Raw genomic sequence first — 71,421 nt, 5'->3', positions numbered from 1 at the left:
GCTCAGAAATAAAAATTGCCGAGATGTTTATCATGGTCCCTAACATCCTCCGGGAGTCAAATTGGGTCGTTGGAACCATCGAATATGCCCTTAAACGGTCATTTTACCCGTTCACAACTTGTAGTGATTCCGTAAACTCAAGCCTACCGCAGAAGTTTATGACAACATATAATGATCATATATAGTTTCAAATAGCATATATGACCCCGAGATGTATCCTTTAGGGTTTCAAGGTTTTTTGCCACCTGTAGACACCCATTTGCGTCTCCCCAAAACCAAACTCAGTGATGAGTACCTTTCACGACGAATCATAATCGAATGAAACGAAAGTGTGGAAGGGTCTAGTGTTGCGGAAAGTTTTTATTTCTTTTCTCTTCTCTTTGTTTTTGAAAACTTATTTTAAGAAAACAGCCAATCAAGTTTGGTTGGTCCATAATATGGGTCCAATAGTAGTGTAGTTGGATGGGGCTTGCAAAGACCTTTCCAACGATATATTATAAGCCCAATTCCGATGAATATTGAGGAAATTATGGCCAATTTACTAAACTGGGCACGGTTTGAGCTTTATGTACGACCCAATGACCTAGGGGAGGGCCTAATATGATTTATCATTCCTAATGCAATTAGGAATGGTTTTAGTCTTCTAGAATCTTCTAGAAGGTTCTCTTCATTCCTAATTCAATTAGCATTGATAAGTTGACTTTGTTGACTTTTCAGAGTTTTAATCAAGATCAAATAGCATTTTCGAAGAAATTATATTATTTTATCTTCCAGTACGGGAAATTTATCAGATTTTCGAAAACGCGTTGAAATCCAGTTTGGCGTCCAACCCCAGGCCTTGGCGCCTGGAACCAGGCTTGGCGCCAGGCGCTAGCCATTGGCGCCTGGCGCCAGCTAGCTAGGGTTGGCGCCAACCTTGTTTTGTGTGCGTCATACTCTGTTTTGTTAAATTATCTTTTTTGGCTGATTTTCTCTATAAATATCGTATTAAAAACTCCGTTTTCATTCATCTACAATCATCATTCATCGTCTTTCATTCACGAATTCTCAACAAACATTAATTCTTTAGTATTCTTTAGCATTCTTTCTTTCTTGCTTTTTCATACAAAATTCCGCATTCACAAGATCTAGATACACCTAGCCATATTCGAAGTTTCCTTCGCCCTAGGCGTGAAAGGTTTAATTTCTGAGGGTTTGGTCCCAAATCTCTCTTTCAATTATTTAATTTAATTGTTTTGATTATTATTTTCCTTGAAGTTACTAACGTGTGTATTTTGTTATTAGAAAGAGGTACGAGACATCAAAGTAAGTACTTTAATTGATTTTATTGATATTACGATGTAGATATCATGTTTACATTGTTATTATGATATTCCTAGTATCATGTTTAGGGAAAAGGTTATAATATCAAATATATTAAATATGATTGTTGTGATGCTTCCTATGTTCTTTCTAATATTAATTCATGTTAGTATCATGTTAGGGTTAAAGATTTGATTTTTATTGCTTAGTGACATGCTAGGGTTTGTTATTATTCTGGTTAGTATCATGCCTAGGATCTTGCTTTTATGCTTTAACATGAATATTGTTGTAATTATGATTATTATTAATTATGATTGCTATGATTATGATATTCGTTATTGTTCATGATTATTTTAATTATAATTTGTTATAATAATTGTTCATGATTATTATTATTGATTATTTATTGTGTTGCTTGATATTTATTATTTATTGCTTGATCACACTGTTTATGCATGCTTAAAGGGAATTGGTACTTGTAATCACGCTTAATAAGATAATTAATAATCTTGTTAGGGTTAATACGATTATAATTCAAGTGATCGCTAATAATAGTTTGTTTGTGCATTAAATTCAACCAACATAGATAAACAGGTTTAGAGTTAATCCTATTGATTGCATGATAATCAGAAAGCGCACATGAATACGATCAGAATAAAGTAGAGGCCTATTATTAGGGCAGGTTCAATCTCTTTTAGGTTGGATTTGTACCTTCATCCCCGAACCCTTATTTGGTTCATGAACTTATGGAGTTGACGATCTCTTAGATCGTTAAGGGGTGTAACCTTCATCCTATGAACGGTTTACAAGTTCCTTAAAAACTTGTTGGCGACTCTTTTGCTCTATCTTCTTCCCTTTTGGACGCCACCGTACTTTAGTGTATGATCACAGTGGGGTTCGAGCTAGTAGGATTTTTAAAGGCTTGAAATTATTCCCTACAGTTTTTGGAGACTCCACTGGGGAGGATTTCTATTTTAATCCCTGAATTTGTTTCGGCAATGATTTAGAATGAGTGGATGAGACTCGAAAAGTTCTAAGTATTTCATGTGCGTAATTTTGATTAACATTATTGTCATATGCATAAAATGGTTCTCATTGGAAAGACCATCCGTAATGAGTCAAAAATATAGGATTTTACACGTAGGAAATTTGAGAAATGTCTTTCACAACTAGGATTGAAATAACACCACGCGAAACTAGAAGATTTTATCGAGCAAAGAAAGCTGCTGAGGCATGTGAGAAGTAGCGTCAGAGGCCAGAGCTTGGCGCCACACTTTTAGCCGTAGCGCCAGACGCCAGTAGGCGCTACAGTTAAAAGTTGGCGCCAGTCTCTGTTTGCTGGCGCCAATTTCCCCCAATACCGAGCCAGAAATATGCGTTCTGATTTCGACCGATTTTTCGTATTGTTTGCTCGATCCTACTTCCTGATTGAATTTTTTCTCACTTTTCTGAAACCCATATGTTTTCTACATATGGACATAACCCTCTGGGAATTCATGCTCCATCTACCCAATTGAACGCTCTGTGCAATAAAGGGTACATCCGAGATGTTGAATTCACCAAACCATGGAAGCGAGTTTTTTCTAAAGCTCGCGGTGTCCCATCCACTCGCGCCAACCCTTCACGGTTAGGCTTCCGCGCGGTGCATCCGGACAATTAACCATGGACCCTCTATTGACTTAACCATATCCCGAACTTTAGAGAACTAGAGCCATGGTTAGGTTGCGAACACATTGCATCATATTGTGCCTACTTGACTAATTGTGCATTATTTGTTGTGCATATATATTCTATGTTTCTCTTAACCGTTTGTTGATTTGTGTTGAGAATAAATAAATTAATGACTTAAAGAACTTTGCCTAATTAATTAATTAATTAATTAATTAATTTGAGACAATAAAGTTTTTTTTTAATCGGAATTGACCTAGTACGACTTTAGGTATACCTCAACTGACTAATAATACCGAAAATAGTCTCAGACCAAAGTTCCACTATTGGCGCCAAAATCTGAGCTGTAGCGCCACACTATGGTGTGTAGCGCCAGACATCAACTAAATTGTCTGGCGCCCACCACCACAGTGTGACGCCAGTCCTGTAGCTTGGCCGACAGTTCGGATTATTTGTCGAGTCATCGTCTAAAGTCTAATTAATCAGTTTTCTGTTTAATCCGGTTAATTTTACTGACAATAATGCTTAATTGAATCAATGATCGAGTTTAGGCACTAAGTCCCATGGTCTTACACAAGAGTCCAAACATGTCGCCTACACTCAATGCACACACCAATACACATGCTTCGATCATGATTAAGAGAGTCTTGTGTGCGCGTTTTTTCCGTCATTTTTTTTAGGGGGGTAAGTCTGATATTAATCCTCCAATATAAATAAATAATACTTAATTCCCTAAAAATATGTACATTATTGTTGCCAAAAATATGCATCTTTTTTTTTTTCCTTTTTTCTCAAAAAAAATAAACCATAAAGTCAAGTTGACTCGAGTCAAGTAATTAAAATGCAAAATGGTTTAATTTACAGCGCGTGGTCAAGAAAGGAAGGACAATTAATCAAAGATAACCTCTTCGTACAAGTCCAACTTTTCGACAAACCTATAGCCCGCAAGAGGAAAGCAAGAGTTATAATGACAACTCAAGAAGAAGTCAACGATCTTAAGAACCAACTGGCTACTGTGACTGAGACACTGAAGCTTCTCGCACTTAGGATCGATGATCCCGTGAAACAACAATAAATGGACCTCATGCAAGAGAGCCTAAGCAAGTTGTCCAACGATTACAAGTTTCAAGAACTCACATCCCAAGGGGTCTCGGTGGATAAAGATCTTCTTCCGCAGAAGTTCAATGCCAACGACATCCCAAAATTCAGAGCAATTGACAACCCTTACTTCCACTTAAGAGCATTTGAAACAATAATGAGTATCAAGGGTATTGATAAGAAGGTCTTCGCTTCCCTGTTCTCACTATCCCTCGAGACCGTTTGCCAACAATGGTTCTTTTCTCTCAAGAAAGAAAAGACCTCTACCTGGGAGTCTATAACAAACGCTTTAGTTGATAGGTACAAAGGTAACATTCAAGTCGAAACTGACCATAGAGAACTTGAAATCCTCAAACAGAAAGAGAATAAAGGCTTCACTTCTTTCTTTAACAAGTGGAGAGAAACCTTAGCTAAAATGATCGAGGTACCAAGTGAAAAAGAGTCCGTGAGACTGTTCATCAAAAATCTCCAAGAAAAATATTCTAAACATCTTAAATATCAAAATAACCTCCATACCTTTAAGGCTGTTTATGATATTGGGATCAATATTGAAGATGACTTGGTTAAGTCTAAAGCTGCCAACAATAACTCCAACAGTGGCTGGAAAGGAAAGAAGAAAGACAATCCTTCTTCTTCCAAAACCGCCCACTCAAATAACGTTAGCACCTTTAATCTAGGAGAAGTCCTCGCCATGAACAACCAAGGACAAAGGAAACCATTTAGGAGGAACTTCACTCCTATTGGCATGAGTTATGACACCGCATTTGATCGGTTAAATGCAAAAGGTCTTATAACTCCCATTGGACCATTTGGGGATCCACCAGTTGAGAAGAGGTCAGTTAACTGGAACCCCAACGCACATTGCAAATATCACCAAGGTAGGGGCCATTCTACTGAAAGCTGTTGGAAGCTTAAGGAAGCTATCCAAGACCTAATTGACAATAACAAACTGTCGTTGCCCCCCGCTAGTAAGAAGCCAAGCATTGACAATGCACCTCTAGCTCATACTTTGGCTATCTCCGATGAAGAAAGCGAGGTTGACCCCTCATCTCTCATTAAGCCTGTCAAAGAAATCGATGTCGAAGAAAAAGAAGAAGAGATCTTTTTCGATGTCAGAGATAACCTTCCAGAACCAGCAAATAAGAAAGACATACAATTGCTCACACTATCCATGAAGGAGGCATCACAACTATTACGTGAAGCTCTCAAAGTGATGAACAAACTTCACAAGAAATATGATGAACTTCCATGTCCAAAGGATAAACCTAAAAGAGAATTCACACCCATAGGAATGACCTACGATGCTACTTTTGATCGTCTCTATGATCAAGGACTAATCAAACCTATTGGTCCAACAGAGGATCCAACACCAGAAAAACGATCCCCAAGATGGGATCCCAAATCCTATTGCAAGTACCATCAAGGAAACGGTCATACCACAAATGAATGCTACAGGTTTCAAAACCTCATTCAAGATCTTGTGGAAGCTAATAAGATCTCTTTACCTCTAGCTAGCAAGGGAACGACTTATGAGGCAAAGTATTTTCCCTTACAAGTCACCGAAAAACCCAAGAAGAGCAATAGAGTTTACACTCCAATTGGGATCTGTAGGGAATAATTTCAAGCCTTTAAAAGCCCACTAGCTTGAACCCCACTGTGATCATACACTAAAGTATGGTGGCGTCCAAAAGGGAAGAAGATAGAGCAAAAGAGTCGCCAACAAGTTTTTAAGGAACTTGTAAACCGTTCACGAGGTGAAGGTTACACCCCTTAACGATCCAAGAGATCATCAACTCCATAAGGTCATGAACCAAATGAGGGTTCGGGGATGATGGTACAAATCCAACCTAAAAGAGATTGAACCTGCCCTAATAATAGGCCTCTACTTTATTCTGCTCGTATTCATGTGCGCTTTCTGACTAACATACAATCAATAGGATTAACCCTAAACCTGTTTAATCTATGTTGGTTGAATATTAATGCACAAATAAACTATTATTGGCGATCACTTGAATTTATAATCACATTAACCCTAACAAGATTATTAATATCTTATTAAACGCGATTACAAGTACCAATTCCCTTTAAACATGCAATAAAAGGTGATCAAGCAATAAATAATAAGCAAGCAACATAAAAATAATCATGAAGAATAATAATAATCATGTTAATCATCATAATAAATAATCAATCATTGGAATAAACATGAATAATAATATCAATCATAATTAATAATAATAATAATAATCATGTTAAAGCATAGCAAGATCCTAGGCATGATACTAACAAGATTAATAACAAACCCTAGCATGTCACTAAACAATAAAAATCAAATCTTTAGCCCTAACATGATACTAACAATCATAAATATTAGGAAGAGAATAAAAGGCATCATACTTTTAATCATACTTAATGTTAAAGTTACCCTAAACATGATACTAGGAATCAAAATAACAATCTAAGCATGATTTCTATATCATAATATCAATTAAACCATTAAAGTACTTAATTGGATGCCTCGTACCTCTTTCTAATAACAAAATACACACGTTAGTAACTTCAAGGAAAATAATAATCAAAACAATTAAATTAAATAATTGAAATAGAGATTTGGGACCAAACCCTCAGAAATTAAAACCTTTCACGTCTAGGGCGAAGGCAACTTCGAATATGGCTAGGTGTTTCTAGATCTTGTGAATGCGGAATTTTGTATGAAAAAGTAAAGTTTAGAAAAGAATGCTAAAGAATTAATATTATTGAGAATTGATGAAACAAAGATGATGAATGAATGAATTGCGAAGAATTAGATGAATGATAATTGGTGAATGATGAAGACTTAAGAATAAGGAGAATTGGTGAATGTCGATGATTGAAAAAAGGGAGATATGACCTCTATCTATAGGAAAAAAGAGGGTCGAAGAATTAAGAAAAGAATCCAAATTCGAATCGAAATTAAACTCGTAGACAGCAGTTTTTTGCGGATTTTGTTTTTATCATATCTTTTGATCCAGGAATCGGAATAAGATGAATAAGATGTCGTTGGAAAGATCTTGAAGTCTACTTTCTAACAAAATTGGAATCAGATTAAAATATGTTGTATAATAAAAGATATGAACGATATAGTGAGACGGTGTCAGTTTTGGATAGAGTTTGATATCTTATTCATATCTTTTCCGTTATAGCTCGGAATTATTATAATATATCATTGGAAAGATAATTTCAAGATCTATCCAACCATATAAAATTTGGATAAAAAATATGAGGCACGAAAATAATATCTGACTGTCTTTGAACATGTTTAAATCCGAATAGAATTAGGACTTTAAAAAGGAAAGTTTTATAAAAAAGGAAAGTTTATATTTAAATCAAATTCCTTAATCTTATCTTTTCAAAAAAGGATAATTAAGATATTTTAGAAACTTATAGAAGATTCTAATCAATCCTAATTAGTTTAGGAATAGGATTAAACCTTTGGACCATCCTCATGATCATTGGGTCGTAGGTAAAATCCGGTTTGGGCCTAGTTTAGTATTTTGGCCATAACTTCCTCATTATTCATCGGAATTGGGCTTATAATATATCGTTGGAAAGGTCTTTTCAAGCCCCATCCAACTACACCATTATTGGACCCTTATCATGGAACAAACTAAACTGGAATGGACGTTTTCATAAAATAGAGTGGGTTTTCGAAAACAGAAAGAAAGAATTTTAACAAAAACTAACCGCAACACTAGACTTTTCCACACTTTCACCTCATTCGATTATGGTTCGACGTGAAAGGTATTCATCATTGGGTTTGGTTTTGGGGAGACACAAATGGGTGTCTACAGGATCCCATATGCACAGATGTTCGAAATGCTCTCCGAGAGTGGAAAGGTCAAAACTCTCGAACCGAGACCATTTGAGTCATTAAAAAGGACAGATAGATATTAATGTCAGTACCATCAATCAGGGGGTCACACCATAGAAAACTGTTTCAAATTCAAGGATTTGGTGCAGAAGCTGATTGATGAAAAGGAATTCATTCAAGTTCAACAAGAAGAGGACATAACCATTAATGGAGTGTGGGACAGTGATGAAGAAGATGTCTACCTAATGGACATAGTAGGACCTTCACCTTCTGTATCATACACCATTGACGACATTTGGGCTGAAGAAGATTCATCAATAGACGTCCTCACAAGATTCGGGAGGATGCAACCTCCCGTTTCAACACAACCTATGCCTACCGTACAACAAGTTCCCATACCTATCATCGAAGATAACGACATCGTTAAACAGTTTAAGAAGACAAAAGTTGAGATGAATGTATGGAAGCTCCTGGCAACATCTCGAGAACATAGGTTGGCTGTAATGAATGCCTTGGATAAAATCGGGATAGATTATGACACCACTCCTGAGGGACTAGCTAACTTCCTCACAAGTGACCTTCCTAGTCCGATTAATCTAATCACCTTTTCTGACAAAGATTTACCCCCAGAAGGTGACAAACACTACAAGGCGTTAAACCTCACGGTAGTCTGCAAAAGGATGAATGTTCCCATGACTCTTGTAGACAATGGATCAACTATCAATGTCTGTCCACTTAGAACTGCGAGGATGCTCGGCATAAGGGATGAGGATTTAACTCCGTCCACACAAGGAATAAGAGCTTACGATAATCCTCGCCGGCAAGCTCTTGGCAAAATAACCTTAAATGTGACGGCAGGAGCAATAGAACATGTTACTACTTTTCAAGTAGTAGATATCAAAGCCTCATTCAATTTGTTGTTAGGACGCCCTTGGCTCCATGGTCTAAAGGCCGTCCCTTCATCTCTCCACCAACAAGTGAAAGCCATAGTTGGAGGAATTCCAATCACTATTGACGCTTCGCCGATGAGAATCAAATCCATAGAAAATCCAATCATCAATGTGGAGCACGACGAAGATGATGAAGACCTATGGGGCTTTAACGAAGAAGTATCCTTAATCCAAGAGGATGAAAGGACATCTCTTTACCACGACCCCCATTCCAACATGATTGTCAACACCATGCTGAAGAAACAAGGACACTTCCCTGGGATGACCCTAGGAAAGAAGAAGGGGATAGAAAAATCGGTAGAGTCACCTGGCCTCCCTAAGCTAGATACTTTCGGACTTGGTTTCGAACCGACTCGGAAAGATCTCAAGCGAGCCCAGGACAAGTTAAAAGCACGTAGAGACACTCGCATTCAAAAGAAAGCAATTCCAACGGATCAATACCCTCTTACGCTTAATGTTCAGTTTATAAAAGAAGGAGAAGACTACCCATGCCATGAATTTCCCGAGCCATTTGTTGTAAATGGAATACGACAACCAGGATTCGAGATTTTCTTGGATTGCTACTTCACTGACAAAATCCCAACTCCTGTCCATAAGGAGAAAGCACCCCCATGCTTTGACTTTAACGTCATGGGATTACTGTTTGGGCAAGAAAAGAATGAGCCAGCTTATGAAGAAGACAATTACTCACTCATTCAAACGGTCCTACAAAGCGAAAACTTCGACCCCTCGAAGCTAATTACTCCAGCCGAAGGATCACTACAAGGGTGGCGCAAGACTATAAAAGTGACTACTCCGAGCGGAAGGAAGATATCAATCACGACAGGGCAAGGGCCGATGTTCGAAAAGTCGTCGGAGTCAGAGTCCGAGTCAGAGTCTTTCCCTTTAGAGTCGTCTAAGTCTTTAGCAATAACACCTCCCCTTCCTATTTCTTCTCCTAGGATAGTTAGTGATCCAGTCCCTGAGGACATATCACTCTTTGATGTAATGATCTCAGAGTATAATAATATTTCTCGTTCTCCTTACTTCTTGTGTTCTTCCCTAACCCAAGATGATGAGCATTGCTTAGCTAACAATGAAAAAGATAAAGAAATTATTAAAGCAATGGAAACACTCGAAAAGAAAACACCAGTAATTGAAGAGACTGAAACAGTTGACATCTCGAATGATTCAACTCATAAAAGAGAAGTTAAAATCGGACTAACATTGAATAAACAAGAAAGAACCGATTTAATTAACTTACTTAAAGAATTTATTGATGTATTTGCTTGGTCATATGAAGATATGTCAGGCATTAACAGAGAAATAGCTCAACACACTATACCACTAATCCCAGGAATGAAACCTGTAAAACAAAAGTTGCGTCGAATGAAACCCGACGTAGCACTTAAAATAAAAGAAGAAGTTCAAAAACAAATAACTGCAGGTTTCATCAAGGTATCCAAATACCCCGAATGGGTCGCCAACGTTGTCCCAGTTCCAAAGAAAGATGGAAGGGTAAGGATGTGTGTCGACTATCGAGATCTAAATAAGGCAAGTCCAAAGGACGACTTCCCTCTGCCACACATCGATATTCTAGTAAACAACACGACAAATCACGCGCTTCTCTCATTCATGGATGGATATGCAGGGTACAATCAGATTCTCATGGCAGAATAAGACATGGAGAAAACGACCTTCATCACACCATGGGGCACTTACTACTACACGGTAATGCCATTTGGGTTGAAAAACGCAGGTGCTACTTACCAACGTGCAGCAACTGCCTTACTCCATGACATGATGCATAAAGAAGTTGAAGTATATGTCGACGACATGATTGTGAAATCAAAGGACCGTCCAGGCCTTTAAGTAGCCTTAAGGAAATTTTTCGAAAGGCTAAGAAAATATAATATGAGGTTGAATCCATCAAAATGTGCTTTCGAAGTCACCTCGGGCAAGCTCTTGGGATACGTCATAAGCTCTAGAGGAATAGAAGTAGATCCAACCAAGATTAAAGCAATCATGTCGGTGCCACCGCCCAAGACCGAGAAACAGATTCGAGGATTTATTGGCCGGTTGCAATACATAACTAGGTTCATATCAAAACTGACAACGATATGTGAACCAATCTTCAAAAAGCTCAAGAAGAATGTACCAATAGTATGGGATGATGAATGTCAAAAAGCCCTTGACAAGATCAAAGCCTATCTCGCAAATCCTCCCGTATTAGCGCCAGCACTTCCAGGAATACCTCTTAAGTTATACTTGACGGTTACCAAGAGACAATGGGAGCCATGCTAGCACAAGAGGTAGAAAGCAAAGAGAATGCAATCTATTACCTTAGTAAGAAGATGCTCGAATACGAAACACGCTATACACCGCTCGAGAAATTGTGCCTCGCTTTGGTGTGGGCCACAACTAAGTTGAGACATTACATGTTGGTACATACCGTTTTCGTAGTCTCCCGATTGGATCCACTCAAGTATCTGTTCGAGAAATCAACACTCAATGGACGTATTTCAAGATGGATAGTCAACTTAGCCCAGTTTGATGTACGGTTTATACCACAAAAAGCTATTAAAGGATCGGTGGTGTCAGAATTTCTGGCAGACTTTCTAATAGAAGACTCGACACCAATACAGGATAATGAATTTCCAGATGAAGATTTGATGGTCACCGAAGATGATACTTGGACCTTGTATTTCGACGGAGCCTCAAACCAAAAGGGATGTGGCGTCGGAGTGCTACTAGTATCACCTAAAGAAGAACACGTTCCAATCTCAATAAAGCTTGATTTCGACGTTACCAACAACGCTGCTGAATATGAAGCATGCGTGGTAGGCCTTGAAACAGCCCTGGCATTGGGAGTAAAGAAGTTAAGGATATTCGGTGACTCTTCTTTGATTATCAATCAGATATCTAAAAGGTGGAAAGTAAGGAGCGAAAGCCTAGCCCCTTACCAAACTTATCTGGAAACTCTTACCGATCAGTTAGAGAAGGTAGAATACACATATCTACCTAGAGAAGAAAACCAATTTGCTGATGCTTTGGCAAGATTAGCCTCAATGGTTAGGATTCCCACGGAAATCGAGCAAATGCCTCTAACTATCGAAAAAAGGCATAAACCAGCATATATACAGGCTATAGAAGACGACGACTCAATCCAAGACGAAGAAGAAAAACAAGAAGAAGAACCATGGTACACAGACATACTCAACTATGTCACCAATGGAGAATACCTTCCTCATGCTGACAAAAGAGCAAAGCGAGCATTGAGACTTTTGGCTTCTTAATATGTACTCATAGACAACGAGCTACATAAAAGGGTACCTAAAGGTCGAGCCCTCCTATGTGTAGGAAAAGTGGATGCACAAAGAATAATGAGAATAGTTCACGAAGGAATATGTGGAACTCATGTAAATGGAAAAATGCTAGTCCAGAAAATAATGCGAGAAGGGTATTATTGGACTACAATGAATAGGGATTGCCATCAATACGTGAAAAGATGCCCTAAGTGTCAAATTTATGCCAATTTACAACATATCCCTCCATCTTTGCTCTACACCTACACATCGCCATGGCCATTCTCTACATTGGGAATTGACACAATCGGCAAAATCACTCCCCCAGGGACAGGAGGCCCTGAATTTATTCTAGTAGCAATTGATTACTTTACAAAATGGGTCGAAGCGCAATCATACGTAAACTCACTGCAAAACATGTAGCACTCTTTATCGAGAGAAATATTATTTGTCGATATGGAGTCCCACATAAATGATAAGTGACAATGGAACTCACTTTCAAGCCGAATGTGAAGAATTGCTACATAAATATGGTATCCAACATCATCATTCGTCCCCTTATAGACCTAAAAAAGGAAAGTTTTATAAAAAAGGAAAGTTTATATTTAAATCAAATTCCTTAATCTTATCTTTTCAAAAAAGGATAATTAAGATATTTTAGAAACTTATAGAAGATTCTAATCAATCCTAATTAGTTTAGGAATAGGATTAAACCTTTGGACCCTCCTCATGATCATTGGGTCGTAGGCAAAATCCGGTTTGGGCCCAGTTTAGTATTTTGGCCATAACTTCCTCATTATCCATCGGAATTGGGCTTATAATATATCGTTGGAAAGGTCTTTTCAATCCCCATCCAACTACACCATTATTGGACCCTTATCATGGACCAAACTAAACTGGAATGGACGTTTTCATAAAATAGAGTGGGTTTTCGAAAACAGAAAGAAAGAATTTTAACAAAAACTAACCGCAACACTAGACTTTTCACACTTTCACCTCATTCGATTATGGTTTGACGTGAAAGGTATTCATCACTGGGTTTGGTTTTGGGGAGACACAAATGGGTGTCTACAGCGTCAAAACCCTGTGAATGGCGCCAAGCGCCATAGTGTGGCGCCAGCTAGCGCCAAGTTGCCAGATCAGTCGCGCGTGCTCAACTTGCGTTTTTAATATTAAACTCAAGTCGGTTAATGACTTTATGACTCCGTTTAATTTTCCTAAACATCCTTTTTTATCCTTTTTCTTAATTAATTAAATATAGCTATTATTTTTAATTTATATTATTCTTTTTGGACTTTATTTTAAATTCCAAACACCCGACATTTTATTCGATTTTTTCCTTTTTTATTTTTTCTTTTTGGGGGATTGAGTCGGATACCCTCCATCAATAATAAAAATGACGGAATTTTTGCGCAAAATTGTTCGTCACACTTTTCTTGCACACACTAACATACACATAATAATAACAATCAAATAAACTCTTACTAACATAAATATACAAAATGTGTCGATAAATAATGAGTTTAAGACAAAGTTCTAGTCAAAATAAAATATACACAGGAACAAACTACGGCGCCGGAGGACGTATGCCCATCATACACTACCACTAAAAGGGGAATACACATCGCCTAAAACAAGCAATATAGATCGCCTCTAAGGCGCTCTTCTGGTGGGGTGCTTTATAAAGTCTGCAGAGCGCCTCTAAGAGGCGTTCTATATGTACTATGATACAGATCGCCTATTTAAGATAGGCGCTTCTTATTCCATGTATAAAGTAAATAAAAACCAAGGAAAATAGAGCGGTTATGTGAGGATAGGCGCTCTATAGCTCTGTTAAAAGAGAACGCCTATCACAGATAGGCACTCTCTTTTTCTTATTTTTTTATTAAAAAAATGATAATTATTATTATTATTTATATTTTTAAATAATAATAATAATTCAGACATACAATAAATAATACACTGTAACAATAAAATTTTATTTACCAAAAAAAAAAATTTAAATACAAGTATTTCAATTACAATAACTAAATTCCTTTAGAAAAAAAATTTACAGTAACTGAATTCCTATAGAAAAGGATTTACATTACAAGTTCTCTAATACAATTAATTAAGCGGATTAAAGAAGTGTCAAGCCTGCGGTTGTCAAGTAAATTTCCACTCTAATATCTGTAAAAACATGCAACAACAAAGAATTAGTCCCTCAGCGCACGAACAAAGTCAGCATAGGCCACGCTAGCCCAGTCATAAGTCCCGATCCGGTGAAGATCACAGACAGCAGGAAGATAGTAAAGCAACGCCCTACTACCTTTGTCAGGGGAGAATGTCCCTAACAACAACATCAGCGCAAAGATGCGCACCCGCTGCTCTCGGGTGGTCGCATCGTCATCAAGAGCCGCTGCCAATGTCGAGCGGCGAATTCCCCTGGCGCTAAACTGAGTTGTCTCGACCTCAGCTCGGGCCCGAATAGGGATCGGCCCCAACAGCTCCTCGACCTCCGAAGAGAAGATGTCGATTCCACTGTCAAACAGCAGTGGCACAGAAGTGAACTCTAGTCTTGTGATGAGACTGAAGTTCGTAGGGGTGACCATCATCTCGCCCCAGGGGAAATTGAAGGTGTTGGTGGTGTCCCAAAAGAACTCCACCAAAGTGTGCACTACATGGTGACCCCCGCTGGAGGCAATCATAGCCTCGGAGGTCTCGAACAGAGTAGATAGTCCGCAAGACTCCCATAGGAGCCTCGTCTCAAGATCCCTGGCGATGTACATCCTGTACAAATCGACTAAACCATCACAGGCTGAGCCGTGATGCCGTGTCCTCCCAAGCGCGATGCCCCGTCTCACCCTCTCAGAAATGTGGTAGACAGGGGCGAAGAACAGGGTCCGCTCATCCCACTCCGGAAGCCGACCAAGCGAAGCAGACGGCTCGGCATTGTCCTCCACGGGCTCATGCTCCCGTCTAGTGTTTCGGGACCGTGAACTCGAGCCTCTTTGTCTAGCCATGCTACATTGTGCAGAATTATCATAAATTAAGGTTCTATAGTATCTAATGTTCGCCTAGCCGCATGATGCTATGTTCGCAAAAACAGAGTACTGAGCGCGGGGAAATTATGTCGTTGACTAACCTCCTCACGGTCAAACAAAATTTATTATAATCCTAAACTAACCCCTAAACAAGTCTAGTGGTAAGTTCGGAGTCGAACCACTAGGAACGGTAATGTTGGATTGTTCTCGATCTAATGCTTAAGCTACGCCGAAAACGGTTTATGGATAGTGGACACTACAACTACACTAACACACATATAAAGATCAAGATATTACAAAGTCTACTAGGGGCAAAGATCCACTTTGAACAATTAACAAGTTAATGGGAATCGATTTGATAATCAATCATACAAAGAAAGAATTAAAATGGGAATTAATTACCATCAAGAGCAATCTCTCAAATTCCTAGCATAGATCCCTCATTGACTAGGTGCATAGAAGAAATTTACCCAAAATGCAATCAAATATATAAATTCTAATTCACAATCCCTTGTCAAACTAGAACTCACATGCAATTAAGTTTGCTATATTGGGAGATCAATCCAATCTAAAACAAACAACATGCCATCATCAATTCAATCAATTTAATCACACAATTATCATCAAATTTATCTCAAATAACTCAATTAACCATAACAAAGCTTCACTCAACACCTAGTAGAAGGAAATCTACTCAAACATGATTAACAAAGCAATTAATAAAGCATAAAGAGAGAAGAGAGTAAGAAATTCTCATTGATATAAAATGAAGATCTTCAAATCATCAAATTCCTCCTTTGATTATCCAAAATCCATGAAAACCATTGTTTCTCTCACTTTCTCTCTCCAAAATTTGAGAGTTTCTCTCTCTAATAACCTAAAACTAACCTAAAACTACTGAAAATATGAATTCCCCCTCTAAAATGAGCAAAAAAATCTATTTATAGCCCTTACTAAATTCCCTAGGAAGCTCCGCAAAAAGTCGAGCAGCGCGTAGAGGAGCGGGCGTGCAGGAGGTGGAGTGCCCGCTCCAGGTCCAGGAGCGGGCGTGCAGAAGGTCGGAGCGCCCGCTCGAAATCTGGAGGAAACAATCTATTTTTTTATTTTAAATTTCCTGTGAGGAGCGGTCGTGCAATTTTGGAGCGCCCGCTCCAAGAACCAGAGCGCCCGCTTCTCTCGGACTGGGCAAACTGCTCAGCTTCAAATGAACATATCTCCCACGTTTTACATCGGAATTGAGCATATGACCTGTCGTTGGAAAGCTCTTGAGATAAGATTTCATCTCCAATTGGAATCTCCCCAAAATGTTTTGTAGATCAAAAGATATAGGCGTTTGAAGTATGATCTTTGCAAATCAAGTGCACATTTCTTCATTACTTGTTCTTTTATGTTTTTTATTTCTTCAATCTTGAGCAATGAACTTATCCAAGTGTTCCTAAACATAAGAGTAAACCAATAAAGTTTAATCTAATGTCATAAGCCACCAAAATATGCAAGAAAAGCCAAAATTGAGCAATAACGACATTTCACACACAAACATGACAAATGTAGTAAAACGCTATTAAAACCAAGTAAAAAGATAGAAAAACTATGAAAAACTAACTGCAAAACTCCTAAAAATAGCGACATAAATGACACTTATCAAGTACGTAGTACTAAAACAGAGCACAAATTCGAATTGAGCATAACAACATTTTTCAAGCAATCAAACAATTTCTTGCAACACTATAGTGATTATTGTGACAAATTGAACAAGAACTGCTAGAAAAACATCAAGAACGAGCCACATTGTTCTTCACGACCTTAAGAGGTCCAACAATGGCAAATTGCTCATTTCTTCACCAAATTGAGTCAAACAAGTCTCAAATTACTCCCAAGGCAATATACAAAGATAATCAAGCAATTTCATGGCATAAAACTTGACAAACAAAGCAAATTGAGCATTATATGTTTCGAATTTTCATGAAATTCGTAAATAAACATGCCAAGAATTCATAAAAACTGATGTGAGTTTGGAGAAAACTTACATAGATCAGGAAAATAGATGAAAAGAGCTTTGATTTGCAACAAATTTGAGCGAGTTTGGTTGAGAAACGAGCAAGCACCGAGCAATTGAAGTTTTCGGACTTTCTTTCGAGCAAAATCGCGACGAGCAGCAGCAAAATGAAGGGGAAAGGGGTATTTAAGGAAGTCCCCGTGCTGGCGCCAAGCCCTATGCATTGGCGTCACAAATTTGGCTTGGCGCCTGTCGCCAATATTAGCGCCTGACGCTGATGCTAATAAGGTGGCGCTGATGGTTTTTCAGTGGCGCCAGAGCACCCAGCCACCTAATGAGGTTGTGCTAGCTTTCTGCAACATATTTTTGGGTTCCTTAGTACACCAGTTAGCCCCTCTAAGCAATTTGACATGATTTAGTAATCGGCTTGATTACATGAAGTGATCGACCTGATAAGAGATCGTCTCACTTAACTTAAAGCGCCTAAGCATTGTCTCATTAACAAAAACACCGACATATAGGTTCAAAAGCAAAAAGCACCGACATACAGGTTCAAAACAACGGAAGCGACGATGTACAGGCATAGCGGGAGCAAAGTTCAGGCGAACTTTTAAAGATCGACAAGCGTGGATCTTCGGTAATTTCCTTTGGAAAATTATCGCATCAAATGAGGATGATTTCAAGAGAAGATATCTTCGACAGCATTCCCTAACTTGCGGAGAGTTGTCACGAACAACTGGAGGTAATTTCGGGCGAAGTTATCTTCGATAGTATTCCCTTAGACGTGGAATATTATCAATGCGGATGAGGATTGTTTCAAGAGAAATAATCTTCGATGATATTCCCTTGGACGTGGAATATTATCAATGCGGAGGAGGATCGTTTCAGGCGAAACAATCTTCTAATTTGGAAGCAGTTACAGGCGTAGCGGTTTTCAAGCGGGATGGCATTCTCTAGCTTGTAGGAGGTCATCAAAGTAAGGATACATTAAAGCGGCAGCAAATCGGTTACTTTCAGAGACGTGTGCTCGACGGTGCAAGATACGCGTTTCTTAACTCTTTTATCTGTTTAACTAACGCTAGTTTGCAGGTATCGGCGTTACAAGAGTGATTTAGGATCGCAGAACGTTCTGAATCATTCTCCGTCCCTATCGATACTTTGACTTTTGTTTTCGAAACTTGCGTTTCTCCAAACTCAGTCAAAATGGGGGCTTCTGTAGACACCCATTTGTGTCTCCCCAAAACCAAACCCAGTGATGAGTACCTTTCGCGTCGAATCATAATCGAATGAAGTGAAAGTGTGGAAAGTCTAGTGTTGCGGAAAGTTTTAATTCTTTTCTCTTCTCTCTGTTTTTGAAAACTTATTTTAAGAAAACAGTCAATCCAGTTTGGATGGTCCATGAAATGGGTCCAATAATAGTGTAGTCGGATGGGGCTTGACAAGAGCTTTCCAACGATAAATTATAAGCCCAATTTCGATGAATATTGAGGAAATTATGGCCAATTTACTAAACTGGGCCCAATTTGAGCCTTATATGCGGCCCAATGATCTAGGGGAGGGCCTAATGTGATTTATCATTCCCAATGCAATTAGGAATGGTTTTAGTCTTCTAGAATCTTCTAGAAGGTTCTTTTTCATTCCTAATTCAATTAGCATTGATAAATTAACTTTTGACTTTTAAGAGTTTTAATTAAAATCAAATAGCATTTTCGAGGAAATTATATGATTTTATCCTCCAATACGGCAAATTTATCTGATTTTAGAAAACGCGTTAAAATCAGGCTTGGCGCCTAATCCCAGGCCTTGGCGTCTGGAACCAGGCCTGGCGCCAGTTAGCCAAGGGTGGCGCCAACTCTATTTTCTGAGGGTTTGGTCCCAAATCTCTATTTCAATTATTTAATTTAATTGTTTTAATTATTATTTTCCTTGAAGTTACTAACGCGTGTATTTTGTTATTAGAAAGAGGTACGAGGCATTAAAGTAAGTACTTTTAATGGATTTAATTGATATTATGATGTAGAAATCATGTTTAAATTGTTATTATGATTCCTAGTATCATGTTTAGGGGAAAGGTTATAATATCAAATATGTTTATTATGATTCCTGCGATGCTTCCTATGTTCTTCCTAATATTTATTCATGTTAGTATCATGTTAGGGTTAAAGATTTGATTTTTATTGCTTAGTGACATGCTAGGGTTTGTTATTAATCTTGTTAGTATCATGCCTAAGATCTTGCTATGCTTTAACATGATTATTATTATTATTAATTATGATTGATATTATTATTATTCATGTTTATTCCAATGATTGATTATTTATTATGATGATTAACATGATTGTTATTATGATGTTTATTGTTATGATTATAATTTTATTATTATGATTATTATGTTGCTTGGTATTTATTATTTATTGCTTGATCACACCTTTTATTGCATGTTTAAAGGGAATTGGTACTTGTCATCACGCTTAATAAGATAATTAATAATCTTGTTAGGTTAACTTTGATTATAACTTCAAGTGATCGCCAATAATAGTTTATTTGTGCATTAATGTTCAACCAACATAGATAAACAGGTTTAGGGTTAAACCTATTGATTGTATGTTAATTAAAAAGCGCACATGAATACGATCAGAATAAAGTAGAGGCCTATTATTAGGGCGGGTTCAATCTCTTTTAGGTTGGATTTGTACCTTCATCCCCGAACCCTTATTTGGTTTTAGACCTTATGGAATTGACGATCTCTTGGATCGTTAAGGGGTGTAACCTTCACCTCGTGAACGGTTTACAAGTTCCTAAAAAACTTGTTGGCGACTCTTTTGCTTTATCTTCTTCCCTTTTGGACGCCACCGTATTTTAGTGTATGATCACAATGGGGTTCAAGCTAGTGGGATTAAAGCTTGAAATTTATTCCCTACACCTACATAAACCTGTAAATAGGTTTATCTATTGTTGATGAAAGGTTTGTTAGGAAAGACGTTTGTTTGATGATGACGTGTCAAGTGAACAAACCTCTTAAAGGTTTGTTCTATTGTGGATGCACTAAAACTCGTTACTTTCAACAAAACCACTTCAACATAAATTTCTACACATTGTTAACAATATCGTTGACTTGTATTCACTAAACAGGAGAGGAAGACTGTTCATTAGTAACACTAACGATATCTTATTTAATTGTCATTTATATCTCCTTCTATTAGTTTTCCTCTACGCTCGTCATGAAAAAATAAGAAAGAACACGATCAAATTAATCTCACATATAACACTTGTTAATTTTAAGTGGCTTTTATAGCATTTCTTATTAAGAATTACTGCTACAATAAAATTTAAATATGACTAAAACTGACCTTCCATGATTATCGTCCCGGAAATTAATGGCGAAAAAGTGATCATTAATACCCTTATTTGCCACACTATATAGCATCATATTGAAGCACTAAGAGTCAAGGTAATTCATTTGTCAACTTAAAAGCGGTTCTTTATAAGGAATAACAAAACAAAATTAAAAAAAAAAACCCAATAATTCAACAAACCCCCATTAGCTTAAAAAGTGCATCCGGTAACATATCAATTCTATACAAAGAATAAGATGAAGTAATTTTGATAAACTCGCTGAATATTTAAGGGCATGTTGTGAAATTCATTTAAATTCATCAAGGGAAAATAGAACAATTACGAGTAGATGTATTGAAAGTTTGAAACCATATGTTATACGCTTATGAAACCAAATGATGTACTTTTACACATAAAAATTGAACAAAAGATTCACACTAAGGGCCTGTTCACATTTACTGAACTGAACTGATTGGAGCTGAACTGAACTGAACTGAATTGAGCTGAAATGAATATTTTATGAGAGATGGAAATTAAGAGCTGAATTGAACTGAACTAAACTGAACTGATTGGAACTGAACTGAACTAAACTGATTGGAGCTGAACTGAACTGAACTGATTGGAGCTGAACTGAACTGAACTGAATTGAAATTAAGTAAATATGAACAGACCCTAATTCACAAACATGCCATTGATATACACAAATATGAACCACATATCAATTTTGCTTTATGAATTTCCCAGCTAGAAAAATCACTGATTTAGTCAATCAATTTATACTATTACAAAAATAACCATCAAATAAACAACAATCAAAAAACCCTTTTTTCCTATCCATTTTTATGTTAGTGCAGGAGTACAAACCTTGTATTTTTGCACTGTATAGAGAGGAGAGAGAAAGAGTTGCCGGAGGCACCGGTGACCCACCTCCCATAAAGTCCGGCCGTCGTCTTCCACCGCCTCCCCCTCGACAGGCGGCTGTGCTGTCCTACCCCCATCCTCAACGTGGTCGTCACCAGCCGATGGACCACAAAATGCTTTTTTAATGTCATTTCTTGTATCAACTTCTCAAGGACCCAATTTGAATGGACCTTATAATTGATAGGTATCAACTTTGATAGAATTGTAAAATTCAGCACTTCAATGGAGCTTATATGAGCTTCTCTTGGCCAATTGTTGGTATCAATTTTTCTTGAATTGATTGATTGTAAAATTAAAATTCAGCACTTAATACTTCTGTTCGGCAATTTGAATAGAGATGAAGACACATGAAGAGGAGAGAGAAAGCTGAAGGGAGAAGATGTAAATTATTGTGGGGGTAATAAGGTAAATAAACAATTTTAAGGGTATAAAGGTCTAACCACTGTTTATAAGAACAACTTTCCACTTTTTATAAAGTAGTGAAATAGATTGGCAGTAAAACAATATACTTGGTATTAAAATTTAAGAGGATGAGAAGCAGCATAGGGTTGATAGATATTTATATCAGTTTCTGCTTCTCTCTTTATTTTTGGCAGATTGATTGATTCTCCCTTCTTTGATATCCTCTATGCTTGTCTCTCTCCTTTAATCTTTTAATTTTTCAGTGCGATGATTTACTAACTTTAATCACCTCATAATGGTGTTTTATATATATATATATATATATATATATATATATATATATATATATATAAAGGTTAAGCAATTAACCCAAAAACAATTCATTAAAAACCCAATAAAATATTGTAAACGACAGAAAATCCATTGTAGAGAATGCGCACTAAGATGAGATCATGAGATGGAAAAGTCAAACTAAACTAAGGGGTCGATGATGTATTGTTTTGTCATTCATGATTTAATCTTTAATATCTAGATATTTTGATGGTGTGTTCTGTGTGTCTATGCAACAAATATGCTTACCTATAGAATGATGAGCCTAAAAGAGTAAACTGTATTTCCCATTTTTAATTTGGAACTTCCATGCCTATATATCAGCATTCTATACTTTGAATTAAAGTTTAAGGAATGTTTTTAAAGAGAAAAATCGGGGAAAAAATCAATCAAAAGAGTCAAAATAAGCGTTAGGTGGGGCCTACAGACGGAAAATCCATCTAATTTTTGAAATTAGTGGTAATCTGAGCATTTATTTAATTTAAGGGTGGTAATTTAAAATAAAAAATTAAATGGGTGGTTTATTCGAAAATGATTATATTTTTGGGTGATAATATTAAAATTAACCAATTAATTTATAGTACAAATTAAAAATCACTCGTTAAAGTTACTATAAATAGTTAAAGTTACCCTCAAACTAACCGTCTTACAAATTAGATTTATGGTAATTTGATTTTGGGTATGTTTAGGAAAGTTATTATATTAGATAGATTTATTATTTGTGGTAATTTGATTTTGGGTAGGTTAGGAATGTTATTATATTAGATAGATTTATTATTTATGGTAATTTGATTTTGGGTAGGTTTAGGAAAGTTATTATATTAGATTGATTTATTATTTATGGTAATTTGATTTTGGGTAGGTTTAGGAAAGTGATAAGTGGTAGAATTCTATTCCCTCCGTTTCGTAATGTTAGTCCCATATACTATTTTGGGCGTTTCAAAATGATCTACCCATATTGAATCTATTCCTTATTTATTTTATTTTATTTTCCTAATTTGCCCTTATTATTCCATTAAAATTACCTAATTTATCCTAGGATTCTATTTAGATTGTTTATTATTAATTCAACTTCACTAAATAAATTCTTTCTCAATATACTTTGATTTTTACGTCCCTATATGATCCAGAAAGTTCCTCTCTTCTCTTTCTTCAACCTTTCACCATGTCTTACGAGTAATTTTTTTTTTTTTAATAAACCCTAGCTTTCTCTCTGAAATTACAGTTTTTTTTTTACGATTTCGACTTCAAATCTTCCTCTTTGCTCCTTCAGTGTTCGAATTGGCCGAATTATTCCGTACTTTGTTCAATCCGTGTTCGAAATCTGCGAAGAAATCTGCAAAATTACCATGTCTTATTATGCGATTTACAGTATGTACTTATACCATTAATGCTTCATAATTTGAATCATCATTCGATTTACAGTACTTATACCACTATTGCTTCATAATTTGAATCATCATTCGATTTACAGTATTAGGTTTGGGTTATGTTTAGTAGTCTATAAATATGGGTCAATATCATCGATAAAACTCAAACAAAGAAAGCTTTTGACTGGTGATATTTTATTGAATCGACAAGAGCAAGATGATTTCAACCTCAGGTATTTTTTTTATTAAATTATTATTTTGTCAATTCTAATTTGGTTTCATTGGGTTGTGAATCTTGTGATCATAACTTAATTAACAACAAATCTAAATTAAAATAAAACCAAAGTGAAAAGAGAAGAACTCAAGAACCTTATTCAGAAATTTTAATTGAGAGTCTTGAATTAATATTTTTTTATTTAGAAATTCTAAATCAAAATTGATTCTTTCTTAATTTTTATTTTTATTGAGTAATCAATAGTAGGATCATAAAGCTTCATTTTATAACCTCTTTAAACATTTTTTTTTTTGTCAAAAAAGTGTTTAATGGTTGCAAATAAATAATACTGAAGTTTTGTAATTATATTGCAAAAAAATCCCAAGTCCCGAATAAACACAAATTTGATATGAGGGTGGTTGGCCTCGAACCCAAGATCAAGAGGAGCCTCACTACTCTATTAGTCACTCCCTTACCAATGTGCCAGAGTTACATATTTGTTTATTTACTTCACAAAAATTTGTTTTAACTTTTTTTTTTTTTTTAATCAAAACTTATAATTTTTTTCAAAAAATCTGGGGGTTCAATGAATCCCCTTGAAACCCCCTTAGATCCGCCCATGTATATAGATGTAGGAATTTGGATTAATTATTGTAATTATTGATACCGATGATTTTCAGGAAAAAAAAGTAAAACAAGTGTTGATTGGGCAAACCTACCTTCAGAATTGCTGGTAGAAATCATTGAAAATTACTTGGTATCAGTAGAAGACTATGAGGCAGTGTCTGGTGTGTGTCGTAGTTGGCGTAAAGCCGCCATAGTTGGTTGTGATAGGGAGAGATTGAGACACAATTGGCGTTGTCGTCAAATGCCATGGCTTTTTCTAACGGATGGCAATGAAGAGATCTTGAACAAGGATGGCCCCTACGCAAGGTTAACTAACCTTGAAAAACGAAAAAGAAAGAGTAAAAGAAGAAGAAGAAGAAGCGTGTTGAATTTATCAAGGTTTGACAAGAAGTACAATGTTAAATTCCCTCAAGGATACGGAAGGAGTTGTTGGGGTTCAAGTCATGGTTGGATATTAAGTCACGATGATACTCGCAACATGTTTTTGTTCAACCCTCTTACCAACACCCGAGTTAATCTTCCTTGTGAAACCACATTGCCTATGCGAAGATACTTTGACAATTATTTCATAAACAGAGCAGCCATTTTCAATGATAACACCGTGGAGGGGGCTTTACTTGTGGTTCTCATTTATAATCGTTCCAAAACTATCGCCTTTGCCAAGCCAGGGGATACTGAATGGACCGAGGTTAAGATTTATAAAGTCCCTACAATAGTAGATGTTATCGTGTTGTTGATGGACAAGGTAGACTTTTGTTTGTAAATGTCTATGGTGATCTTGCAGAATATCACCTTGATCAACAACAACCCAAGGTAACTTGGTATCACTCTAAACTCGAGTTCCTACAACAATTTTGGACTAATGTTCGTGATCAATATATATACAATATATATCTTGTTAATTCTGGTCAGGATCTTCTCATGGTTTTGAGGTTTCTTGAGTTGGAAGTACTAGTACCCGAATTTGATTATGACTCTGATCAAGACAATAGTATTGGTAATTATAATACGGTGTTACTTAGGGTCTTCAAATTTCACTTTAGTGCCAACCGATGGGAGGAGTTGGAAGATTTGGAAGATGTTTCACTTTTTGTAGGAAACAACACAACTATGTCGGTTTCTATAGCTCATTCAGATTGTCAACCCAATTGCATATACTTCACCGATGATAACATAAGTTTTTATACATGGACGCCAGATAAACTTGGAGGACATGATATGGGTATCTTTCAAATCAAGGACAAAGTCTTTAAACCTTTTGATGTCCAAATTAATAATGGTCTTACACGCTCTTCCTATTGTTGTCCGTTATGGTTTAGTCCTGCACTTTAATATGAAACAGAGGTAGTATTTATCTCTATAATTTTTGTAAAATCTAATAACTGATTTAGCAAAGAATTTTCAAGGGCCAAGTTTCAGTTCTTGTTCGACTACTGTTTTTATAAAACCTTTCATGTACTCAATTCATGTGAAATCTAATTAAGTTGCAAGTCTTCAACTTTTTTTATTGTGAAAGCTTTATTTACTGCATATTAGGTGATGCGTATGACGATACTCTATGACTATGAGCGAACGTATCATTTTAATAGCTACTGTTAGTGATGCTAATTCATGATTGTATAGCTTATATTAGTGATATTTGCAATAATTTTGCATTACATATAGTGTTAATATTATAACTGAAAGTAGAGGTCATTTTATCAAAAAAAGAAAGTAGAGGTCATGTGTCAAAAGTTTAAAACCACATCCGATTCGAAACCAAATCGAAAAATATTTGATTTAAATTTCAACTCGTGCAGACATAATAATTTAACACACCTCAACTTTAAAATTTGATCCGACCTCATCTGACCTGCTCTGATCATCCGAATTGACATCTCTAACTAATAGGTGGTTTGTTTCTTAACATCATGGTCAAGTGACCAAAATTACTTCTAAATGCTACTTATCGCACTTGTTTTGAAACTCTTTTTCAAATATAATAAAATTGATGTTTAAGTTTTTATTTAAATTGCGTTAGTTACATCTTGCTACTCTAGAAATTCAATATAAATTTAATCCGTGCGTTGCGTTGCAATTTTAGCACATAAAAAGATAGTTTTACCCATTTCTTTTAAACCAATATTTAGTCTATTAACTTTTTTTGTTTATACTTTGGCACTTAAGCCAATTATTAAAAAATTTATGATATTTACTAAATTTACATCCTGATATCTATAATAATAAATTAATAATTAGTAAAATCTTTAATAAATGGTTTATTTGTAATCTATCAATATTATTATTAAAACTCAAAGGTAGAAGTGTCAACCCGCCATGTGTCAATGTTTTGTTACACTAGGGATGTCATGCGCACACGTTGCGCGCGAAGCAATATAGTGTCATTAGTGAGTGAGGCCGGAAGTGTGACTTTTTTTTTTCTAGTATGTATGCTTTTTTAATGGATACTTCTCTAAATTGTTAGTGAATGTAGAACCAATGGTCGTTTGGATCAGGTTTCAACTAAAAATGAGTTAATTTGGCTAATTTAGAGAAGTTCACTATATAAAACAATCGTTTTAAACTTCTGATAAAAGAGCTCTTTCAATCACTGAAACAACTTTTACCTTATATTATTGATATGCCAACTGAGATTATAAAACACAAAAATAAAATGTAGTTGATAGCTGCAATCTAGCCCCATTTTGATTATCACGTAAAAGGCGCCGCCATATAAAAACATCTGGAAGAAATTAAGGTTTGTTTGGAAAGTGAAAGAATAGCAGGGACCATTATTACATTTACCCTCTTCTCCTCTTCCTCAGTGTAGGGAACTTAAGAGGAGTAAAGGGTAGCAACAGTCACCTTATTTCTTCTGGCAAACTCATGTCCATTGCTTCTTTGACATCTGACTATGTATTTTCCATGTACAGTGCACACTCTCTTTGAGTCACCAAATTTATACTCATCCACAAATCTTACAGTCATTTCCTGCAAACCCCGAGATTCCCTTCCCAAATTACATAGAACAACTCAAATGCTCAACCAACCAAACAAACAGCAAATTTTGACATTCAAGATAAAAAACTGATAAAATATTTATATAGTGGAATAAATCACAAGTATTTATATAGTTCAAAAAATCCAACTTTCAGAATTCAGATCAGTGATGGCTTTCCTCTGCAGATTCATCGGGAGTTTCAACAATGAGCTTCAGATTAATCTCCTCTAACGGCTAAAGAACCTACTGAAAATCCAGCCTTGCATCAGACGAAGGATCAACCAATTGTAAGGCTAATTTCAATGCGTTAAGCATTTCATCCCCTGTAGTTAAAAATCCCTCATCAGCTCCAAATCAAAAACCTCATTAGTCCACTCTTCCTTGACGGTTGATGCAACCCATTGCGGCAAATCTATAAAGTCTGACTCATTAGGAGACTTTCCTGTCAAGAGCTCCAATATGATCACCCCTAGATTGTAGATGTCAGTTTTTGTGGTTGCCTTCTTAGTCTTAGGAAGCTCAGGTGCACAGAGTCGGTCATCAGCTTGTGTATCCTATAATATGATATTATGGGGTTATTTTGCTCATCTAGGTATACATTAGTTGAAGTAAGACTTCCATGAACTAAGCTCTCTTGGCTATGAATATAGTTCAGTCCATGCGTTACTCCTATCACGATCATCCTCGTTGGCCAATCGATCGATTTCTGGTCCTCAAGCTGCAAAAAATATCCCAAATAATATGAATATGGTCATAATTTAGGAATTAAGAAAGTATATCACCAAAATTAAGTTTAATGTGAAAAGTAAAGTTCACAATGAAGTATTAGACTATTAAAAATCAAGATATACCATTACCTTAGTCATATAAAATATCCCAAATTATATGTATAAGGTCATAATCTCAGGAGAGTGATCACCAAAATTAAGTTTCACCATGAAAAGTAAAGTCCACAATGAAGTATTAAGACTATAAATTTACTATATATACTATCAACTTAATCATATAAAACATAACCTAGCATATAACATACGTAGTACTTCAAAAAAAGAAGACATGAATCATAGATTAGTCAAAAACAGCAGCTTAGACAAAATCTTCTCTCCTTTAGGTCCCAAGTAATAGGCCCTAAGGGGAAGATGATTCGGGTGGCGAATTCCTTCAAAGTGCAGCAACCTCTATCTCAAACTCTTTTAAAGTCTTTGCAAGCTTCTCCCTAAGCCTCTTAACCGCGACTTGATTTCCATCCTCGAGTGTGGCCTTATACACGGTTCCGTAAGGGCTCTTCCCCATTATCTCTGCAGTTGCACACACTCTGCAATTGCACACATCAAATCATCAGCTATAAACACAAATGGTCCATCAAAGATAATCTTCAACACGCTCAGGCAGCCATGGGAAGTATGTAATCATCAGCTGTAAACACAAGTGGTCCGGTTTCACACGCTCATTAGACATGGGAAGTATGTAATCTTGTGATCATCAACACTATTCTACTCGAAAAAGAAACCTTATCAATATGACTATTTCACCTACAGACAAACATGATACCTAACACATAAATAAAAAGGCAGAGCACTTCAACACTTGGCTTATGATTGTCCGGTAAATAGGAAAGTATTTGTATATGTCAACAATATGCAACTAAGAACTTCTGGGGAGGGGGGAGCTGGGGAGGGGACATGTACACAAAATAAGTTCAAGCTATAATACTTATAGTTTCAGTGACACAACTACAGAAATAGAGCTGCTTGCTTTACTTGGCAATCAGTCTCTAACTCTCTGTATCCTTCTACTGTATAGCTTGTCAAAACAATATTAGATTGATTAATTTAGGATATACTATGCATCTGCATTAGATACATGAGCAAAATATCAAAGAAATGCACTCTCAAATACAAGTAAAAAGAAGCCCAGTACTTCAACAAGAAAATCTTTAGGGAAAAAAATTGAACACATAAATAGATTCATTGTCGGTTCATATAACAGTAAAAGGGGATGTAATCAAAGAGATACTGTATTTTCCATAAGAATCAGATGAAAAACCCCAGAAGAGTGAGTATATGATCCTTCCTACCCTAACCCCTAAATGGTGAAATAAACCCAGAAGAAGGGTGAGTATAATGGAATAAAGGGAGATCTATTTGAAATTAAATTACCATTAAGGGAAAATATAAGAATAGTAATTAAAAACATATCCAAATCAAACTCCAGCAACATGTACACTCTCTCTTTGAGTCACCAGATTTATTTTCTGTAATCCACCATCCTTACAGCCATTTCCAGCAAACCCCAAGATTCCCTTCCCAAATTACATTAAACAACACAAGCTCAAATTCTCAACCAACCAAAAAAACAACAAATTTCAATATTCAAGTTTAAAAACTGATCAAATCAAACCCAACTCAGTTCAATTCCTAGATTCGTATTTGACCCAAATTTGTAAGATCCCAAAACCTTAATCCCAAATTTTCCCAAACAAAATCAAATTGAAACAGATCAAATGACAAATTATGAACTACATCAAAAAATTAAGAGAAAGAAGAGTAACAAATTCTCGGACGACACCCTTGAAAAACAAGGTAGGAAGAGCAAGCCCTTGACCCAAAAAGATCAAATCAAGCCCAATTTAGTTCAATAAGTTAATTTCACTCAATTGCTTGGGAAAAATTATAAAGAGTGCTCGTTTCTTTATTCCTTAATATTCAGCAGAGAAGCAAAACTCTTAGACTTCCCTATCTCTTGACATTTTTCAGTCTCGATGTCAAGATCTTTTTGCTTACCTATTTCCTTACATTATTTAACCCCACTGACAATTTTAAGATGCCAATAGTAGGCAGACTCCATTGAATCAAGCAGTAATTATCGTATTAAAAATCAGATACTTTCCCTTCTCAATTTATCAAGAATAAGTTCACAGCCACAACCCTAGAAGGTACCAAATAACATACACATTTGAGTTCAGCTAGAGAAAATCACTAAATCAACAGGTGTTTTACCTATTTTTCCTTAAGCTTACAGTCCAATTTTGAGAAGTCGTCCTATTGGCCTGAATGTAAAAGCATCTTTGCAAAAAAAAATGATCCATTTTTTCACCAAAACTTTCCCTGAAAAGACGTTAGAGTTTATTAATAATACAAAGTTATCATAAAAACTAAGCAAAACAGAAGGTTAATGTTCGACATACCTCTGGTCTACTCTACAGGTTAAGGTTTTACTGATCATGTTCCACAGCTCTTCATCATTCATTTTAGTTTGTGAATAACCGAAGATTGTGAAGCTCTGCGTTCAGATGTTGCATGTAACACTTATACATACATTTCCATTGCTGTCGCACATCTCATTGATACAATAATGAAAGTAATTTATGTATAGAATTCATATCCTTAACAAAGAAAAAATACCTCAGGAAGAAAGCTTTCTAAATTGAGAGCAAAAAGGGCTGGAAAAATCTTCTTTCTGCCAAGATCTTCGGAGGCACCAAACTGGTGAGTCAACATTCTTTGCAGCAATTGGATTTGCAGCCACACCTGCACAAAGCCCAAGAGATTGAACATTCATAAAGAAAAAGTATAAGAGATGTATTAAATGATAATATATTTGAAGAAATTTTATGATTACAAATTTTGCACAAAGCTATAATATAGGCCTAATGCCTTTATTCACAAAAGCAAGAAATCCAAACAATGCAAGTGAGTGAGCCTCTTATCATTCTGTAAATGGGCAGACAAATCAATAAAAGATTCCATTGTAAGAATTCAACTAACATATTAAGTTGGTTGGTGAAGAATATTAAAAAGTAAAAGAGGGTGAGAAGAAGATGAAGAAAAAAGGAGAGGTTAAGTTGTCAAAAAAAGTAATGGTGGATCTAATAATAATCCAGGTATAGTATGATGATTGATTATAACTTTAAACCCAAAAAAAAAGAAAAATGAAGGATCTATAGAGTCTCAAATTCTGCAAAAATCGTGTAAAATTCCAGCTAAAAGCAAAAAAACACAAAAAAAAAAAAAAAAAAAAAAACGGGAATTTCAGAATAAACAAAACTCAAATCCATCCAAACAAACACATAAAATACATAAATTCACTCAAAATAAACAAAAAGTACACACAAACACAAATTAAAAACAAGATCCATTGATAGATCGGCAGCAAAACTAAGGAAAACACAAATTTCACTTCAAAAAAAAGACCTAAAAATCAAAAATTATACACAGAACCAGAAATTTGACTTCAAATTCACATCAAAATATTCAAAGCTTTAGATACTCAATATACAAATCTAGAAAAATCACCAGAAATCTAAATATGCGCTCAATTAAAATCCTAAAAAATTCAACGAAAAATTAAAAGAGTGAGGAATTGGTACCTCAGCAGCGAGAAACTCAAGGACAGCAGAAAGATAGACAAGAGAACCAGAACCGACCCTCTAAGCATCAATTTTCTCATTTCACATCTTCTGGCAATCACTATAAGAAAATCGTCTTCCCCTGCTGAAAGTTCAACAAAATATTTCATTAAAAAGCAAATCAAAACCCTAAAAATCAAGAAAATGTGCAAAAAACTAACATATCAGAGAGGCAATTGTCGAGAGGAGACAGTGGCAGCATGGGGAAGACGGGATAATCCATGTATATGATATCAAACCCTCCACCCACTAAAAAAGTAACCTAACATTTTTCAGAAATTCAAAAATCTAACACCCACTCCACTAATCAAGTCAAAACCCAAATCCTAAAAACTAATTAGCTACTAAAAAATCAACCAAATCCAAGCAAATAAACCCAAAATTTATACATACCAACATCCCCAAAAATATCAAGAATTTTTTTATGCACAATTTAGAAATCAACCCACAAATTAAAAATTAACCACCATCAACAATCCACATTTCTATCACAAAGTCCAGAAAATCAATCACTGCACAAAATACTGCACTCCTTAACCAACCCCATCAACCAAAAAATCCCAAAAAAACCAAAAACAAAAATTATATAAGAATAAGCCAATTAATAAATTACATTCGAACTCGAAAACACATTACATGTTACAAAATCAACACAATAAGCAATCAAATTACGAGCATCAAGCATAAAGTGGATCCTACTTGACAAAAATAAAACCCATTCACCTTCATTCCTCCCTGACCATAGTTGTTTCTTTCTTTCTTCAGTTTCACTGAAAAATGATAGGTATGTTGATGAAAGATCGAGGACATTAGTGCTACCACTAGAATGTGGATCCGCTTTGTGCATATCTGAAATTATCAAACCTCTCGCTTCTTGCATAGATCCCTTGGATAAGCCTTCTCCACCTGAAATCACAAAATCACATACATCAACCAACAAAATTCAATAAAATTAACAAAATTTACACCAAAATTGATACAAAATCAATTGACAAAATACAAGTCTGGGAATTCTCAAATTTTAATTTTTTTTTTTACCCAGATCCATTTAAACCCAGATTACCCAAATTTTCCTTAATTAAGTTCATATCCATTAGAGCATCTCCAATGGTGTTTTTAAGGACTTGCTTGCAAATATGAAAAATAATAAAATTGTTGCTTAACCATTGGAGCACTATTGAATTACCTGCTCTCTTGAGCAATACTGTTGAGTTAAGCTACACTGCTTGAAAATTTTAAATATTTAAAAATTTAATTAAAAATATCATTTTTTATCTTTTGCTTTAAGAATAAATATTACAATATTATTTTCATCATTATCAACATATAGGTAGGTGATATTAACTGATCTTAATCCTAGCATATAACTGTAGACTTTTTTTTTTTTATTAACTATAGTTTACAAGATTTTTTTTTTTTTTTTTGAATAGTAGTTTACAGATAATAGGTTTACACATAACACATTCATTCACTCGTAGTGTATGTTGTATATTTCACTTTTCAAAATTTTTTTTTTTTTTTCTAAATTTAATTTTCCACTTTATATTTTAGTAAATAAAGAATTACAAATCAAGCTACTACTTCTTGTAGCTTATCATTGGAGTACTTTGTAGCTTAAAAAGGTTGTAGCTCTAAAAGTTGATTTGGCAAAGCAAGCTACTACAAGCCTGCTTACCATTGGAGATGCTTTTAAATATCAAATCTTTCTGGAAAAAAAAAATTAAATTAAAAAAAATCAAATAAAAAAACATATTTATGCAACTCCAAAACCCCTATTATATTCAAACCTCTTTTATGTTAAAGAAGATTGAGAAACTTGCAGCAATCTCCAATTTCATTGCAAGTAGGAATTTTTACAAGCTTTGGTAGCGCAAATTCCACGTCCTTCATCAATTGTGCTCTTTGACTTGATAACCAGAAGAAACACCTTCAATTAAACGGCTACCTTCTTAACCACGCCATAATCGTCTTTCTCTAAGGCCTCATCTTCTCTCAATTTCTTCAAATTTGGGATTTTTTTTCTAAAAAATGAGGTTTTTTCAAATTCTGGAACAGATATTTAGAATTGGAAAAAAAAAAAAAAAATTAGTTTACCTTAGTATTGAGAGGATAACAAAGCCCTTACTGGCAAGTGGCAACACATGCTGTGAGATGAGTGAGAAAGCTCTTGCAAGAGAGACAAAAGTGAGATGAAAAATTAGAGAGAGAAGAGAGGATAACTTTTTGGAAAACTTTTGTATACATCCGATTTTCAGTAATTTACTGTATATCGGGTATACTTTTGTCAGATTTAGTGTCACTTTTTTCAAATTTAGTGTCACTTTTGTCAGATTAATCAATGAAGCATACATAACTTTTATATATGTCAGGTAACTTTTATGCGTTTTAGTGTAAGTTTTGCACATTTTATTATCACTTTATTACGGATGTTCAATAAAGCATCCGTTTTATTTAAAAATTTGTGTAACTTTTTAAGGGTTGAGGAAACTTTTACAACAAAAGGACATTTTCGACAAATTTTCCCATTGATAATTGTAGTGAACGCTAAACATCGCCCACAAATTACCACATAAAGCCCACAAATATGTTATGATTTGACCATTATGCCCTTTTGCTAAAATTGAGATAATCTCGGTGTAAAAAATGTGGAGCCGTATTGGCTCGTCGGGGGAGACCGGATGGCAGGCCGGAGATGCGGGGGACGCCGGAGGTACGTCGTCGTCGACGGAAAACGAGGTAAGTGACCGCTAAAATTCACGGTTTACCGTCGTAGTGGCTACGGCGCCTAGGGTGGACGCCCAAACCGTAGCCTGGACGTCCAAGCCGGACGCCAGAACCACCAGAGTGGCGTCCAGGCTAGACGCCCAGACCACCAGAGTGGCGTCCAGCCCAGACGCCCAGACCACCAGACTGGCGTCCTGGGCAGACGCCACTCCACTGGGTGAGGCGGCCCTGCCAGGCGCCAGTCCAGTGGGTGTGGCAGCCCTGGCAGACGCCACCTTTAATAATTAAATTTTATTTTTTCCTTTTTGATTTTGTTGTTGTTTTTTATTTAATTTTTTTGTGAAAATAAAAAATCGAAAATGATTTTTTAAAAAAATTCGAAATGGGTTTTTTGTAAATTAAATTTGAAAATTCGAAATAGGTTTTTTTAAAATTAAATTTGAAAATTCGAAATGGTATATTTTTAAATTTAGTTTGAAAATTCGAATTGGGTTTTTATAAAAATTAAGTTTGATTATATATAATTATGTTTTTTTTTGTGTTAATTATGTGGAAATATAGAAATTAAATGTATTATCCGTTAAATGTATTTATTGTAATATATAATTGATGCAGGAATATGGTGGAGACGGAAATGATTACAGTGAGATATTTGGACATGATGGTCCATTCGAAGAAGCTCAACAGGCGATTGATTGGGCAAAACAGGTTGCAATTGCAGCTGGATTTTGCTTGGTAGTAGCAACTCATAAATCTCAACGGGATGGTAGAATGGATCGCATTTTGAGATGTGACCGTTATCGCAAAAGAGAAGAAAGAGATTTTCGTACAGCCACTCGGTTTGACACAAAGCGGAAAGGTTGTGGGTGTGAGTTCAGAGTAAAGGTTCGACAACTACGGAGTCGTGACGGTTGGGAAGTGATAGGTTACTCTGAATGGGGGTATCACAACCATGAGATGATAGTATATGAAGAGGGTCATCGACAACTGAGCGGCTTAAGTCCTGCTGCGAAACTAGTTGTGAAAGAAATGAGTGATGCTCAAGTGAAGCCTGCTAAAATATTAGCATCTGTGTTAGAGAAATTTCCAGAAGACCATCCAAACCGAAGACACATCTACAACGTCAGACAGCAACTCAGGTTTGAACGGTCAGAGGGAAGGAACCCTATACAGCAGCTGCTACACCAGGCACAATCACGTGGTTACCTGTTCTGGTTTGATTCTGATGAAGATACAGCGGAGGTGACTCATCTTTTCCTTGTGCATCCTGATTGTGCTGATATGATCAAGTCTTGGCCATTTGTGATTTTGATCGACTCAACGTACAAGACAAACAAGTACAAGTTCCCTCTGGTTGAGATGGTTGGGATGGCTCCAACGAACCAGAACTTTCTGATTGGTCATGCAATCATCAGGGATGAGACGGCTCCAAGTTATTATTGGGTTTTGGAGAAGCTGAGAAACTACATCGGGCCTAATGTTCATCCAGCAGCCATCGTCAGCGACTGTGAGGGAGGTCTCTTTGCCCCCATAGCAGAGCTGTTTCCCGAATCGAACCACTTATTGTGCACATGGCACATCAACAACTGCGTGAAAGTGAAAGCCTACAACCTTTTCAAGAAGAATTTGGAAATGGCAGAGAGATTGGTGAATGGTAAGTGGCGGAAGATCCTACAGGCTACCACAGAGGAAGCGTATGAGCGAGCATTGGCTAACTTCAGGGATTCGTATCAGTGGTGTCCGGCACTGGTGGACTATGTGATGCATCAATGGTCCCTCATAGGGAAAAGTTTGTCAAATATTGGACAAACCAGGTACTTCATGTGTACGAGGATGACTTGGATACACTGTTCGCTAGACTGAACAAGTCAATTGAAACTCAGAAGAACGACATCAGGAACTCTCTAGAGGACTCCAGACGACGACATGGTACGATGTATAGCCATTTTATATTTAAGATTCTCCATGGTCGTGTGTCGCACTACTGCTTGGGGTTGATTCTCACTGAGCTGAACAGGGTGAGGGACTTGGCTGACGAAGTGTATACTCGGTGTGGGTGTACTATTTCAGTAACTCATGGATTACCTTGCGCATGCACCATTCATCGCGTTATTACAGAAGAAAGGGCGTCGTTACATGTTGATCAGGTCCATTCATTCTGGAGGACGCTTGTTATTGGTGAGCATGCAGACAATCAAACGGCCGACCGTGAACAGGAAGAGTTGGAGCAGTTCCGTTCGATGTACGACCGAGTGTCCTCCAGCCATCCTTCTATTCTTCGTGACGCTACTCATGTGCTTCATGACATGTTCCACCCGTCTAACTTAGATTATGAGGAACCCGAAGGAGTTGACCGTCCTCGAGGTCGACAGCGGCGGAACAGGAGTGCGTTTGAGTATATCCGTGGTCATGGTCGTGGTCGTTCTCGTGGTCGGACATCGTCATCTAGTCGTAGTCAATCTTCATCGTCTGTGAATATGCCCCTGAGAACTGGTACGTTTTGGTTGTTTTTATTGCACATAGTTTTAAAGTGTTACTCCTGTCTTCTTAACTGTCTATAATTAATTATTTGGTGAATAGGAAGAAACGATGTTGATCAGTTTCCGTACAAGGAAAGGATACCTGCGATCATCATGTCGTACGTGGAAGGGTGGAATGATGTAATCGGAGATGGTAACTGCGGATTCCGGGTCGTGGCTGATGTTTTTCAAATGGGCGAAGACAACTACGGTTTGGTGCGTGAGTTGATGTACAGCGAAATTGCCTCTAACCGAAATGTTTATCGTCATGTGTACGAGGATGACTTGGATGGCGCTCTCCGACGTATCCGGTGGGGAGGTGGACCTTGCGGCGAAAATCATTATTTTGACGCGCCCCTAGATCTGTTTGCCGTTGCAAACATTTACAAATGCGCAGTCATGCATTTCGGCCTGGGAGTGCATAGTCAAGCTTATTATCCTTGTACCACGGTTCTCCCTTGGCGGTCGCGTGAGACTGTCACCACACCGGTCAGAGAGCTAGCTATTGCGTTTCTTGGGTCGTCATACAGACATTTCATCCGACTAGACATGTCAACCGATTTTCCGGTGCCACCGATTATACCTCGGTGGTACAACATTCGCACAGCGAGCGTAGAGGGTTGGGATGCGCTATATAATGACCGGATCCACGAATGGAACACCCTAGCTGCATTTTAGGTTTTCTTGTTTACATTCTTTATTTGTAATCTTATTTGTACATTGCTCTTTTAATGAGAACATTAATATTTTATATTGTATTGCTTACTGCATTCTATATGTTGCATGGGTAAGTTGCGCGGATCCACGAACGGTTATATTAAAATTTAAAAACAGCACTGATAATATGTTTAAGTTGGAAGCTAAAAGAACAATCTAAAATGTTACAATTTTACAACATAATGTCCAACATAATGTTCTATAAATAAAATACAATAACCATCAGTAATCCCTCCTCGACGACGACTCCCACTGCGCAAGGGTCTGTTCCAGACTATCAACAACAGCTCTCCCTGTTGCACTCATGCTGTCCTTCTCAAGAGAGAGTTTCTGAACGTCTTGCATTATCTTTCCCATCCACTGCATACAACAAAAAACAGAAGATGAAATACAATAACAACAAATAAAACTTAAATAAAAGACAACGATAAATATAATAAAAGACATACCGCTTCCGTGGCAGTAGGCGGTGGCACATAATCATCATCGCTGTGGTCGAGATCAGCGATCAACCTCGGGTGCGAATACCGGTTGAACCATTCCATGTAGTAATGGTCACACATGGGAGTAACCCCAGAGGGCGGCCGCTGCAACTCCGCTGTCCATAATCGAGCCACCATCGGAAACTGGTCCCACGTCCCGGTCATGATATCCGGCCATTCCACGACGTACTCCCTCGACGATGCAGGTCGGACCGCCTTCATCGGGCACGCCGGGGGAGGAGGGACAACTTGGACAAATCCAAGTTGGCGAAGACAACGCTGGGGCATGTACGCTTCGACGATGTCACGATACTGAATGAGTCCCGTGTACAGGGTCCTGGGTACCCTAACACTAGGGTTCGGGCCGAAAGGCATCCAGTTCACCTGTACAATTACAACATATAAAATATAATAACATGAATATAATATGTGCAAATAATAAAATGTAGACTCTATAAATAAACGTTACCTCTAAGGGGGACAGCCTGTCCAGCAATAACCGTATCGATCGGAGGCGGTCAACGGACTTCTTCTCCGAGCGGGGACTCCACGCACAAGCACGCGACATCCCCTCATCAATAGGAACTGGGTCACGATGTGGTCGCAATGCAGGAAAATACTCGTATATCCAAGTCTGCAATAGAGTCAGACACCCAGTGATACCTGCCGCGTCAGCCCGACTCGCAAATCCTAGTTGGCGATACAAATACGCCAACGTAGCCGATCCCCAGGAAAACTGGCCTACACTGTCGGGGTCACACGCCTCTACGATGTCGCGTGGCCTGAGCTTGTTTCTGCCGCTCTTATCCGGAAACAAGGTACATCCGAGGAGTAGAAAAACATAAGCACTCAGCTGTGCGTCGGGCGTCCTACGTGCACTCGGGTACAAACACCGCTGCAACACAGATGCGATCTTCACACCTCCGTGTTCCCAAACACCTAGCGCCTCGGTGTACAGTGCAGCCCTGTCCACCGCCAACAACTCCGCCAGCGAATCTGCCTGATCCGCATTAGCCACAGCACAAAGTCGTTTACCCTCAACACGAATCCCCAGAATGGCCTCGACGTCATGTAACATGATCGTCATCTCACCGAACGGAAGGTGAAAAGAGTTTGTATCCGGCTGCCATCGCTCAATGAAAGCCGTGATCAGCGTGCTGTCAATCTTATCGTGCATGGTGGCAGGAACGTGCTTCACCCCAGTGCCCTCCAGTCGCTCGAACATCTCGCTCTCCGCCGGCCAGGCCTCAGCCCATGTACGCAAAAAACTACAAGTCTTTTCCCGGGTATGACATTTCAACAACCCCGTAACTGAAGGCCTCTCCTGGTCCTCCCAAATACGGGCAGCTATGTGTCCTAGAAAGCTAGGAATCACACTCCCGTCAACAGGCCCACCGGGCACCTCACTCCTAACAACCCAAGAATCATTACCCGCCCTCGACCGTTTCCTGCTTGCCCCAGAGACAGTGGACGCAGATGATGTGCCAGATCTACTAACAAACCTACCACCCCTACCCTTACGCACCTCCACCATATGCGTCTCGTACATGTCATCAACCCTCTGACTGAATGGACCGTAATCATCATACGATCCACTGCCATCGTCCACATCCTCATCCTCATCTGCACCCTCCTCCTGCTCCTCCTCCTGGTCACCCTCCTCAGCATCATCATCGTCATCGTCATCCTCATCCCGACGGTGGATCCGTTCTCTACGAACTGAGGCCGAAATACCACGGGATCTGACATGTCTATGCCCCGACCTCTCCACTGAATAACTTCTACTAAGAAGCTCTATATTCTTCCCCCCACCATGACGACCCTACACAAAATTTTAAAATATATAAACATACAAAAATTTATACGATAAATAATCATCATCGCAAATCAAATACACTAAAAACAAACAAATAATAGTAAACAAAATATAAACGTAGAAAAAATACAACGAAATTGAAAAAATTTATAAAAATAAACAACAAAATATAAAAACAATTCAAAATTATATTACAAAAAAAAAAAAAAAAAAAAAAAAATTAAAAACAATTTTTTAAAAAAATTAAAAAAAAAAAAAAGGGGGGGGGGGCGCCCTGGCTGGACGCCCAGCCGGCGGTGGTGGCGCCAGATGCAGACGCCGCCACCAGTTGGCTGGCGTTTGGGCTGGACGCCACAGCCACGGCTGCGGCGCTTAGACTAAACGCCACAACCGTGGCGGTGGCGTCCAGCCCAGGCGCCAGCCAACTGGTGGCGGCGTCTGCATCTGGCGCCACCACCGCCGGCTGGGCGTCCAGCCAGGGCGCCCCACCGCGTTCACGGCGGTTTTCCCCTTTTTTTTTTTTTTTTTTTAAACAAAATATACCTTTCCACCTTGGGACATCCTTCCCTCCGCCGCCGCCGCCACTTCCTTGCCTTGCCGCCTCGACATTGCCGTTATTTTGAATTTTTTTTTTTAGAGAGGTTGAAAGAAGATGAGCAATGAGAGTGTGAGTGATAAGAGTGTGAGTGATGAAAGTGTGAGTGTTTTTTTTTTTAAGGTCAAGGGCAATTTTGGGAAACCAAGTGAATTTTGTGGGCTTTATGTAGTAATTTGTGGGCGATGTTTAACAAATCCCTAATTGTAAACCTTGCTGCCAAGAAAAATCCCCTAAATATAAGAGTATCGTCAGCACAGTGTTCTGCAATGGTGCTACCGAAAATGGCTTCTTACACCGCAAAATGGGCGATACCTTCAGCTTATCTTTATCATCATCAATTATCAAGTTTCAACCCCATTTTTTATTTCATTTTTTTGCCTTCCAATCCCCCTTCCCCTGGTAAGAACACAGATTAATCTTGCTGTAATTATTTTTCCTGTTTCATGCAATTTTTTTTTTTTAATTGTAATTCACATTAGTTTCAATGCTAGGGGATTTTTCTATGTTTCCCAGATGAATAATTTTGATATTCATGCTGATTATTGACATGGGTTGCTGTTTAATTCTGAAATTTCAATCAAATTTTGCATTTTTTTTTTTTTGGGAAATAACAGGGGAGTTTGTACAATAATATGGGGAAATCCAAGGAAGAGGACAAGATAGAGAAGATTATTCGTGGATTATTGAAACTTCCTGAAAATCGGCGATGCATCAATTGCAACAGTTTGGTAACGCCCAAAAACAAAATTCTTTTTCTTAATTTGTTTGAATTTTGTCTGAATTTTTTGTATTAAGTTATTAATTTTTTTGGGGGAATTTAATGGATTACATTAGCAAAATTTTTACCCAATATATTTTCTTCGTTGTAAAATACTCCATAATTGATGACAAAATTGTGCCAATTGGTGTTATTAATGCTTATCAAATAATATACGAAGTATATCTCTATTTTAGCTTCTTGTTTAGCCCCTTCCTTCAAACTTGTTAGTTAAAAAATGGTAAAAGTGATTGATTGAATAGAAATGAGGTATCATGGGCTTACATGTTTTGTTTAAAAGCTTTTATGCAATGTCTAGTTTTTACCTATCTGTATTCTCACAACATTGAGTTAGATATCACTAAGATTTAAATGTTATTTGATCTTTGAAAATGCTAATGTGGCATATAATTTGTCTTTAGTTACCCGTCTAAATGGCCGAGGTTTTCTTGTGAGCTGGGATCCCTATACACCCCGTATGAAATAGGTCTTGCTGATCGTCTTGCTGATCCCTATACACCCGTACGTAATAGGTCTTCTATGGCCAATAAATAACACCAATTGCAGTATGACGTTCATCTCAAACTTTTACATTAAGAAATTAGAATGTAAAATTTGTAGATTTGGGTTATACTTTCTGAGGCAAATTTATGCTTAGATTTGTATGCATGGAGGTACTGGTTGTAAGTTGTAACTTATTTACTTTAAGATGGAATCTAATGATTATCCGTACTGCAGACAGCTGATTTTCAGCCATTCCTGATGCCAGAATTGCTATATACCTAAATTCTACTTGTGGATGGATTTGATCTAAATTCATCTTAATCATCCCTCAACAATCTTCTTTAGGATACTAGAGAATTGGTGTTGCACTTTTGCTTGAACTTAATAACCACTTTTGTGATTAAAGTATTCGCTTATAATCTTATACAAGTCTTTTACCCTGAGATACCAGTTTTTTACCCTGAGATAAACCCAGAATTTTTTTTTTTATTTTTTTTTTATAGACTCATAATATTATTCCTATGAAATTCGGCATATGACGTTTTAAATCTTCATAAATATAAACATTTTTGAACAAAAGCCATTTATTAGAAATAATATAAGAAATCTATTTAAAGATTTCAGTTAAAAGAAGATATGTATACGACTCTTGAAGATTATTTTGTAGATGAATTTATTCCCTTAATGAGGATATGTCACAAATGTCTTGCTTGTTATTGTATAAGTAGTAAGTAAATGATACACCACCAGCTTGTATCTGAAGTAATGCAATGTTGTTACGTATTTCTTTGCCTGGCTCCTGAACATACGTCTTATCTTGAATCAGGGACCGCAATATGTTTGCATGACATTTTTGACATACGTGTGTACAAATTGTAGCGGGGTGCAGTAAGTATCTATGTGTTTTTTTTTTAACATAAATTGTGTTTTTGATGATACTCTTGCTGGGTGTTTTTACACCAGTGAATATCATCTCATCATAGCACCTTAGATATGAAATGATGAGTGGCCTTCTGATTTTATTTTTCCAGCCGTGAGTTCACTCATCGTGTAAAATCTGTATCGATGGCCAAATTCTCCATGGAAGAAATTACTGCTCTTCAAGCAGGAGGAAATGAGGTGTGTACATGTGTACTCATTCACTTATTATATGTATGCTATGATATCGTCAAGTGTACGGTCTAACCTACTTGTATTCTTAAAGAGAGCAAGGCAGATTTACTTCAAAACATGGGATCCACAGCGTAATTCTCTCCCAGAAAACAGGTTAGTGCATTTTGAATTGAATTTAAACTAGTGTACTGCTGTAAACAATATTTATGTGTTTTCTGTTACATTGGTTTTGTTGCAGTAATATACATAGAATTCGTGATTTTATCAAGCATGTCTATGTGGATAAACAGTATACCGGTGAGACCCATCCTGCTTCGGCTCAAAGGTCACGAAATGTAAGCCCTTAAACTGCATCTTATTCAATTCCTATTCGTCTAGGGACAATATTTGTATGTTTTAAAAGAATTTTAATCCTATCTTGCTATTAATGCTCACCACCCTTTTTTTCAAAATCTGAAAAACATTGCATATTATCAACCAATAAGAGAATGTGGCACACAAATTATAACACATCAACACATAGAATGTGGATTCCTTCTCTGACTGTTATGCACAAAATCTGTTCTGAAACATTGATAATTTTACTGGCTTGGCTTTGTTTTTGCTAAAACAGGCTCTTTGTTTTGGGGGTTAAGGGGGATTCCATATGTTGTAATTTGAGTTAAAATTTTGTTCCCTCATAACCTGTCTTCATTGGAACCTATTTTATCCAGAGTGGAATGTACGAGCCTTATGAACATAAAAGAGTAATTAAGGGTGAAAGCTCTACGTCTCATGTGAAAACTATTGACAAATATAGTAGATATGCTAGTGATGAATCTAGAAGTCCTCAGTACTCAGGAGAATTCTCTAGATACGGTGATTTCAGGGCTGGTTCGTCTCGTTTTGAGGGTACAGAAGGTCGCTATCGAGTGGATGACACTAGAATTTCTGGGCGGGCTGCTACCCAGATGTTTACCACTGAAGACATTAAGCCCAGAAGGAGGTCCCCTGATCGCCGACTGAGTAGTGATGCAAAAAGCCCTACACTACATCATGTGAAAGAGATCCTTGGAGAAAACTCTGTTGCTTTACGTGTTGCCAATCATCCTAAATTTGCTGATAGGAGATATGATAAAGTTGCTACTGCTAATGCTGTGAGTACTTTGCTGAATCTATGGTTGATTCCATGTTTGTGAAATGCTGCTGATTTTAGTTTCATGTTAAAAGTAGCTCCATGATATGTGCAGCAGGAGCGTGATCATCATAAAGAAAGCCATAGAAGTGTAGATCATAATGAAACAACTCTTCAAAGATCTGTTTCAGCTGATGTTCAGGTGGGCTATATATTGGAACTTCCTTTATTTTTTGGGTTGAGGTGCTATTGTATGCAATTTCCTTAACCTATCAATCCTTTATTGTTCTACATGCTATAGTCATTAGTTCAATATTAGTTGCTGCTTGTCCTTTTTTTTTGGGAGAGGTTCATCTGGTGCAGCTTATCTTTAATTCCTTATTACTTGCTGCTAAATATTCCTGTATCTGACGGAAGGCATAGCTGCTTTATTTGAATATGGCTTTATACCCCTGATTGGTTGAAGTATTGATATAGGCTGATATTCTTAAAAATATCTGGCTTTTACCCAAATTGATACATGATGTTCGGTTTGTTAGAACACTGCAGAATCTGGAAGTCAACCACCATCCAGCCACGTTGAACCGAAACGCAAAAGTGAAAGCTTTGGATCATTGGATGTCTTTACAGATTTTTCTTCTCGATCTTCTGTCCAAAGTCTTGGTCCACAAACGAATATTGCCATGAAGCCACCTGCAAAGAATACTCCTGGTTATGCTCATCCTAATACCTTGGAATTCTTGCTATTTGAATTATTTTCTCGGGCTGAAATGACCCACAGTGATCAGTCTGGAATTCCCTGTGAGGAAAATGATGTATCAAGTCCTTCAAGCAACCGTTCAATATGGAATCATGTACTAGCACCATCCACAAGCGGTAATCATATTTTAGAACCATCAAATGAACTGCCATCATGTTCAGTGGCTCTGAGGATTTTTTTTTCATGTTGCAGTATCTCAAGCTTTAACTGATGAGTGCACTTCATATTCTGCTGCTGCTACCACCACATCCAATACTTTATCCATCAGCATGCCAGCAAGATCAACTGATGCAGATACTCCTAAAGGCTCTACTTCTCAGATGGTCCCAGATCTACTGGGTGATGATGGTGTGTATGCCACTGCAGATATTGGCGTAAAGCAGTCTCCAAGTACACAGCATCTTGGGCCTACCCCGGTTTCAGATACTTTCTCTGCTCCTATTCAAACCAGCCATTTAAATGAAGGTGCATTTAATCAGGTAAGACTTAATGTACTCCATTTCTGTATTGTGGTGGAGAAAATTGGTTAATTTGACTATCATATTTTTTTGGCAATTGACATATTAGCATGTCAATGTTGAATCTTTGTGGTCAAGACTCAAGAGATGCTCCCAAATAGAGGTTTTTGCGTGAAATGCATGTCTATAGCCTCTGTGAAGCATTATTGTGCCAATGAGCTAGAGTTCTATTGTTCCTCTCCTGTTAGGCCGAACACATTTAATCCTTAAACTTGTGAAGTACAATTAATGTTAAATGATAATTACTCTGCTATCAGGTTGAAAATTTTGGACTGAAGTAATGATAATTTGAGAAAGAAGGTAAGAAAGAGGCTAGGGAAACCTCCCCTGACCTTTCTCTGATCTTGGCCCTTAATGTCAGTAGTCTCCTTTCCCTTGATGTCTCTCTATTACAACAAGACATTTAGTCACTGTTATAAATAAAAACTGTCTGAGATAGGTGTCAAACTGTCTGCATGTTGAAGCTTGCAGAGTTGTCAGACATGTATAAGGACACAGCACACAGGGTTGAAGCCTTGCTTTGTTACATGAAAGCTTGAGATGCATGAATCAGTGACATTGCTTATTTTTTATGATAATTGGCAGCCAACAGTGTTGCCCCCAGCATCATTTGCTCCAGTAATTTTTGGCAATCCTACTGTACGATCATCTCAGCCTGCTCAAGGTCCAACTGGAGAAGCAGAATCTTTGATTGAAATGAAGCCGTATCTTGCAGACACAAAAACTGGTGGAAGGAAAGAGCTTCCTGCAGTAAGCATTAATATAATCTTGTTACATATATGTTCCTTATTACGAATTTCTCAAATTATTTGTCTTCTCTGTAGGAACTTTTTGCTTCTCCCTATCAATTAAGCTCAGTTTCAGCCTCAGGGTGGCCAGATGGTTCAAATAATGGCATGGGCTTTAACATGCATTATTACCCTCCTCAGATGGTACGTTTTATTATTACTGTATTAAATTCCTTTTGTTCCGGATTTAATTATACACTTCAATCTTAGAAAACGCTCTATTATTATTTTAATGAATCTTTCTTTTCATTACTAAAAATTTATGGCCCAATTCTTAAATTTAATAAAAATAAATAAAAATAAACCCTATATCTTCTGCCACATATATACTTTATCAATAAATAAACAATTGATAATCAAACAATAACTTATCTTATTAACTATGTGACATGATAAGTGTCAAATTTATTTTGGGATGGAGGGTGTAATATTGAAGACTTTACCAAAATTTGATTACATTAGAAATGCTTGATTGTAAAGGAACTTTGATGGAATATTTGAATCCTTGGGTGTCTTAAATAAACTTTTCCTTGTCTCTCTGATTATATGTGGATTTTTCATTCCAGAAAATACCACCGTTTCAATATGTGGTCAAATCAAGTAACCCATTTGACACGAATGATAACAATGCTCTTCCTCATACTAACTTGGTACAGTTATTTTTTTAATTTTCACCCCTAATAAAGCTTATAGTTCTTGAAAGATGTTTTGCAACTTGACTGAACTTGTATTGAATTTGATGTTTGAACATGAATTCACCTTAACACTGAGCCTTTTAGTAGAATTCTAGAAGATGATAATTAGTGGCCGAGGGTCTAGAGATGTACCTTATTGAGGAGAGGGGGGGGGGGGGGGGGGGGAGTTTGTTTCCATCTTTTATTTCTCGTAGCATGGAAATGAAGCTAATAGGCACAATTAGCGCTATACCAACTTGTCCAACACTACTCCCCTTGCTGTATGAAATATATTACAAAGCAATACCATCACAAGCTATGCTTAATGTGATGCAGTCTTCTGCAATGGGATTTATGCAAGGAGGATCGAGTCACTCATTCATTCCAGCAGGCTTGTCACATGCTACAAGCTTTGGATCACATCTTCCAGGTTCTGCACTAACTGGTTCTACTGCTTATTTTTCTAGTGCGCATCATCAATCACCTTATGCTCTAGGTGGTTCTTCACATAGTATATGTTTCTTCTCTTCCATATTCGTGTCAAGTTTTTTTTACCAATTTGTCTGCACCAGGCTTGTTTGATTTGCTTAAAAGTGCTTCGAATGTTTCAGGTGCATATATGGGGCAGCATTTTTACCATAACAAGCCATCAACCAGGTATTTGATCTTTAACGTATTGGGAATGAAGTTGACTAAAATAATCCATATATTGTGTCGACTAGTGTATTAATTTCTCATGTTAATATTGTGGTGCAGCATACAAGGAACGAATAGCTTTGGTGGTTATGTAGGACCAACAGTGTTGTTACATTCAAATCAGCAATCTCCATATAGATATCCAGCACCTACAGACCAAAGTTCATATCCTATGGGTGGAGGAAATCCATTTGGGTAAATGATGAGCCGGAACTTGTGAATTTATGATGTTTTCGATCACACTCTTGCTGTAGCCTCCAAATCAACAGGAATGCTATTATGTTCGATTTTGTGAATTAATCGTGTCGTCTTATATGGTCAAGGCTAGGTATGTAAGCCAGCTAAATGACTCAGAGGAGCATTTTTATGAGGAGCAAAGAATCAGCTGTGAAATTTCTAGTGAATATGCTATATATCAGCCTAGCAGGGCTTCTTTTTTTGGTTAATGCTACTTCTTTTTCTCCACGAATCACTGTTTTACCTGTGAATATTGGCCAATTCTGTTGTCAAATGATATGACAAGAAATTTCACTGAAAAGTAAGTTTGCTTTTGCCTAAGAAACTTCCAAAAATAAAAAAAAAAGTCCGTTAAATGGCCAACTATTAGTCATATAACACTCAGTTACTTGGTGGTATATTGGTTTTTTTTCCACTTGTACTTGACACGAAGGACTTTTTCCCGAAGTCACGAGTATATGTTAGGTGACAAATATGATAGACGTTTCGTGTTTTGCATAATACAATGAAAATGGAAACATTTAACTTAATGATTAATGTCTTTGAAATTGTTACTCGTAATTGATTAATGTCTTAGAAAAAAAAATGTATTTCAAAATTGTCATCCAATAGACATTAATTAATGATTAAAGTAAATGTAGCAACACTCGATATATAAAGGTACTTTAAAAATTCCGTCAATAGATAAGAAACCTAGAAAGGTATGAATAGTTAATTAAAAAACCGATATTGGATTATTTTATGATCTGCTCATAAGATCATCTAGGAGTCATGGATTGCTCCATACTCGTGAATACTGATTTATAATTCCACTCATAGAATCCAATAATTGGAAAAAATGAGTGAGAAATTTCACATGGCAACAAAACTAAATGGTTCACATGTGACTCTAAAATTAGCATCTTGTTGGCTTGTTTTACTCTATATATTACAACTTGTGCATTTATATATCTACTCAACCAATTGTCCCTTGTATATATAAACCTCCAAATCAGTGCTCCAAAAACCTAGCAAAACACCTTTAATTATTTTTGCTAAATTTCATCTATCACTTGCTAAATATGATGAAGTTCAAGAAATCTAGATCATTAACAATATTGTTAATGTTCATAATAATGAGTTTAAGCATAATGTCAAGAAAATGCAATGCTACAACTTTCCAAGAATGTTATATTCCATGTTATATTCTTTGTGCTATTCAACCAACTCACACTCTTTCTTATTGTGCTTTTGAGTGTCTTAGGGATTGTATTATCCCTTCAAAAAATACCCTTGTTACTTCCTTCCATTTTTGCAACCTTGGTTGTGCTTCTTCTCATTGCACCAACATTAGTACCATAAAAAAACCAGGTACGCACATAGATATATGTTTTTAACTTTTTATATACATCAGGCTTTTTAGATCACTGTATTATAAAGTAATATGTATTATATTAGATTATTGAGTTTTTCTCTCTTGGGTATTCCTGCCTAAACGCCGATTGTCCTAAAAAAATGTAAAGCGGCATTTTCCTAATACAAACACTTTGTAGTTACTAGTTATTTTTTGTAAAATATGATGATTTTGGTTTAAGGGTACTACATTATTATTTTATAATTTTCAACATTTTTGTAATTATTTTTATTATCATGCATTATATTGTACGAGTAATTATTTTGTGACCAAATTGTATTTAAATTGACAATTGCAGGTGGAAAAGAAGTAGAAGGGTGTGTTAAATCTTGCTCTGGAGTTTGCCAGAGGAACTACTTGAATAACTTAGCTCCATAACAACACTTTTCTTAGTTAATGTGCTTATTTTATTATGCTCCATTATTTTAAAACTATTTTGTATTTTTCTTACTTATTTTTTATACTTCGTACGAAGTATTATATTTTGGGGATTCTTGTAGTCTCTTAAAATACTGGAAAAGTGTAAGAATTCAACGTTGGATTGGGTAGTGCCATAGTAAGTTTATGTTCGGAGTTCTTGTGTAATCAACTTATTCAAGTGTCATTAACAACGTAATTTCTACATACGTAATTAATTTCCATCATTTTTTAATCAAGCGCCTAATGATAAAGCATGCATATATATATGCATGCATATAATAAGTAAAAAACCTTCTCATACTACAAAATTATTTGTGCATTATTATATTCGTCGATGACATGGAATATGTGGTGTTACACTAGCACATGATGAAATATCGATGTTGTTGAATTGACCACCTTATATTTTGATGATTGACCTACATAAAACAAACTTTGACTAACGACGTTTATGAGTCTTGGTTAAAACAGAAGATTCAGGTTTGAAGTTAAATGTTCCGGAGTAGGAACAACAGAGTTTGGAAGACTTGATGATGAATGCAAGCTTTCAAGATGTCCTCACAACTCTATATTCTTAGTTACTCAGTGTACGAACTTAAGAAACAAAAGTGTTGGAAGGAATTAAGAAGAAACTCGAAGTTCCTGAAGGAACCTGAAGTTCCTGAACCTGAAGGAACTTGACGAATGACTCAGAAAGTTTTAAACGAAAGTTTTAAAACGGTTTTCAAAAACCCTTAATTTAAGGAAGTGATAAAAATTAGTTTTGAAAAAGATTTAAAAAGATTTTATAAATAAATAAATAATTCATTAATTTAAAAAGATAAGTTTTAAATTAATTAATTATTTATGTTTTAATTAATAAATAAATAATTATCTTTTTTTAATAAATAATAATTATCTTTTGAATAAGTCTTTAACTGATTTTTAACTTGGTAAATATTGGCTGCTTAAATTAAGGAGAACGTTGAACTTGGGAGTCAAGCTAGGGAAATCATGTTCCTAAATTTCCTCTGCCTACATCCCAACTTCTCAGTCAAAGAGAACGTGGGATTAAGGGGGAAGTGGGAACTTGATGGAAGCTTGGTTTAACTCCTTATAAAAACAGATCAACGTTAAGTTTTGAAAGCGTGGAAAAATAATCTTAAGTATTCTGAGCATAGAGTTTCAAAGTGTTTAAAAGAGAAGTTCCTTCCATCCTTAGTCTCTTAAGTTCTTTAGGAAATACTTGTAATCATTGTGTAATTGGGTTTGGGTTGTGAGAGTTGTAAAGTGTGAGACTTGAGAGAGTTGTTTACACTGTACAAGTGATTCGGAGTAGAATCACAAAGTGTGAGAAACTGTGATTGAGGGATCACAGTTGGGTAACTTGAGTTCCTCACGGAACTTGAGTCTAGGCAACGTATTAGTGATTGTAAATCATTTTTACATAGTGAATTTATTCATTGCCTATTTCAGTGTCTTTTCTCTTAGTAGTAGATTTAATTCCGCAAAATTTACCATAGTCTACATACACTACAATTCACCCCCCCTCTTGTAGTATACATTGTTCTATCAGATGTAATCCGAGGTTTGTTGTAGTAGTTGTATTATTGTCGGAGAAGGAACATGTGTTTTCAAGCAAACGTGGATAAATGTTTAATACTTGTATAGTTGTATCTAATTGTGTATGTGACGGTGAGACCTAACCTCCATGATGAATAATTATTTGCATACGTTGTTGGATTCCTTAAATAAAACCCACCACACGTAAGAATAGTTGGTGAAAATGTGAGTATGAATGTATGGGCAATTGGCAATCGCACTAAAGTTTTTGCGTCATTTCACAAATACTAATATTCTACAAATAACGAGGTTCAAATAACAAACATTTATTAAACACTTGTAAATTACAAGGGTCTGGCCGTCTAAACAGAGGGGATCTTCCACCGAGGCCATTCGGGGCCTGGCCTCCCATAAATTATGTAATTAATTAGTTTATGAACTAAAGTAACCTATATTTACTTATATAATATTGGGACATGGTGATTAAGTTTTGAGGAAGAGGTTAAATATTTAAATTCCGGCCCCTCTAATGTTTTCGGCCAAGATCCGCCATTGCGTCTGGATGCACTCGTCAGGAAGAAAGAGTCCGCTTTACAAGTTTAACGAGGTTTCATCCCAAATCATATGTACTTTCTATTCTTTTTTACTTGACCTGTTTCTTTTATCACGCTTGCCGATGCAAAACTTCGATCAACAACTTTAATTCTCATAAGTAAAAATTATAAAATTTATATATGATGTTAGTATTCACTGAGACGAATTCAGAAAGATCCCACATAAATATGTTTTTCCTTATATATTATTCATAAAAGACGGTCAAAGGAAGGGTGGTGAATAGTGTAGAAGTCAAAGCGGGTCAAGTAAAAAAGAACGGAGAAAGTATATCAATAGGAGTAATCCCTCATCCTTATAAATTTATTTAGCCCTACTTCTCTTTTTTGAGTTATCCATTTGAATTTGCCTTGATCTTTAAATAATCATACCAGTCTGCCAATTTACTATTTATCACATTCACTATTTGTTTAATTTGGTTACTCAAAGTGTCTATTCTTTTCAGCTTAGTTTTAGTTCAGTTCAGTTCAAGCAATTCAGCTCTAATCAGTTCAGTTTCTAATTTCGTTCTCTCATAAAATATTCATTTCAGCTCTATTCAATTCAATCCAATCCAATCAATTCAATTCAGCTCACTTAATTAAATCAGCCCTAAGTTTTCCTCTTATGGAGTTGGTGGGGAATTCACCTTGTAACTCTAAGGTCATGAGTTCGAGCCCCACTAATTACAAAATGTTTGGGAGTAGGGGGATTCTCTTACCTTCCCCCTTTACTCTCAAGCGATGATCTGTGGAGCCGAGCTGACAGTTCGATAGGGTCCTTCATCTTAGCTAAAAAAAATAGGTTTTCCTAATAAAAAGGGACATAACCAGTATACAATGTGTCAAAAATCAAAATATTTGGTATACTTTTATTGCAAGTGTGAGTTGTTTTTACGTGAAGGTGTTAGGTGTGTAGTCGTGATTTAGTGATTACAAAAACCCGTGACCAAAAGATTCAAAGAATAATGTTTGTTTTGTTCTTTAATTAAAGTAGATGACCAACTTTTTAGTTTCCTATTTCGAGGAAGTCACGGACGCACAATCATGTTTCCGCTTGGAAATTTTTTCTACAGTTAAACAAATTTAGGTCGATTGCACAATATGACAATAACAATGTTCTTTTTACTTGAAAAAAAAAAATAATAACTACATGAATCTTTAATACTACATTACTACGTACCTTGCGATCTATTCCTTAATTAATTATGATTTCTATGTTAAATGCGGAGTAAAATACTTCAATCTTTGCAATGCTATGGGCATTTGGGCATGGTTTTGCCGGTATAGAGTAGACACAATGCGTGTTGGGTTGTGGACATTGTGATGACAGATAGTGATATCGTAAAGTGAATCGTGCCTAGTCAGATTAACTCCTTGCCATGAAGAGCTATTACTAGAAGGCTTAAATCTAATGTACGATATAATCTATCTCTTCTATAATGAAGGTCATCAAGTTGAATTAATTAGAATTTGGCCTACTTTCCCTAAGAATTTGCACTTTGTATCTCTTAATATTTGATGCTTGGCTTATCACAAAGCTTTAAGCTAATTCTTGTTTAGGATCCAACACGTTCACTAAACGTTGGTTTTAGAAGGCATTGGTCTTTTGAATTAATGAATTATTTACTTGTTGTTATCATTGTTGGTTACAAAATAGGAAAAAGAGAAAGATGTTTAAGATAATCTAAAGGTAGCAACTAAAAAGTACACGTAGAAAGGTTAGAAGAATTGAAAACTACTAGCTACTTCATACGGAGTATTATACAATAATGATGAAAAATGCATGATTATGAAATTAATTAGCAACCTACAGAGTATACTTGGAAAATATTATTCATAATATCATTATTATGATTGGCAAAACTCTTTGTGATTATAACAAGTCTCATATATTTTGGTTAATAAATATTGATTGACTATTTTCTCTTTGGTCAAAAATTAAAATTGCGTACAAACTCTTCTTTGTTTTGGTGTTTATGAAGGTTCATGGATGATTGCATATCAAATAATTCAAATTTAGCGAACCTTTATCAACATAGAATTATTATTGTACTCGATAAATTATTAAAATTTCCAAATTGGCTTCTAACATTAAAATTTGTCATTAGAATTTTAATCCTTTATTGGTTGGTCATTAATAAAATTGACATTAGGCCCTATCAAAGAATAAATATTGATATAATTAGGAAAAACCATTTCTCAAAACAAGAAATCTTGATGTAGAAAGATGGATTGATGGAGTCAAATTATAAATTGACAATCAAAACAAATCATTTAGATCTAGCTCAGCATAAATTACTTACACATAGTGAGAAGATAACATAGGAATTAATAATTTAACATCTATTCTATTTGAGGTGGTTGTTTTCTAGTGCTACTTTAGATCTTTTAAAAAGTTGTTACAATCATATAAACACTTGGGATAAATCTTCCACCAAAGTAACACAACTTTTAAAAGTGATGATCGACTTGTCATGACCTAGTTAAAAGACACGTCTATATAAATTAGGGTGTCCACAAATTAGGCTAGCCAATAGTCAACAGACCATAGATACAATTTGTTATATAATTATATTCAACAATCTCTTTACATAATATGAATTTAAGGTGTGTTTGTTAACTTGACTTACTGGAATTAATGTAATTTATTAAACACGATTATTTTTTATTTGAATGGTATTATGTATCTCTGATTAGGTTTAATTAACCATGAATAAAATTAATTAACGGTGTAATTTACACAGTATTTTTTAATTAAAGTGTTTAGGATAAACCTTAATTTTTTTTTAATTAATTTGCTACAACCGATTATATTTTCCAATCTACAACCATTTATCACAACTTGCTCATTCTGCAAAAAATTCTTCCTTACAAATTGAGAAAATTTGTCAGGTGATAATTAAGTGATACTCGTAAGATCAAATAAAACTAATCATAATTAATTATTCAAGCAATGAGCAACAGTTAAGCAACCGGTTGTACCTTATGTACGGCGAAGTAGTAGATCCGTCCTTTAGCTATGGGGATGGTTCATGTGGACTAATTAATACTTCGTAATTAGTTGCCTAATTGACTCACCAATCTAATAATACAAAGTACTTGGTAATTTAACTAGCTAACTACCATGCATGTCTTATAATTGCGTGACGATGAACACACGGCGGCAAATCTGAAGTTTACAAATTGTTTGATGTTGTTATGGATAAGCATTCCACGTTACTTAGCTTTCTCAGGTCTTTTTTCAATACTTATGATCTCTAAACTAAACTAACGTGTTCAAACCACTAATAAAATTAATATTAAAAAAGACCGGCATTGACGTGGCAAGATCTTAGTGGTCTGATAGTCTTGAATTTGGTGAATCTAAGCCCTTGGATCGTTATCCAGTTGAGTTTAAGCACGAATAATTGTAACCACACTTTAAAAAATTTCATTCATGACATGAATTGTTTATTTTTGTGGCAATAATGGGAACATAGACTACCTATTGCTATGTGAGTCGTAGAGTTCTTATATGAGTCATAGAGTTCTAATCTTCAAAATACTTAGGAGAAAATGATTGTATTTCAAGTTTTTCGTGATGCATGTACGTCAATCTAACTTGTACTTTATTGATAAATATTTTGTATTTAGTAATGTTGTCTTGATAGCTTGCGATAAAGTTCCACTATAGTAAGATACCGATTCTCTTATCTGGACAATTTTAAACTAATGTTCATATCTCTTAAAAAAATATTTTATAATATTTGTGTAAGACAAATCTTTCATTTTACATAATCTTGTCCTACTTATATATTTGTAGTACATAAATAAACCAAACTTGTTGATGAATTGCATAGTTGGTCATGATTATAAGCTAGTCGAAGCAATATAATAGTCGAACTTAACAAGGTTGCAAATTTTTTTGTACGTGACCTACTTGTTCACAAAATTATTGATATATGTAAGAACTTTGATCACAATTGTCACAAAAATACTTACATATTTATAAGTCTAATCAAAACCATACACATCTATAACATTAATAACCATACACATCTAAACTCTATACTAATATGATATGTGAATTACATACTAGTAATTCCATAAAAAATACAGTATTACATAGAACGAGAGTTTTAATTTAAGAGATTGTTACTAATTTAAATACGTCAAATCATATTATTGGAATTATAAAGGCTAAAAATGCAAGATATTTTTTCTATCCAATGGAAGTAAATTAGTAATCCAATAAAAATATCTCAAAAAAAAATTACCAAAAATTAGTGGATATTGAGTGCACGAAATCGAAGCATCTGGAACTAAACCAATCTTCTATAAATTCTGCTCATTCAAAATTTTCTCTCTCATCATTTCTTCTCAACTCATGTTTTCTCTCTCTTAATTAAGAAGAAACTTCGATTTCGCAATTAAAAGGGAGCAAAATTCATTAATTTCGGCTTTATCAGTCTTCAGATTCAACGATCGTCATCGGAAAAAACCCTAATCAACCTACGAAAGTTCGTCGTTATAATCATAATTTTAGCTGGTTCTTTTAATCTTTGCTTAATTTGAATATTTAATCGTTGCTTTAATTTCCCATCTGATTGAATCGAATTGGGGTTTGATTTGTGCTTGAATTAGCTGAGAAAAGGTAGGTTTAGTGGTTTTTGATCAAAGATTGATTTTTTTATTAGGATTTAGTTCTATATGATAAATTATTGAAATTTTTAGGTTTTGGATTATACAGAAGATTACAAGTTGTGGGAAACAGTTTGTGCTAGGAAATAGCGTGATTTAGGGTTTGTTAATGACAATATATGGAATTAATTTGGTTATTATGATTGCTTTCTGGAAATTAGGGTTGCTTAATTAAGACATAAAGATGAATATTTTAGCTTAGGTTTGTGAATTATAACTTTATATTGTGTTGATTGTCTTTTTATTGATGGGTTAAATTTATTTAATTTGTTGGTGTTTGCTTTTGCTGTGATTTTCTTTTTGTTGATCTGCTTATCTGCAATTATTTATTATGTAAGCATTTGAAATGGCTGCAGCTCCATTAGTAATTGAAGCTTTTGTTTAATACTGTATAAACTTCCTATTGTGCATGCTATTGTGATGTGTATTATACAATTGGCATGCCCAATTTATTGTTCGTCGTATGTGAGACATGGATGGCCTTTCTTCCATGTTTGTAGATGTGATGAACTCTCCTCTGATGTATATTGGTGGAGGGTTTTGGGAGGAGGGGGTGAAAATCGTTGAGGGATGGTTCAAATGCCAAATGGGGTTTCTAATCGTAGTTACAGCGGGTTTTGATTGCGTATGTTGGATAGATTCTTCGATTTCGTATTGTAAAATGAGTGAGTTCATGAGAGACAAATTACACTGTCTGTGAGATATAACCATAGTGTCTCTGCTCAGTTTCATAAGAACTATGAAGCTGCAATTCTATCATTGGCTGTTGGACTTACAGGCTGTGTAACCACGATGCGTAACTCTGATTTTAGATTGGAAAGGATTGCTAACTTCAGGTGATACTGTAGGATTTCGCCTGATTATGTGAATATAAGGCATTTAACTTTGTACAGTAAGATTTCAGGGCTCTTGAGAAATAACCCATAAGGCCATTTCCCTATAACTCTTCAAGTCACCTTCTGCAGTCATCAGTCTCTCGTATACTTTGAAGCACCGTCTGTTGTTTGTCTTTACTTTGTAGGTTATTAATCTGAGTCTTTTGTTAGTCTGGCTTTTGACCCTGCCGTACCATTTCTGGATATAATTTTCACCCGTCAATGGCCGAGGATTCTTTGGTACTTTATCTAAAAGTCTTGAACCATTAGAAAGACTTAGAATACGCTGTGTTTTGATGCCTTTGAAGGACTCTTAAATCCCTAGGCAACTGAATACCAATTGTCAGAATGGTCTCACAGAAGGTACTTCGGAGCATGGGGCGACAAGCTGAATTATATCACATTAGGGTGCAGGCTACTCAAGTAGTTTCTGTTAGGTTTTAAATTTCTGCCCTAGGGATGAAAATAGAGGAGGCCCCGATATTGCATGATATGTAATAGATTATTGTTCCAATTTCCAAAAAGTGGAGTTCATGAAGATCAAGTATTAGTAATCAGGGTAATTTAAGGAACTTAAAGGTGTTTTCATCGGAAGTCATGAATCAAGGTAGGCATGTTGATGGACCATCAACACACAACTCTCACACATTCTCCCTGTATGGTTGTTTCGTTTTAGACGAGAATTGATTTGTGTGATCTACTGCTCTTACCATAGGTTGAGGCTTGTATTGTTCATCTCCAATTTAGTTGGACTCGTTTTGGACCTTCAAGGCATCAAGAGATCTTGCATCACTGTTGATTTCTACAAAACCAAGAAGCTGTGGAGTTCCTGATTGCTGTATATTCTAGTTTGTAGTGGGATATATTTAGATCTTCTTTTTTGATCTGCTCTCTTCTGGCAGTTGTGACGATTGGAGCTGTGCAGCCTTGCTTCAATTATCTTCTTGCTGATGTCATTGCTCTGCAGCAGTGTAGAAGAAATCAAGGATATTTACCTGGGTGCCTTGGATGCTTAGTGTGCCTTTTTGGGTTGTAGGATTAGTCCTAAATGATACTCTCAATGCAGGTATTTTAGCTTGCTTTAAGCAGCTTAGTGACTCTAAGATTCATCATGGGAGCAATCATGAAGGAGTACGAGTCTATGAAGTCGCACTCAGACAGAAAAGTCTCTGCGGATGCCTCCTATTGTGCAGACACTGTGCTAGATAGGGGCTACATGGAGTATGGGTATGTAATGTGCTATTTATTGTTCTCAGGGGCCCTTTAATCTAGTTTCCCGTTAGACAAAATCTCTAGTCCATTACAGTGATATATTTTCATTGCAGATGTCAGCATTATCGGCGAAGATGTCGAATTAGAGCACCTTGTTGTAATGAGGTGTTTGACTGCCGCCATTGTCATAATGAAGCGATGGTAAGACAATGATATTATATATTGATTGTGTAGCTTTTTAGTTTTCAATATTATGCCTTGGTAGGATATTTGGGGATGCATTTTATAGCCACCCATGATTACATATTCCACAATCCACACCTGTTATATTGTCACCCTTATTTCTTCCTTGAGATTGAATTGCTGATGGGTTTGTGACCTGTAGGCATACACTTCCAAAGCTAATTTACATTCAACAATGTTTTAAATTGGTGAATGACCTTTCCTACTAGGAAGATTGGTAGTTTCTTGGAGTTATTAATTAGAGCTTGTTCTCTCACTCTAATTTTGGTTCTTGATGAATATATAGCCTGTGTTTCATCACATTTTACACTGACAGAAACTAACGTTAGGTTAATTTAATGAGCTTTGCATAATTTGGCATATGCTAGCTTGCCTCATTTCTCTTGGTTGTGATTTGCTATTGAATCTTGAAGTGTAGGCTGATATTTTGACCTTTACCTGAGTTATAGCCTTATTGGCACCCTTTTCCATTAGTCAGGGAGGTACTTTCTGATTAGGCAGGGTTCTATCACTTCTATTTGATGTTTATAGAAAGCATCTTGTTTCGTCTTGTAGGTAAATACTCACCATAACACATAGGAACCTTGTGGTAGGCTGTAATAAATGGTTTTTTTATTTTTATTTTTTTTTTATTTTTTTAATAATAAGTTAATACTATGTCCTTTTCAAATTTCCATGCCATTTTATATGGTGGAACTTAATTCTCAAATATATGGTTTTCTCTGCTTCTAAAGTGGCTATGGTTTTTATAGAAATTTCAAATTTGTGATGGAAAAGAGAAATTGGCACCAGACTTCCCTTACAAAATTTTACTATTGTGGCTGTCTATTAAAGTAATTTCCACCATGTAATGTAAATTTCAATATCAATTGTTATGGAGTATTCTTCCTGTTTCTCTCTTTGATCCATCAATGCTTTTTCTCTCTCATAACACTTTATTGTACATTTCTCTTTCTACTTCCAAAATATTTGTTATACTTATTCTTAATCTCTATGTCAAGTGTGAAGTTAATATTGGGATGGATGTAAATACAAGTATCTTATTGTTATTTGAGTTTATGAAGTCTGCAAGGATAATTTTCATTGTGTGTTTATGAACTTTGACCACAGCACCTAGCCAGGATTCCGGACTACCCCGTCAACTGTTTCCTATTTTGCATGATTTTACATATATCCTATTGATATGCAGAACAATATACCGAGCTGAGGCATTTATTTTTCTCCCTGTTTTGCTTGACTTATTCTTATGTCTTATTGATATGCAGAACAGCATCAAGCTTGAAAAGACAAAGAGGCATGACATTCCTCGACGTCAAGTTCAGCAGGTAAAGGTTTATGAAAATGTATGCTAATAGGAGTTCATATTTGAGTTAGTGTTGTTATTCAATGTTTTATTGACTGACCTTGTCTTCCTACTATGTTTACATAGGTGATCTGCTCTCTTTGTGGTACTGAACAAGAGGTTTGTCTGATCTCTAATTTTTGAGTTTCTGGCCCAATTGTGAAGCCTCTAATGGTTCAAGATGTTGACTTTGATTGGATTTTAATGTTGTTGGATGATGTCTATCTAGGTTCAACAAGTGTGTATCAATTGTGGTGTTTGCATGGGAAAATATTTTTGCGAGACATGCAAGCTATATGATGATGATGTAAGTAGCTTTTTTCTTCAGAGTACCAGGCTTCTGCGCTTCTGCAGAATATCTTTCACAAAATTCTTTGTCGTGTAATTTGGATAGCATAAATCTTTGCTTTCAAGTTTCAAGTCAAGCTGAATCAATAACTACAAATTGTAATATGTTAAACATTTGAAGCTGGATTTTAAGAAGCCATAGAAAGATTGTATGTTATAATTAATACAGTCGAAAACAAGGAGCTGTATGAGTGTGGATGATTTCAAGCTATGGTCTCAGTTTAATAAATGGAAACTATATGTGATAGAGATTTGCCACTTTAGCCCTGTAATGTGTTTCCGTAACTCATAGTTTTGGTGATTTTGCAGGTATGTAAGAAGCAGTACCACTGTGAAGGGTGTGGAATCTGCAGGTATGAGTTTAATTGATATAGATTTGCATTCTTTGCTGAATATTAGTTCCATAGCTTGCTTTACTCATTCCGTCCCTACTTAATTTGTTCCCCTTTCCAATTTGAAATGTCTCACATTGATTGATCTCTTATTATCTTACATCACTCAAACTCTTTAAAGATCTCAGAAATCTCAATGCCATTGGGAAATGTGATGATTAGTTCCCATTTATATATCATTAGGAGCATTGTTATTAATGCCCCTGGTGTTACTTGTATGCACTGTGATGATTGTCTTGAGCAGGCTTATAACAAGTTTTGACTTTGTACAGAATTGGAGGACGAGAAAATTTCTTTCACTGTTACAAATGCGGTTGCTGCTACTCCAAGGTCTTGAAAAATAGCCATCCTTGTGTAGAGGGGGCAATGCATCATGACTGTCCCGTGTGCTTTGAGGTATGGTATATGGACCACCTGTTTTCTAGCACTTTTATGGAGTTATTTGCGTTATATGAATTACTCGGAAGCTAATAATATATTAATATTATTCTGGTTTCAGTATTTGTTTGAGTCCAGATATGATATCACTGTATTGCCATGTGGACACACAATCCACAAAAACTGCTTGGATGAAATGAAGGAGCACTATCAGTGAGTTTTTTGGTTCCAATGCTTTACGTATTTGTGTAATTGCAGTTTGTATGGAATGGCCTGTTAAATGGACCATTGTATGATTTCATCTTGCAGGTATGCTTGCCCCCTATGCTCAAAATCGGTTTGTGACATGTCTAAGGTGTGGGAGAAATTTGACATGGAAATTGCCGCAACTCCAATGCCAGAACCTTACCAGAATAAGATGGTGAGTAATTAGTTGTCTTTGCTACCTATAATCATGTGGCAGCCTGGAAGATATGACTTAATCCTGATTTAGAAGCATATCTTTTCCTGGTTACCGTACGAATTTGTTAGGTTCAAGATTTGCTTCTCTAATAGCTAACCATAAATTTCTTATGCAGGTCTCTATTCTTTGCAATGACTGTGGGTCAAAATCTTGCGTTCAGTACCATATCGTGGCTCAAAAGTGCCCGAACTGTAAATCTTACAACTCTCGTCAATTAGGTTAAAATGTGGCTTTTGTTGAGTACCATATGATTTCTTCCGATGGATTTATCAGCGCCTTAACCCCTTGTTTGACTCCGGACTCAACTGGGTGCATGATTGATGTTTGGAATGGGAACTTCGCGAACTATTTGACCAAAGCTCGGTTGAGGCCTTCGAGTAGCTGCAATTTTGTCACCTTCCGCCTAGTACAAACTGTATTATTTAAGTTTATGTCTGGTCTTTTGTATGATTCAATGTGTTGTATCTTGTATACAGCAGAGCTCCAGATACTGTTGAGCTCAATTTGCTTTGATTTCAGGTTTACTATCTCCTTGGATTGAACTTAAATCTTTAAAATCATAATATAGAGAAATTGTCTCAGTTAAAATTTCGCCTGAGAAATACTTTCATCTGGTTGCTTTTGGAAAATACACCGAAAAACACCTCAGACAGAGGGTGCCATCTATTTACTAGTACATCTGAACAAACATAGTACTTCTTACTGCTCTTTTCTGCAACACCTCTCACATGATTAAAAGGTGGTTGGTTCATGGAGAAAGAATTAATCCAAAACACCAAGATTAGATCATTTTACAGAAGTTAACTAATGATTAACTTTGATCGCGTTTTAACAAAGAAACCTGTGTCGAAAATGTGAACTTATTTTTGAGGGCATGCTTGCTGAACTTATATGGTTTCATGTCATAATCTCACCTCTATAAATTGCTTGTAACACACAAATATGCTTGTCTCAAATCTTTAGAAGAAAAATAGAACACTTACAAGTTAAGAAAACACCCCTTTACAAGAAAAGAAAACTACTGCTACTAAATGTCAGTATGTCACCAACAATTTATTTTTATTTTTTTTATATTTTTTGGGGGTAAAGTGAAAACAGCATTTTACCAAGAAATTACTACCTCTGTTACATATTAGTTGCAACTTTGGGTATTATTTGTAAGAGATAAAATATTCCAAAGTTGCAACTAATATGTAACGGAGGTAGTATTTATTGTGATTGTCAAAGGTAACTCTGTTTAAATTTATATAAAATAAATAAATAATTTTTTTTCAAAAAAAAAATTCTGTTTAAATGCATACATTTAGCATACGACGGACCATCTTATATTATTAAAAAAATATATATAAAAAAAAAATATATGTTGCAAGACTTGCAAAACATAGAACGAGGTTGCACGTGAAGCCCAAACTACAGGAAATTCCCTATAACAAGGTTCTATTACTGACGTTATGAGCTTATGACTAATTTTCTCTATTATATTTTAAAGAGTAGAAATTTTGTTTTTCCATTGTTTAGTACTCCATAGTCCATACTAAAACATTTTGATGTTCATAGTAATGCCTTCATACGTAATTTTGTTTAATAAATCTCAAAGGGGAGAGGAGATGATGTGGACAATAACCAATACACTGATCCTTCAATGAACAAGGATGGTCAGTTAGATAGAAAATAATATATGTAGTATTAATAATGATTTTCGATATGATTTTGCTTAGAAAATCTTAATGTTCATAGTAATATGACTTCTAAATGGTACTCCGTAGTTTAACTTGAACGAATAAGGATGGTCAGTTAGATAGGCAATAATAATAATGATTTATTTAGTTTTGTTTGGAAAATCTCAATGTCCGTGGTAAAACTTATATACAGTTTTTCAACAAGGATGGTCAATTAAGTAGGCATAATAAATGCACTAGTAGTAATGGTTTTGTATGTAATTTTGCTCGGAATATCTTAATGTTCATAGTAATACGACATCTAAATGGTTGTATCCTCAACAAACAAGAAACATCAAATAGAATTGCGATAGTAAATGCAGTACTAGTAATGGCTTTGAATGTAGTTTTGCTCGGAAAGTCTCAATGTTCATGACAATACTTTTAAACAGTTCTTCAACGAACAAGGATAGTTAATTAGATAGACGATACCAAATGCAGTAATAGTAATTATTATGTATGTAATTTTGCTCTAAGAATCTCTTGGTTGATGGTAATACGACTTCTAAACGGTTGTTTATCATCTCGATATCGTTACCAAATAGTGTTATGTGTTAAGTGTTAACCTTGATCAGACATTACTAACCTGGGAAAACTACAAAATGAGTGGGAAACACTGTCTACTACTATAAGCTTCTGCTACAGCTTAGTGTTAAAGAAGTGAGAATCATTGCAAATTGCATCAATATTTTATGTCCTAGATTTTACAATGAATTGCATGGTCATGAAAGTATGCATTTTCTGTCATACATATTAATTCACAACTGACAAACTGTACTACCCTGATTCCCCCACCTACACTAAAAATGCCAAGAAAAATCTTAAATTTGCTCAACTTTTGTATCAAATAAAGTGTAAAGCAAATAATTCAACAACAAGAAAAAGATTGATTTGAAATTAATGAAAAATACAGGGTTGGGTAATAAGAATCTCTCAACAACCCTTTGCTGATGCAGTTTTTGATCAAGTCTTTAGCAAGCTACTTCTTTTCTTCAGCTATGGACCGGGTGTAACGCAACATTACATGTATATGCTAATGGAGACTAAACTATCGAGTAAACCTGGTCATCGAAGAATTAGGGTCATGAACACAATCTTTGAAACCAAAAGCTGTAATAACTGGGAAAACAGAAACTGAAAACCAGTTAGATCTGAAGGCTGCTCGGAAAACAACCGGATTTACTAGCTGAAGCCCTATGTTATGCATCTCTGTTAATAAGATGCAGATATGCAATTCCTGGGACATTCACACGAGGCCTCAACCGTGAGACAAAGATATAAGATATGATATTCATGATAATGTGCGTCAAGCAACAATCTGTAATTATATATGAATCATATCCAGCAAAATGATCAAGGTTTATATCCAAAATACTATATAATAATCTCAATAATTTGTCCATATGGGAGGCTTATACATCAACTCCTTTCAAAATGGTGAATAAAAAAGAAGGAACAAAAAAACACTTCTTTTTTTTGGGTTTTTCACAGTTCCTGGAGAAGCCAGGAGAAGATATAAGCAGAAATGGCAAAAGAAGCCATTCCCGGCTTTAATAACTACGGTCAAAATTATAGGATCTAGCCGATTAGCTATCAAAGAGTCATTAGAACCATGAGAGATGAATTGCAACAAAAGGTTCTACTAACACGCCATACAGTGAACACCCGAGGCTGCTTATAGATATACAAAAGACACAGCTCTTTATTATCAGATGATCAAACATTGGCAGTTTCATCAATCATGGGCATAATGACTTCAAGGAAAGCAATTAATAATTTCTCTATATAGCAACGAACATGCTTTTCTCAAAAACGTCGTCACCAATTTCTGCTTTGGGAGAATCTCCGGTGATAGATTTCTCTTGCTCCTCCTCATTGGAGATCTCCTCTAAACGGCAATCCCAGCTGCAGAAAGCTTTCTCACCTCTGCAACAAAGTTAAACACACAGTTTAGAGATGCTGCAATGACAGGATAATCACAACTCAACAACTAGAAGGTTAGCTGAAAGTAAGGTACTCAGACGAACCTATACATATATATGTCTTTACCCTCTTCCAGCTTCTTCTTGCAAAAGTAGCAGCAGCTCAAGAAATCGTTCGAAGGGTATGGTGATGGTGCAGATATCTGCAAACAGTTTTCCATAGAAGGCGTTTTGGTCTCTAAACTTTCTTTCTTATTTTCAGGATCAATTTCATTGGGGTGACTTTTCAAAACAAAGTCACCAAAAATATGAGTAGTTCTGGGATTGGGACCATGTGAAATCACACATGTATAGTCCTCTGAGAGCTCAATCTCTTCAGGGGTAAGAGAACGAGCCATCTCATTGCAAGAAGGAATCGCCATTGGACCTGTAGTCAGCTTATTCTCGGCATCCAGACCTCCTCCAATCCAGTCAAAACTCAAACTCTTCTCCATTGTCTCGTTCTCAAAACAAGAACGCTTGGTCCTCGACTCTACATTACGAGACTTCAGCCTATACATCTCTGCCCCTAGCCTCTTAGAATCCAAAGAAAAAGACTGGATCTTCCCAAAAGGGTCAGACTCTAAAGGGTCCCCTCCAATCTCAAATAAAACATCAGAGCTACCCTTCTGAAGATTAGAAGGCTTCATCAACCTAGCATGGGAGAAAACTGCATAGTTTTTCGGCAAAGACTTGGGCAACGACTCACAAAAATCGACACGATTGGTGGGCGAGTTTGGGGCTCCTTTACTCCTAATCTGAGACCCAAACAGTATAGTCTTACTATTAGATGAAGGCATAACTTTATCCTTCTCAGTTAAGTTCCTGTCATCATCATCAAGTGAATCCACAATGCTTCCAAGTCCAACTTTGTGACATTCCCAACACTTTTGGTGCACTTCTAAAGAGGATTTAGGGAACCTAAAACAAGTGCCCAAATTACAGAACAGCTTAAAATCAAGAGGTGAAGTTGGGCTTCTAACTGAGTCACAATCTGAAGCAACTTTTGGGGTTAATCCTACAAATAGACCAGGAACATTAAAAAAAGAGTTGGTCTTTTGTCTTTGCCCTAAAAAATCAGACTGTAAACAAGTTTCAGAACCTCCATCTGATGTTATTTGACCCCCCATTATTTGTTGTTCTTGCTGAATTGATCTACTCCTCTTCTTCAACATTACCATATAAATTCCCAAAATCTGTATAATAATTCACAGAAAATCATATCAACAATTGGGTAAAAAATTCATACTTCGTCTTAAGCAATACATATATCGTCAAACCCAGAAAAATAAAATTCCAAAAATAAATAACAGCATTAAAAGGGGGGGAAAATAACATGCAAATCTAGGAACTCAAAATAGGAGGAAAAAATTAGAGAAACCCAGAAAAAATCAAGCAAATGCAGATAAAATTAGATGAAAACCCATAATGAAGAACAAAAAATAGATCATTGAATTTGTTGTCCAGATTATCACATTTTCCAAGGTACTAATTATTACCAGAAAAAAAAAATTCCAATATTCCCAAAAATTCTAGAAAAAACATGAAAATCACCCATACAACTGCATCCATTAGTTCAACAACCGATCAAGATAAAAACATACAAAGTACCACTAAAAATCACTAAATACAACAAATGGGGTTCAAATAAAAAACAAAATCAAACAAAAATGATGATTAAATGTTGCTAATCTAAAGATTATAACTCTAATCATGAGCTAAAGTGAAGTGAGCAAAATCATAAGAGAGAGAAAGAAGAGTACATACCTTTTGATTTGATTAATTGATTTTCCTGAGTTTTTTATAATAAAATAAACCCAAAAAATTGTTTTAAAAAACAAAACAACCCCAAGAAAATTAGGAGAAAAGAAAAACCCAAAATGAGGGAGAAATTTATTTTTCTGGGAGAAGAAATTAAAGGGTGTTAAAAAAAAAGGGAAAAAACAAAGGATGAACAAAAGAAGCAAAAAAATAAAAATGTCAAAAAAAAGACTTGTCTTCCACTCTTTCTCTCTCTAATTTCTCTCTCTAATTGTTCTTCTTTGTTACTGTAAAATGCATCAAAATCAGCGAAGCATAGTTAGTGAGTGAAGAGAGAGAAAGAGAGCTTCTGAAATACTCTTTCTTTTCTTTCTCTCTTCTTTTTTTTCTCTCTCTACTGTGAATTTAAAGGAGAGAAGAAAGATGGACTCTGTAGTCATAGACGGTCAGGATCATTTCTGGAAAGTGCTTTTTTTATTAAAATAAATAAATAAATAAAATTGGAAATTACTAAATTCTTGCCTTTTGCCACGTCACTTATACTACAAGGATTTTTTTTTTTTTTGTGTGTGAATTCTGATTTGTTTGACTTTTTAATAAATTGTGGATTAGATTAGATTGACTACTTCAAATAAAAAATAAAATAAACAAATACAATATTAGTATGAATTTTTACAAAGGTGAATTAGAAATAATCTCTATGTTAAAACGGGATTATCTTACATTTTCCACTACAATGTATGGAACAACAATCAATTTTTAACAATGTAGAAAATGGTGATCAAATGTTTCTAAATTGTGACTTGTGAATAATGTATACATTTATGAATTTTAAGGGTTATCACAACTTTTGTACTCGCACTTTGTTTTTATTGCAATGTACTAAAAGATGTATATTTTAAAATGCTAATAATGGATAAGGAAGCATTTTACAACTTTTAATTCTCTTATTGGTTTTCAATTATGAAATTCATGGTCAATTGTGGTATGTACTGTGATTGTATGTCCTACTGATATCTTTGAAGATTTAATTGACTATTATCTATCTATCTATCTTCACGATATGATACATATATTGATATCGCTTCTTTCTTTATAAGTTTCAAAGCTAATATGATTAATTTTCCTTATATAGTTGAAACATGTCAACTTTCATGCTACCTTAATAACTCAATTCAAAATAATGTAATTATGAAATAATGGAGTACACTAAGCATATATGTAGTATAACATCATAAGGAATGTATATTTTGATGTTATCAAAATCATAATTCTTTAACTATCAGGTCTTGTGTCAAACAAAGATTGGCCTATTTGTAAGGATTGTCCTTTAACCCTGTAAAGAAGTATAGTTTTGAAATTTTTGAGGACGAATATATAAGGTAATATTGAATAACTTTTATTGGTTCGTTGGCAAATATGAAATTCAAGGTTAAATATAAGATCTATAACTTGTATATCGATTGTAAGACTTTTAAACTAGTATTATTAAAAAAATGAAAAATAAACATTTATAAAACTTTTTTGAAGAAAAACATCACTAAAGATTATTGTGTTTTTGTCGGATGAATATCTTTAATGACTTGTCTATATCTACGGGTTCGTTTGGCATCGCTGTGGTTTTCTGTTTTTTGGTTTTTTGTTTTTTAAAAATGTATTATATATGTCACATAATGACTCAAAAAATATATGGACTTATTAAAATCATGATAATTTTGAAAACTGACAACAGAAAAGTGGAAACACCTTTTTCTTGTTTCCTGTTTTTGGTTTTTGGTTTTCAAAAAAACAGAAAACTGAAAACCAAAAATGATGTCAAACAAGCCCTACACAATTCGTTGTGTTTAATGGGATTATTATTGTTTAATTCTACATAAGTTTCAAACTTTATATTCCTGATTTTCAAACTTTATATTCCTGATTTTACGTAGAGGGTTGAAAGTATTGAGATGTGTCATCTTGCATGCTACGGTAGCAATTCACCTTTTTAACAAAATAACTGCATACATAGCTAATTTATGGGCATGTTCTCTTCAGCTTAATTTCATTTCAGTTTAGCTTCAATCAGTTCAGTTCCTAATTCCCTTCTCTCATAAAATATTCATTTCAACTCTATTCAATTCAATTCAGTTTAGTTCAGTTCAACTCCAATCAGTTTAGGGCATGTTCACATTTATTGAACCGAACTGATTGGAGCTGAACTGAACTGAATATTTTATGAGAGAAGGAAATCAGGAATTGAACTGAACTGAATATTTTATGAGAGAAGGAAATCGGGAATTGAATTGAACTGAACTCAAAACATGCATGCACTTAAAATTGTATATGTTGTATACACTACTGGGGAATTTATATGTTGATGTTTTATTCATTCAATTATCATGCATCTTATAGTAATCGAGATTAAGTATTCACATATCCAAAACATGTCTCGGCTTGATCGAAACTTTAAAAATCAAACTAGGTTATTTTATTAGGCTCATTTTAGATTATTTTTCCCCAATTTTTTTTTTATACTAATATGGATAAAGAAAAAAATAAAATAATTGTTCAATGCCTTATTTGGAAGCTTTGTTTGTTCTCTTTCACTTTATTTAAAGTGTTCAGATATGAATTTTTTTGAGGTCTGGTTTGATCGATTAGAATGTTTTTGACCTAATCTAAATATTTAATTTAACTAAAATTATTTTAACCATTATTAAGTGTGATCTCATTAGATTAAGATAGCTAGCCCTTCTAACTATCTACAATTAATTAAGGAAATAATACCAATGTAAATTAAAAAGGGTATCTTAATTAATAGCATTGTTCATCATTAACTCAAAATAATACATGTATACAGAGAGTGAAACTTCAAATTAAAAAAAAAAAAAAATAATAAAAAAAAAGGATAGAGAGAGAGGGACTACATGAGCAATTGATAATTTTACTAACATTGTTTCATGTTTAAAAAATGTTTTTTTTCCTTCTTATTTTAATCATTTTTACTTTTATTCATTTCTAATACTACGGGTCTGTTCTTATTGACTGAACTGAATTGAGCTGAGCTGAGCTGAACTGAACTGAACTGAACTGAAATGAATATTTTATAAGAGAAGGAAATTAGGAGCTGAACTCAACTGAACTAAATTTCAACGTATGAGAACATACCCTATATTTGTTTCTTATTATGTGCAACAAAGGATTATTATTTGTGAGATATAAAATATTCCTTTTGTTGCACGTAATAGGAAACGTATGTAGTAAATACTTTGAAGTACTTATCCACCTTTTTTACTTACTCTTGATCATATTAGTTATTACTTATTCATTTTATCCTTACTTTATTTATTTATTTATTTTTTACTCCATTTCACTCTTTTTTTTCTTTTACTTTCTTTCCCACATTTATTTAGCAAATTTTTCATATGATTAAAATGGAATAATAAAAACAATAACCTATTTACTTATATACGGAGTAGCAAGTACAGAAGTTACTTTTCCTTTTCCTTCTTCCTATTTCCTTCTTGTTTTATAAGATTACTTTTTTTTTTTACTAGTTGAACGATCAATCACCAGAAAACGACAAGTTAAGGCCTGCTTAATTTATTTATTTGTATTTATTTTTTATGACACTGACAAACCAGACGTTAGAGGTTTTCAACTAGGGATGGCAACGGGTCGGATTTGGATCGGATGGACCTTCACCCGCATCCATCCGCACCCGCCATCCGCTCCACCCACCACCCGCTTACCCCATCATCCATATCCGATCCACCCATCATCCGCGGGTGAAACGGGTGAATCGGATGCTAAATGGATGTAAGCTATTAAACTTGCAATGAAATTATAATTTATCGAAATCATAATTTATTGTCGAAAAACAAAAACACTACAACCTTCAATAAATGTATAATATTACAGTAGTACACCAACTAGGTGTCAAATTACTCAAATATGTCAATAACATAAAAATGAACTAATGACTAGAACACAATTACAGTAGCAAATTAGCAATGAACTTGCAATGAGCCAAAGAGGTGAGATTTGTCATCAAGTCCCTTTTTTTCTTCAAATATCCATGAAATCGTCATCATCCTACAAGAGTACAAAAAATATAATCTCACGAACTTTTTTAATTATCTTTTATTATTTACAATGCTATACAAATTTAAAATTAGGCATAAAAGTTGATGTTTTTAGATCTAAAGTTGAAAACATCAGAAATGTTAATACAGAAGAAAAAATAAAACAAATTTCAGAGCTACTACTTATTTGAAAATTTTGAATGCAACTATGTACAAATTAAATACATATCAAAAAACTAACAATCTTTAATAAAAAA

The 71,421-nt window shown here is 35.6% G+C and overlaps 5 protein-coding genes across 15 annotated transcripts; 3 read left to right on the top strand and 2 right to left on the bottom strand.

Moving 5' to 3' along the window:
* The first annotated feature begins 22,755 nt into the window (after positions 1-22,755).
* LOC110723092 lies at positions 22,756-25,884 on the top strand. Of its 2 annotated transcripts, XM_021902386.1 has the most exons (3): positions 22,763-23,531; positions 23,635-23,763; positions 24,425-25,884. In XM_021902386.1, exons 2-3 carry the CDS (start codon positions 23,748-23,750, stop codon positions 25,132-25,134), a joined length of 726 nt encoding a protein of 241 aa, XP_021758078.1. In that variant the 5' UTR covers positions 22,763-23,531; positions 23,635-23,747; the 3' UTR covers positions 25,135-25,884. The 2 variants fall into 2 exon arrangements, with proteins under 2 accessions (XP_021758077.1, XP_021758078.1); XM_021902385.1 differs by lacking the exon at positions 23,635-23,763 and having other exon boundaries at positions 22,756-23,531.
* A 1,504-nt stretch (positions 25,885-27,388) lies between these two features.
* On the bottom strand, positions 27,389-33,943 carry LOC110723091 (glucose-6-phosphate 1-dehydrogenase, chloroplastic-like). 7 transcript variants are annotated; one of them, XM_021902377.1, is made up of 8 exons: positions 33,854-33,943; positions 33,547-33,780; positions 32,483-32,665; positions 31,721-31,844; positions 30,756-30,881; positions 30,539-30,633; positions 30,351-30,458; positions 27,389-28,666 (listed from the first exon to the last, which is right to left on the bottom strand). In XM_021902377.1, exons 5-8 carry the CDS (start codon positions 30,849-30,851, stop codon positions 28,513-28,515), a joined length of 453 nt encoding a protein of 150 aa, XP_021758069.1. In that variant the 5' UTR covers positions 30,852-30,881; positions 31,721-31,844; positions 32,483-32,665; positions 33,547-33,780; positions 33,854-33,943; the 3' UTR covers positions 27,389-28,512. The 7 variants fall into 7 exon arrangements, with proteins under 7 accessions (XP_021758069.1, XP_021758070.1, XP_021758071.1 ...); XM_021902378.1 differs by having other exon boundaries at positions 31,721-31,841; XM_021902379.1 differs by having other exon boundaries at positions 33,617-33,780.
* A 6,798-nt stretch (positions 33,944-40,741) lies between these two features.
* Positions 40,742-47,985, top strand: LOC110723089 (arf-GAP domain and FG repeat-containing protein 1-like). Of its 2 annotated transcripts, none has more exons than XM_021902376.1 (15): positions 40,742-41,014; positions 41,230-41,343; positions 42,703-42,764; positions 42,908-42,995; positions 43,081-43,142; positions 43,228-43,324; positions 43,703-44,125; positions 44,219-44,305; positions 44,643-44,979; positions 45,056-45,342; positions 45,967-46,131; positions 46,206-46,313; positions 47,180-47,273; positions 47,455-47,500; positions 47,600-47,985. In XM_021902376.1, exons 2-15 carry the CDS (start codon positions 41,248-41,250, stop codon positions 47,736-47,738), a joined length of 2,091 nt encoding a protein of 696 aa, XP_021758068.1. In that variant the 5' UTR covers positions 40,742-41,014; positions 41,230-41,247; the 3' UTR covers positions 47,739-47,985. The 2 variants fall into 2 exon arrangements, with proteins under 2 accessions (XP_021758068.1, XP_021758067.1); XM_021902375.1 differs by having other exon boundaries at positions 47,180-47,339.
* Positions 47,986-56,064: 8,079 nt separating this feature from the next.
* LOC110723088 (probable E3 ubiquitin-protein ligase RZFP34) lies at positions 56,065-62,267 on the top strand. 2 transcript variants are annotated; one of them, XM_021902374.1, is made up of 11 exons: positions 56,065-57,886; positions 57,995-58,506; positions 58,605-58,692; positions 60,000-60,059; positions 60,164-60,196; positions 60,306-60,383; positions 60,734-60,777; positions 61,089-61,212; positions 61,316-61,407; positions 61,504-61,615; positions 61,773-62,267. In XM_021902374.1, exons 2-11 carry the CDS (start codon positions 58,391-58,393, stop codon positions 61,878-61,880), a joined length of 855 nt encoding a protein of 284 aa, XP_021758066.1. In that variant the 5' UTR covers positions 56,065-57,886; positions 57,995-58,390; the 3' UTR covers positions 61,881-62,267. The 2 variants fall into 2 exon arrangements, with proteins under 2 accessions (XP_021758066.1, XP_021758065.1); XM_021902373.1 differs by having other exon boundaries at positions 56,065-58,506.
* Positions 62,268-64,715: 2,448 nt separating this feature from the next.
* LOC110723087 lies at positions 64,716-67,152 on the bottom strand. Of its 2 annotated transcripts, XM_021902371.1 has the most exons (3): positions 67,104-67,152; positions 65,403-66,532; positions 64,716-65,301 (listed from the first exon to the last, which is right to left on the bottom strand). In XM_021902371.1, exons 2-3 carry the CDS (start codon positions 66,515-66,517, stop codon positions 65,157-65,159), a joined length of 1,260 nt encoding a protein of 419 aa, XP_021758063.1. In that variant the 5' UTR covers positions 66,518-66,532; positions 67,104-67,152; the 3' UTR covers positions 64,716-65,156. The 2 variants fall into 2 exon arrangements, with proteins under 2 accessions (XP_021758063.1, XP_021758064.1); XM_021902372.1 differs by lacking the exon at positions 67,104-67,152 and having other exon boundaries at positions 65,403-67,071.
* Positions 67,153-71,421: the final 4,269 nt, after the last annotated feature.

This window comes from Chenopodium quinoa, unplaced genomic scaffold (genome assembly GCF_001683475.1).
Source record: "Chenopodium quinoa cultivar QQ74 unplaced genomic scaffold, ASM168347v1, whole genome shotgun sequence".
Classification (NCBI taxonomy): Eukaryota; Viridiplantae; Streptophyta; class Magnoliopsida; order Caryophyllales; family Amaranthaceae; genus Chenopodium; species Chenopodium quinoa.
The sequence above is the reverse complement of the archived record's forward strand: the minus strand, read 5'-3'. Positions and strand labels throughout refer to the sequence as shown.

Excerpts from the sequence above, each read along its gene's own strand:
- LOC110723092 (XM_021902385.1), top strand. The coding sequence starts at position 23,510 with ATGTCTTATTATGCGATTTACA. Across the intron at positions 23,532-24,424 it reads GTCTTATTATGCGATTTACA|GAAAAAAAAGTAAAACAAGT; the intron begins GTATGTACTTAT and ends GATGATTTTCAG.
- LOC110723091 (XM_021902377.1), bottom strand. The coding sequence starts at position 30,851 with ATGTTGACTCACCAGTTTGGTGCCTCCGAAGATCTTGGCAGAAAGAAG. Across the intron at positions 30,634-30,755 it reads TAGAAAGCTTTCTTCCTGAG|AGCTTCACAATCTTCGGTTA; the intron begins GTATTTTTTCTT and ends ATCTGAACGCAG. Across the intron at positions 30,459-30,538 it reads ACCTGTAGAGTAGACCAGAG|GGAAAGTTTTGGTGAAAAAA; the intron begins GTATGTCGAACA and ends ACGTCTTTTCAG.
- LOC110723089 (XM_021902375.1), top strand. The coding sequence starts at position 41,248 with ATGGGGAAATCCAAGGAAGAGGACAAGATAGAGAAGATTATTCGTGGA. Across the intron at positions 45,343-45,966 it reads ATGAAGGTGCATTTAATCAG|CCAACAGTGTTGCCCCCAGC; the intron begins GTAAGACTTAAT and ends GATAATTGGCAG. Across the intron at positions 47,340-47,454 it reads TCAATCACCTTATGCTCTAG|GTGCATATATGGGGCAGCAT; the intron begins GTGGTTCTTCAC and ends CGAATGTTTCAG.
- LOC110723088 (XM_021902374.1), top strand. The coding sequence starts at position 58,391 with ATGGGAGCAATCATGAAGGAGTACGAGTCTATGAAGTCGCACTCAGAC. Across the intron at positions 60,384-60,733 it reads GCAAGCTATATGATGATGAT|GTATGTAAGAAGCAGTACCA; the intron begins GTAAGTAGCTTT and ends GTGATTTTGCAG. Across the intron at positions 61,408-61,503 it reads GAAATGAAGGAGCACTATCA|GTATGCTTGCCCCCTATGCT; the intron begins GTGAGTTTTTTG and ends TTCATCTTGCAG.
- LOC110723087 (XM_021902371.1), bottom strand. The coding sequence starts at position 66,517 with ATGGTAATGTTGAAGAAGAGGAGTAGATCAATTCAGCAAGAACAACAA. Across the intron at positions 65,302-65,402 it reads AAAGACATATATATGTATAG|AGGTGAGAAAGCTTTCTGCA; the intron begins GTTCGTCTGAGT and ends ACTTTGTTGCAG.